Source organism: Artemia franciscana, chromosome 13, assembly GCF_032884065.1.
Source record: "Artemia franciscana chromosome 13, ASM3288406v1, whole genome shotgun sequence".
NCBI lineage: Eukaryota > Metazoa > Arthropoda > Branchiopoda > Anostraca > Artemiidae > Artemia > Artemia franciscana.
Window position 1 is genome coordinate 42,094,547 of NC_088875.1, and position 72,089 is coordinate 42,166,635.

Genomic DNA, 72,089 nt, shown 5'->3' on the forward strand with positions numbered 1-72,089 from the left:
TTCTTAGCGCCAAGAACATCTTCATTCGGGAAAAAATCACTAGCGTATTTCACAATAGACTGATGGTCCAACCCCTCATCGAGATTATGCTGAGCAAAATTCAAAACTGGGCAATAATAAAGCGTACTGGTATTCCAATTATCCATGATAAGCAAATTTTACTCACGACTCGGCATCAGTCCAAAAAAAATTAAGTGAAAATGGTATATTTACAGAGAAGTTCTCAATAAGCACAATTATGAAATGATCCACACTGGCTAAATGAATGCAATGAAAATAAATAATAACTTATCTTTGAGTGGGGCAAGTAATCCAGTGATATGCAAGTAATCCAAATATTTCAATGTACGACTCAGATGATACTAGTGCTGAATACTAACTCACAGCCACAATCCATAAATAATCCTTAAGCCGTAATCATATACAAGTTTATAAATTTATCTAACATGTTTCAATTACAAGTTCAAAAGTATTTCACTCGTTGTTTATTCCAAACAGGTACAGAGTTAATCCGGAAAAATACTTTATGTGATTCTTCAAAGGCACAAGTTTTCTTATTTTCGGGGCTTCTAACCCATATGGTCCTCTTATATGTCTCATACTTTTTCCCATTCTCTCAGGATTGGTCGTAGTGATATCTATCGTTTCTTGGATTGTCCTGTTTTCCCTTGGGCCCATCGTCCTTGTTTTGTAGTTATTGCCGTGATCTTTATTTTTGCAGATAAAAATCACAGTTAAAGCAGGTAATATCAACACTGTTCTTGTTTTTGGCCGTGTTTTCTAACGTCTTTACTTGGGCGATTTGTGCTATAGTGGTAGACAGTGTTGCAATGGTATCAACAAATTTTGATGAGGCCTTACCTCACTGGCTTTTAAGTTTCAGTGGCAGATATGTCTTGTGTGTTTGTTCATTTCAGATAAATCTGTTTGACCGGTTAAGGCTAGTCATCTGTTTTGTTCTCGCTGAATTGTTGAAACGGATCCTACGAATCTTAGTAACGCCACTGCTTGAGCACTACGATATCGAACTCGGTTTATGAGAGCTTTGACAAAGAAATGTACTTCTATGGTTAGACTTTGACACATAGATTCACTCTTTCTTAATCTAGTTGACCTTGGGAGAAAAAACAATACATATTGACTTAGTAAAAGTTAAGTTAGATTCAGGGAAGATCAATTTAGATCATAGTAATTTTTCAAGCGTAAGAAATACCCTAAATCACAATCGATAAATAAATAATACCCAACGCGAAAAAATTTACCCCAAAGCAGCCGAGTCAGATTTGATTCAAGCAGAAACTATGAACAGTATGGCTGACGCCCCGTTTTCCTCTAAAGAACGGAGTATAATTTGCACTTTATTGGAATTAATCCTTCTTGTTTCTCATAATATCGAAAAAATACACGATCATGACAAAGATTACTGAAAAAAATAAACGAATGGGGATCAACAGTTTAATATACATACTGATATTCATTCCTGAAAGTCTTAAAAATTTTGGATTTATTAAACTAGAAAATAGAAAATATTTAAAAAATGTTTTGCTTTCAGTAAAATGCAAGTTATGCTCTGGTCTTTAGAAGGCTTCAGCCCTACTCCTCTTATATACCCTCAGTCGTTTTGTGATATTGCTGAGATGTTTTATTGAAAGTTAGAACGAAAAGAAATTATTACGTATATGAAGGAGATTGCCCCCTCCTCAACGCCTCGCTTTTTACGCTAAAGTTTGAATTTTGTCCCAATTTTTGAAGAGCGACTCCTAAAACAAAAGGGTCTTTTAATTAGAACAGTTAGAAACTATTTTAAATGCGCTAAAAAAAAAGCTTTAGCTGAAAGAGAAAGGTGTTGAGGAGGGGGCAATCCCCTTCCTCAGGCAATCATAACCAAGATTATTGAAACAAACAAACGAATGTAGATTGACAGTTTAATCGTTGAGCATTCATACAGTGTGGTTCTCCGCTGTGCAAAGTGAATTTGCTATAGCCACGCCCCTAGGATACAGTGTTTTTTTCACTGAGAACAAGCTCGATTGAATAGGATTTCAGATTTGCATTTGATGAAAGCGGGCCCTAGCAATAACTGGTTTTATCAAACAGTTCGTGGTAACGAACTGTAGTAAGGAGCGATCCGGCTCAATAGTAACCAAAACTCTAAAAAATTGAATTTTGATATCAATAGCTACATCAAAAGAATCGCATTTTAATGCTGATTTTAAATATATAAGTTTCATCAAGTTTAGTCTTAGCCGTCAGAAGTTACGAGCCTGAGAAAATTTGCCTTATTTAGGAAAATAGGGGGAAACACCCCCCAAAAGTCGTAGGATCTTAACGAAAATGACACCATCAGATTCAGCGTATCAGAGAACCCTACTGTAGAAGTTTCAAGCTCCTATCTACAAAAATGTGGAATTTTGCATTTTTTGCCCGAAGACAAATCACGGGTGCGTGTTTATTTGTTTGTTTTTTTTTTCCCAGGGGTCATCGTATCGACCAAGTGGTCCTAGAATGTCGCAAGAGGGCTCATTCTAACGGAAATGAAAAGTTCTAGTGCCCTTTTTAAGTGACCAAAAAAATTGGAGGGCATCTAGGCCCCCTCCCACGCTCATTTTTTTCCCAAAGTCAACGGATCAAAATTTTGAGATAGCCATTTTGTTTAACATAGTCGAAAATCATAATAACTATGTTTTTGGGGATGACTTGCTCCCCCACAGCCCCTGGGGGAGGGGTTGCAAGTTACAAACTTCAACCAGTGTTTACATATAATAATGGTTATTGGAAAGTGTACAGACGTTTTCAGGGGGATTTTTTTGGTTTTGGGGGTAGGGTTGAGGGAGGGGGCTATGTGGGAGGATCTTTCCTTGGAGAAATATGCCATGGGGGAAAAAATTCAATGAAAAGGGCGCAGGACGAATCTGGTCACGTTAGAAAAAAATGTCAAATTAAGAGCTTAATATGCAATGCTGGGTGTTCGGAGCCTCTCTATTATGGAGTATAATTTGAAAATAACACAACTATACGAGCGATAAAACATGTATACCACAACCATAACTCAACTAACGAAAGAACTGCTAAGAGATAACACAACTATAAAGCGAAAACAGGTGAAAACTAACGGGAAAATAAACGAACTAAGAGGTGGAAGGGGCCCAGAGAAAAAATATAATCCTTTTTCAATTTTGAGCCTAACTTCCGCAAAGGAGTAATAATGTCAGAAGCCCCGAAATACCGAATTATTTTCTTTTCAAACACTTCGTGGTAAGGAACTGTAGTAAGGGGCGACCCGGCTCAATAGTAAACGAAACTCTAAAAAACGGAATTTTGATGCTAAAAGATACATCAAAAGATTCGAATTTTTACGCTGATTCTAAATATTAAGTTTCAATTAATTTAGTCTTTGTCATCAAAAGTTACGAGCCTGAGAAAATTTGCCCTATTTTGGAAAAAAGGGGGAAACATCCATTAAAAGTCACAGAATCTTAACGAAAATCACACTATCGCATTCGGTATATCAGAGAACTCTATAGCAAAAATTTCAAGCTCCTATCTAAAAAATGTGGAATTTTGTATTTTTTGCCAGAAGACAAATCACGGATGCGTGTTTATTTATTTGTTTGTTGTTTTTTTTGTTTCTTTCCCAGGGGTCATCTTATCGACCAAGTGGTCCTAGGATGTCGCGAGAGGGCTCATTCTAACGGAAATGAAAAGTTCTAGTGCCCTTTTTAAGTGACCAAAAAATTGGAGGCAAATAGGCCCCCTCCCATGCTCATTTTTTTCCAAAAGTCAACAGATTAAAATTTTAAGATAGCCATTTTGTTCAACATAGTCGAAAACCATAATAACTATGTCTTTGGGAATGACTTACTCCCCCACAATCCCTGAGGGAGGGGCTGCAAGTTACAAACTTTGACCAGTGTTTAAATATAGTAATGGTTATTGGGAAGTGTACAGACGTTTTCATGGGGATTTTTTGGTTTGGGGGGTGGGGTTGATGGGAGAGGGCTTTGTGGGAGGATCTTTCCTTTGAGGAATATGTCACGGGGGAAGAAAAATTCAATGAAAATGGCGCAGGATTTTCTAGCATTACTATAAAAAAAAAACAATGAAAAAATAAACATGAAAACGTTTTTTCAAATGAAAGTAAGGAATAGCATTGAAATTTAAAACGAACAGAGATTATTACGCATATGAGGGGTTCTAAAAATACTTTAGCATAAAGAGCGAGGTATTTAGGAGGAGATAGATACCTCGCTCTTGATGCTAAAATATTTTTAGTGATTTCAACTATTTATTCTACGGCCTTTTTGATTCAGGGGTCATTCTTAAAGAATTGGGACAAAACTTACGATTTAGTGTAAAGAGCGAGGTATTAACGAGGGTACAAACCCCCTCGTACACATAATAAAAATATAAGAATATAAAAGTTTGTTACGTAAGTTAATTCTTAAGTTACGTATATTTTTTACTAATAAAAACGTTCGTTGAATATTAAAAGTTCTAGTAGCCTTTTTAAGTAACCGAAAAATTGGAGGGCAGCTAGACCTCCTTCCCCACCCCTTATTTCTCAAAATCGTCTGATCAAAACTAAGAGAAAGCCATTTAGCCAAAAAAAATTAATATACTAATTTCATTTCAATAATTTATGTGCGGAGAGCAAAATCAAACATGCATTAATTCAAAAACGTTCAGAAATTAAATAAAAAAAACTAGTTTTTTTTAACTGAAAGTAAGGAGCGACATTAAAACTTAAAACGAACAGAAATTACTCCGTATATGAAATGGGTTGTCCCCTCCGCAGTCCCACGCTCTTTACGCTAAAGTTTTTAATTGTTTTAAAAAGTAGAATTGTGGCAAAGAGTCAAACTTTAGCGTAAAGAGCGTGGGACTGCGGAGGGGACAACCCATTTCATATACGGAGTAATTTCTGTTCGTTTTAAGTTTTAATGTCGCTCCTTACTTTCAGTTAAAAAAAACTAGTTTTTTTTATTTAATTTTATTACAAAACGGGGCCCTTTTGAGTAAGTTTCACTCGATGATATTTTAGTATATTAGATAGGCAAAACGGCATTATTGTCAGAAATTAGTAATGGCAGTGACAAAAGAGCATTTTGACCGGAGGATGGACGAAATGCTACGTTAATTTCGCAGTTACAGACTGAAAATAAATTACTCAGAGCAGATAATAAATTGCTCAAGGCTGAGCTCGTCCAAGTGAAGACTTCTACTTTACGAACAGAACTATATACAAGAAAAAATAATATCATTATACACGGAATTGAAGTGTCGCAAGCTCAGAAAATCTTCGGCAGACTGTAGCCTCATTTTTTGAGACTAAGCTTGGAATATTCAACGCTAACCAAATACGTATGAATGCCATTTATCGTATTTCAAAGAAATCTAGTCGACCAGAACCAGAGAGTGTTCTGGGCCTCCGAAGTGGGACACAGCGAAAAAAGGTTGTAGAGCCTATTTTTGTAAGCCTAGATGGCTTTGACCGGTCGATGATCATGAAGGAGTGTGGAAAACTTAAGAAGACGGGGTTCAGTATATCGACGGACCTACCAGCGGAGCCTGGTAAAAGAAGAAAGGAACTTTTGTCATTAGGGTATAAGCTAAAAACATCTAAAGTGACAGCTGAGAAACTTGCAGAAACTCGTCTTGTCCAACGAGGCGTCAGAATGTGGTTGGATGTTAAAAAGTCTAAAAATTCACAATGGGCGAAACATCTAGATAAATGCTTTGATCCAGTTAAACTGCCAACTATCCAACCTGAGGAGTTAGACTCAGAATCATAATTATGCGTGTTCCTTTCATTCATAAGTTTTGTCAGTATAAGTTGATTGCCAATTGATTAGATTTCTATGTTGATTTTCCCCTATCCTTGCCAGCGGTTGGATGTTGATTAAGTTCTTGAACATTCCTTAATTTTTTGACATATTTTATATTTTTTCTGCTTCATATGTAGTTGTCATTACAAGTTGACTGCCGCTTGCTTACATTTTTCTGTCTAAAATGTGTATTTCAGTGTTTTTTTTTTTTATCCATGTTATTCCATTTTCTTTGTTTTGTTTTTCTCTTTCAGAGTTCAAAAAAAGCTCCTACGGGTGTGTGTATTTCTCATGGCTTTTGCTTCACTTCAAGATATTGCCTTGTCCCCTGGAAAATATTAGGTAAGAAATGAGTTCCTATTCTTCATCCCGGGGCCAATCACTTCTTCATTACCAAAAAATTATAACCGGTTAAAACAATTAGAGAATTCTTTTTTGGATTTAGAGAAAATTTTTGATGAAAAAATAAGTAATGAAGATTATTTGCCATTATTTAGTGAAAGTAATTACCCTAGAATTAAATATGTTGATTTAATAGATTTGACGAAGGGACGCTAAGAATTTCTGTTCTCTGTGCTTCAACTTAACTGTCAAGGATTATGTTCGTCGTTTATGGAAATAACTTCAATGTGCCACCAACTGCAACCCAAATAATTGGATTATGTGAGAGATTCCTTACAGGACAAACGGATAGCCTCCTAGATATCCCAGGCTATAGATCAAATTTTCTACATAGAAAAGAAGCTCGCAGAGGAGGATTGGCTATTTATACGAGGAATGAATATGCTGTGCATATTAACAACCAACTGAGCCGGAATGTTGAAGGCATTTTTAAATCACTTTTCCTTGAGCTATATGGGCCTTTTAAGAAATTAAATAAAAAAAACTAGTTTTTTTAACTGAAAGTAAGGAGCGACATCAAAACTTAAAACGAACAGAAATTACTCCGTATATGAAATGGGTTGTCCCCTCCGCAGTCCCTCGCTCTTTACGCTAAAGTTTGACTCTTTGCCCCAATTCTACTTTTTAAAACAATTAAAAACTTTAGCGTAAAGAGCGTGGGACTGCGGAGGGGACAACCCATTTCATATACGGAGTAATTTCTGTTCGTTTTAAGTTTTAATGTCGCTCCTTACTTTCAGTTAAAAAAACTAGTTTTTTTATTTAATTTCTGAACGTTTTTGAATTAATGCATGTTTGATTTTGGCTCTTCGCACATAAACTATTGAAATGAAATTAGTATATTAATCTTTTTTTTGGCTAAATGGCTTTCTCTTAGCTTTGATCAGACGATTTTGAGAGATAAGGGGTGGGGAAGGAGGCCTAGCTGCCCTCCAATTTTTCGGTTACTTAAGAAGGCTACTAGAACTTTTAATATTCAACGAACGTTTTTATTAGTAAAAAATATACGTAACTTAAGAATTAACCTACGTAACAAACTTTTATATTCTTATATTTTTATTATGTGTACGAGGGGGTTTTTACCCTCGTTAATACCTCGCTCTTTACACTAAATCGTAAGTTTTGTCCCAATTCCTTAAGAATGACCCCTGAATCAAAAAGGCCGTAGAATAAATAGTTGAAATCACTAAAAATATTTTAGCATAAAGAGCGAGGTATTTATCTCCTCCTAAATACCTCGCTCTTTATGCTAAAGTATTTTTAGAACCCCTCATATGCGTAATAATCTCTGTTCGTTTTAAATTTCAATGCTATTCCTTACTTTCATTTGAAAAAACGTTTTCATGTTTATTTTTTCATTGTTTTTTTATAGTAATGCTAGAAAATCCTGCGCCCTTTTCATTGAATTTTTCTTCCCCCATGACATATTCCTCAAAGGAAAGATCCTCCCACAAAGCCCTCTCCCATCAGCCCCACCCCCCAAACCAAAAAATCCCCATGAAAACGTCTGTACACTTCCCAATAACCATTACTATATGTAAACACTGGTCAAAGTTTGTAAATTGCAGCCCCTCCCTCAGGGATTGTGGGGGAGTAAGTCATTCCCAAAGAAATAGTTATTATGGTTTTCGACTATGCTGAACAAAATGGCTATCTTAAAATTTTAATCTGTTGACTTTTGGAAAAAATGAGCATGGGAGGGGGCCTATTTGCCCTCCAATTTTTTTGGTCACTTAAAAAGGGCACTAGAACTTTTCATTTCCGTTAGAATGAGCCCTCTTGCGACATTCTAGGACCACTTGGTCGATAAGATGACCCCTGGGAAAAAAAACAAAAAAAAACAACAAACAAACAAATAAACACACACCCGTGATTTGTCTTCTGGCAAAAATACAAAATTCCACATTTTTTAGATAGGAGCTTGAAATTTTTGCTAGAAAGATTTTTGCTATAGAGATTTTAGAAATTTTTGCTATCTGATATACCGAATGCGATAGTGTTATTTTCGTTAAGATTCTATGACTTTTAGGGGATGTTTCCCCCTTTTTTCCAAAATATGGCAAATTTTCTCAGGCTCGTAACTTTTGATGACAAAGACTAAATTAATTGAACCTTATATATTTAGAATCAGTGTAAAAATTCGATTCTTTTGATGTATCTTTTAGCATCAAAATTCTGTTTTTTTGGAGTTTCGTTTACTATTGAGCCGGGTCGCCCCTTACTACAGTTCCTTACCACGAACTGTTTGAAAAGAAAATAATTCGGTATTTCGGGGCTTCTGACATTATTACTCCTTTGCGGAAGTTAGGCTCAAAATTGAAAAAGGATTATATTTTTTCTCTGGGCCCCTTCCACCTCTTAGTTCGTTTATTTTCCCGTTAGTTTTCACCTGTTTTCGCTTTATAGTTGTGTTATCTCTTAGCAGTTCTTTCGTTAGTTGAGTTATGGTTGTGGTATATATGTTTTATCGCTCGTATAGTTGTGTTATTTTCAAATTATACTCCATAATAGAGAGGCTCCGAACACCCAGCATTGTATATTAAGCTCTTAATTTGACGTTTTTTTCTAACGTGACCAGATTCGTCCTGCGCCCTTTTCATTGAATTTTTTTCCCCCATGGTATATTTCTCCAAGGAAAGATCCTCCCACATAGCCCCCTCCCTCAACCCTACCCCCAAAACCAAAAAAAAATCCCCCTGAAAACGCCTGTACACTTCCCAATAACCATTATTATATGTAAACACTGGTTGAAGTTTGTAAGTTGCAACCCCTCTCCCAGGGACTGTGGGGGAGTAAGTCATCCCAAAAACATAGTTATAATGATTTTCGACTAATCTAAACAAAATGGCTATCTCAAAATTTTGATCCGTTGACTTTGGGAAAAAATGAGCGTGGGAGGGGGCCTAGATGCCCTCCAATTATTTTGGTCACTTAAAAATGGCACTAGAACTTTTCATTTCCGTTAGAATGAGCCCTCTTGCGACATTCTAGGACCACTTGGTCGATACGATGACCCCTGGGAAAAAAAACAAAACAAAAAAAAAAAAACAAACAAATAAACACGCACCCGTGATTTGTCTTCTGGCAAAAAATGCAAAATTCCACATTTTTGTAGATAGGAGCTTGAAACTTCTACAGTAGGGTTCTCTGATACGCTGAATCTGATGGTGTCATTTTCGTTAAGATCCTACGACTTTTAGGGGGTGTTTCCCCCTATTTTCCTAAATAAGGCAAATTTTCTCAGGCTCGTAACTTTTGATGGCTAAGACTAAACTTGATAAAACTTATATATTTAAAATCAGCATTAAAATGCGATTCTTTTGATGTAGCTATTGATATCAAAATTCAATTTTTTAGAGTTTTGGTTACTATTGAGCCGGATCGCTCCTTACTACAGTTCGTTACCACGAACTGTTTGAAAGACATTGATTGGACAAATATATAACTCACCCTCTGGTTCTATTTTTGCTTTTATGGATATACTAACTCAGATTTTACAGCTGATAGGAAACCAGAACCAAGATGTGATCATCATGGGTGATTTTAACATTAATCTAGCCCTTCTTCTAAGAAATAGCTCAGTGGATCTTCTCACCATTATGTCAGAGTCTAATCTTTACCCTTCAATTACAATTCCAACCAGAGTAACAGAAAGTACACACTCACTGATTGACAACATTTTTTCTACATTATGTCCGGCGACGGTATCAGTCACCACAAGTGACACATCTGATCATTTTCCTATACACACTGTCTTCAACACAGCGAGGATGCCAACTCCACTCGTAAGAACTTAAGAACTAACCAGGGTCTACAAGTAATTAATCTTAAAGACGAGAATCTTAAACTGTTAAATGATGAGTTTAAAAAGTTTCTTGGGACATTGTCCTAGCAAATGAAGATGTGAACGAAGGTTTTGAAATTTTCCATAATGCGTTTGTAGCTGCATATAAAACATGCTGTTTTAAAGAGAAACCAAGAAACTGTGGAAGAACCAATATACCAATATGTCCATGGGTTACCGAAAGCTTACTCAGAGGCATAAATAAGAAAAATAAGTTATGGGCAAATTACAGAAACCACCCAAACCGAGAAAACCTAGAGAGATATGAGACGTATAAGAGATGCCTTCATTCAGTTCTGAGGAAAGCAAAAAGAATTTATGTGGATAATAAAATATTGGAAAGTGGGAAGGATGGACGGAAAGTCTGGAAGGTCATTAATTCGATTTTGCGACAAAATGATAAGAGAGCAGAATTGCCTTCCAGACTTTTTGTCAACGGGGAGGCTGTTACGGAACCCACTCAGGTTGCAAAAAAACTCAGTACATTTTTCGCAAGGATAGGAGGAATTACATCTAATTCTGCGAAAAGTCCCCACAAACCCTACAAGCATTACCTTGGCTCAGCATGCACCAAATCAATGACAATAATTCCTGTGACATCAACTGAAGTAGAGCTAATTGTGAAGACCTTGAAAGGCACATCAGCATCTGGATTTGACCGGATACACACGAAAGCCCTGAAAGCAGTCTTCCCTTCTATCCTAGAGCCATTAACTTATTTGATAATCCTCTCTCTAAGAAGTGGTGTTTTTCCTTTGATACTAAAAAAAAGCAAGAATAATCCCTCTGCATAAAGGTGGCCCTCATGACGATCCATCAAACTTCCGACCCATATCCATATTATCTGTTTTTTCAAAAGTTTTTGAAAAACTCTTACAAAGACTACTTTATCAGTTTCTCGAAATAAGAGGATTTTTTAATAGTCGTCAGTTCGGCTTCACACCTGGTCATTCAACAGAAGATGCTCTGGAATTCTTAAGCTTATTCATCAACAGAGCACTTGACTCAGGTCTTCTGCCAGCTGATATATTGATTGACATCAAGAAAGCATATGACAGTATGGCTCATACAATCTTACATGAAAAGCTGCAATCAACTTCCTTGCAACAGCCGGGATCGAACCTCAGACCCAACGATTTCCAGGCGAGGTTGTATCCACTGTGCTGTTACAAGGTATTGTGTATGGATATTCAAAGTATAGATCATGAGAGATAAGTGGCTCGTCTGTGACAGAAAATGACATCATAGCCTAGGCAAGTAACTGTACTGCAAACATTAAGTCGCTGTTTACTGTCACATTTAAAATAAATAAATGGCCTATAAGCTCAGAGTACGAGCTACTGATCAGAAGGCTAGTTAAAAAAAGAATTCTAAAAAAGCTATATGCAACCATTATTTTATTTTATTATCATGAAAAGAGAAATCACCAATGCATCAGCACAAACACAAAAAAAAAGAGAGACAGAAGGAGAAAAGGAAGACTGTTTTCCTAAATTAGTGATTAATATAGACCAGCACTTGAAACTACTAAAGATTTTAATTTAAGAAATACTTAAAAAATTAACTGTCTGAAATAAAAAAAAATTATGTCTTCAGTCAAGCTGTACAAATTCCTTGCAACAGCCGGGATTGAACCTCAGACCCGATAACTTCCAGGCGCGGTTGTATCCACTGTGCTGTTACAAGGTATTGTGTATGGATATTCAAAGTATAGATCATGAGAGATAAGTGGCTCGTCTGCGACAGAAAATGACATCATAGCGTAGGCAAGTAACTGTACTGCAAACATTAAGTCGCTGTTTACTGTCACATTTAAAATAAATAAATGGCCTATAAGCCCAGAGTACGGGCTACTGATCAGAAGGCTAGTTAAAAAAAGAATTCTAAAAAAGCTATATGCAACCATTATTTTATTTTATTATATATATTATTTCTTTATTATTTTATTTTTTATTTTTTAGTTAAAGTCTAGTTTTTACAATTTATTTTTTGTTCACTGCTTTGGCAAAATTAAAGCCCGTTTTCTCTTTGCTTAATTTTTCGTAAATGGAAAAGGAGTGTGGTCTAAGAAATTATTAACGTCCATAAGAAAACAGAATAATGAGAAGAATAGCTAAACAGGAACAACAAAAAATATTTAGCAAACTATATTTCAAGATAAATGTCTGTCAAGATAAAAAGACTGTCTATGTACTAAAGTAACAACTGGTAAATAACAGCAAAAAACGTGACTTAAATCGAAAACTGACAACTTATCTTCTTCTCTCGATTTTGAAATTTCCGCGGGAATTTTATTTACCACGGTGAGTAAAATCATGGCTTGCTTCCTGGATGGTGTGTTTATATGAGCTTTTGGTTTTACCCAACAGGCTTTGATTCAACTTAAACCTGAAGCAAAAACTGGTATAAGTCCTTGTACTTTTAGTTTCTTTTCAATTTTTGCGCATACATTTTTAGTTACTGTCACTTGCAATTTTCAATGAGTGTGGTAAGATGTAGCTGACTACTGTAAATAGGTTAAAACGGCAGTAGTAAAAATCCAGATTTACTTTTGAAGGCCTTTGGAAAATTTATATATATTGACAATTATAGTAAAATGGGGTAAACATAGTGGAAGGATGGACTCACCTGGTAGAGATTTGTTTTTTTATTGCCACATCTTGAAAGGCTAGAAAAGACAGTCTAACTAGTAAAGTAACAACAGGTGAATAGCAGCGAAAAACGTAGCTTGAATCGAAAAACTGACAACTTATCTTCATCTCCGTGTGATATTTATGTGTTATAGCTCCAGATTGGTTCCCAATCTTTTGTGTTTTTTTTCCAAATTTGCCCAAACTTTTCACCATTCAAAGAGGATTTTACTCTTTGGGTGCACATTTTGTTAAAGATATATTCTCTTTGTGTTTCTGTCTGAATAATTCAGGTTAGGCTTTAATTTATGCTTACAGCCAAAACCTTAAATTCGCAGGTTCAATCGATTAGTCCGATTCTCAAATATCTGTATCTTAGTCAACCAGCCAAAGAAGAAGGAGAAATCAATATATCAATGTTTCGAAAGTGCAGCATTAGCTTCCTTAAACTTCGCTTATCAAAGCTTTTTCTAAAGAAATAAGAAAAGGATTACTAGGACCAAATTCAATATCCCATAATACCATAAGGCCCAATGAGCCACAAAGCCCATAATAGCCCATAAAGCCAGAAAACAAGAAGAGCAGCTAATGTATAAATGAATAACTTGTTACGTAGACCTTTTAACCTTTCTCTTGAAACATTTAAAGCTAAACTTTTAAGACCCCCCTTTTGATTTATTAGTCACATTTCTACTCAAAATTAAAACAGAAAGAAAAGTCGATGGATCGTCTTAAATGCATCGATAGAAGTTACTGAGGGGTCACTTATTAAAAAATCAAGCAAATAAATAGAAGAACATAAAGGTCAATACAAAATAGAATAGTAAGAAGGATCGCTGAAGCAGATAAAAATTGTTTAGTAAGCTATATTTCAAGATAAACATTTATCTTGAAATGTTTAGGGCATAAGTACTAGAACCTTTGCTCTTCATATATCGCTCTCGTTTGTTTGTCCGCATCGTTCTTATTTCTCAAGTTGTCCAGAAGTTTCAAGCTTTAAATAAAGTGCGTCAAATCTTCCCCAATGAGCTGCAATTAATGGAGCTTCTGATATTAATTTCTTTTTTATTGTCAGATTTTGGAAGGCTAAAGAAGACAACTGTGTTGTAAAGCAACAACTGGGCAATAACAGCAAAAAACGTAACTTTGATCGATGTGTGTAGAAGTAAATTGGTGTGTAGAAGTTTCAACCCGTAGTAAAGCTTGACTTTACTACAAGTACAGTAAAGTAAAATCTAAAGTATATATTTTAGTATAAGGTATAAATACAACATATATAATAGTACAAAGTGCTAATATAATTTAAAGTATAAAATATATAATTTTAACTAAAGTATAAATTTTGTCCCAATTCCTTAAAACAATTCCTGAATCACAAGGGTCATTTAATTAGAACAATAAGTAACTTTCTTTTAAAATGCCAGAAAACATTAGTGTGAAGAGCGAGGTGTTGAGGAGGGGGCATCCCCCTTGAGTACCTAGTAATATTTGTTCGTTTCAAGTTTAAATGTTGCTCCTTACTTTCAGTTAAAAAAGCTTTTCTTTTTTCAATTTCTCGTAATATTGAAAAAAAAAACACTATCACAACCAAAATTATTGAACAGTAAACGAATGGGGATTGACTGTTAAATAAATATATTTATATTCATTTTTGGAAGTCTTGAAAATATGATTTAATAAACTAAAAAAAGAGAAAATATTCAACATGTGGTTTGTTTTCAGTAAAGTGCAAATTATGTTCTGGTCTTTAGAAAGCTTTAGACTTACTCTTCTTAAATACCCTCAGTGGTTCTTGAAATATTGCTGAGACATTTTATTGACAATCAGCACGTTTAAAATGCCTATTGATATAGTTATAAAATAACATAAACCTTCCGTAAAAGTTTTACTTTATACCCTATTCCAGTTCTAAAATTTCCTTCATGACTATCTTGGCAACCAGGATCAAAATAAAGAATTTTGATTTACTCAGAACCTTTTGGTCGGTTCAAAATCCCCCAAGACATATACTGAAAGCTTCATCTTAGTAATCCAAACGGGTTCTGGGATATAACTGTCATGCCCTTTAAATAATCTGTATCAACAAAATGTATTTCGATTTAGTTCGACACCCTCCTTAACATTCCCAGATAGTTTTTATTGTAATACCATTAGTTATATTAGTAGTAGTAATAGCAATAGTAGTAGTAAAAATTCGTAGTAGCATGCCTTTAGTAGTAGTTGTAGTTGGAGATTTAGTAGCAGTAGCTTGCCCTTAGTGGCTTTTGGTTAGTTCAGCATCCCCCTTAAAATACCCTGAAGGTTTTAGCTTAATACCCTAGACCATGGGTACGAAACTTGTGGGCCGCATGCAACCCACCAGCCGTCTTGGTGCAGCAAGCAAGATCCTCCCCGTCACCTGACGGACCACATTACACACCATACCAATACATATTTTTTGGTTGGTTCAAAATACATACCTTCTGGTTGATTCAAAATCCCCCTCAACATGCACTGAAAGCTTCATTTTAGCAATCCAAACGGTTTCTGGGATATAATTGTCATATCCTTTAATATATCTGTATCATCATAATGTATTTCAAATTAATTCAACATCCTCCTCAACACTCCTAGGTAGTTCCTTTGTAATACCTGTAGTTTCATTAGTACTAGTAGTACTAAGTAGCAGTTGTACAAGTTGTAGTAGTAATAGCAATAATAGTAGTAATTGTCCCGGCAGCATGTTCTTACTAGTAGTTGTAGTTGTAGTAGCAGTAGCCTGCCCTTAGTAGCTTTTGGTTAGTTCAGCCTCCCCCTTAGCATACGCAGATAGTTTTAACTTAATTCCCTAGACCAAGAGTCGGAAGATAGTGGGCCACCTTCCACCTACCAGCCGTCTTTGTTCAGCCCCCAAGATCCTCACCGCAACTCACCTGACAGACAATATTACAGACCATACCAATACACAACGGAGTGAAAGGGGGCGCTGTCTAGAATTTTGATATATATGAAATCTCAAAAAATCATTAAATGCCATCTAGCATAGTTAGTTCAATGTTCAACCATCCAGAACGATTGGTTTGGTATTTTACCATTTTTTTTAGTAAACCTGCCTCAAAGTTTAAAAATACCCCCCCCCCCTCCAAAAAAAATATTTTACTTATAAGTTTTATTTTCTATTCTTTTTAGTTCAGTAAAATTTAGAGTTTGTGGTACCTAACGAAAGCCCAATTATCTGGTCATACTGTGTGGCTATATTTTTGTAAAATATTCAGGAAAAAAAATTACTCTTGATTTTTATAGATGGCAGTTATCTAGTATGTAGTGGAACATAAAAAAAAATGATACACACTGGGACATATCCCAGTATATGCCAGATGATACCCATCTATAAAACCAAGGGTAATCTTTCTTTTTGGAAAGTTAATTTTCTCCAAAAAGGTTTAAGCACATCCACGTTGTCAAAGAAGCAAAATACAATGACTCAGGAAAAAAAATAAGAAGTTTCAATTTTCGGGGAAGCTAAAGAGGGAGTGAAATTAAATCAAAATTTATAATTAAATTTCAATAGTTCCAAGCTGATTAATTATCATAGAATTTTTTTTAGATTGTATATTGGCCCTATCCGGGCCAAAATTTCTGTTTGATGTCACAAAATGTCACTTTCCTGCGGCATGATCAGATTTGCCAACTTTCAATCAATATTCTGATTGATTTGCCAAATTTCAATCAACTTTCTATTTGATGGCACAAAATGTCACTTTCCTGCGGCATGATCAGATTTGCCAGCTTTCAATCAATATTCACTGACCCAGATCGTGTATCACTTAACTTGTTATTGGCAGGGGATTATTCACCTGCAGCAAATGCTTGCGTTGAAAAATAGGAATCAAAATAATGCCTAACCACAGGGACTAGCTTTTAATTCAACAAATGTCTTAATTTAAGTTTGAATTTTAATTTAAATTTAAATAAACACAAAAAAGGCAAACCCACGGATTAAACTGAAAATGTTTTCTGAGAAACCATATTATGATACTACATTTAACAGGCGTTAAATAAACGCTGGAATTTGTGCTGGAAACATAAAAATGGGGTTTGCCAAAACTCTATGAACTGAAGGGTTGGAAGGTTAGTAAAGCGCAACTTAATGGTTGCACTCGGAAGGTGTTATTGAAGTTACTTAATTTATTTTTGAAATGAGGCACATTCCGCAATAGCTGTGGAAATTTGAAGCTGAAAAATTGGGTGTGAAATTTCAGCTCATGAAGTTATCACTGTACCTTCTAACCTAAATTAGCTTTGTATATTGGCTTTAAGAAACAGAGGAGGACGTGAAACACCTTAGGTATAATTGTTAGCTAGTGACCAATTTGAAAAAAATAGCAATTTCAAATTTCAATCATTGCTAAGGAGAAGGGTCTGCTATAAAGAGCAATGAGGGTTAGTAGGGAGTGGGGGTGCTGGTGGGAGGGGCTACAAGTTACAAACTTTGACCTGTGTTTACATATAGTAATGGCTACTAAGATGTGTAAAGACGTTTTCAGGGGGATTTTTTGGTTTAGGGGGGAGATTTGAGGGGGAGGTTAACTAGGAGGATATTTTTGTGGAGGAACTTCTCATGGGGGAAGAGAATTTCAATAAGTGGGTACAGGATTTTCTAGTATTATTTGAAAAAACAACGAAAAAAAATACGAAAAGTTTTTCTACTGAAAGTAAGGAGCAGCATTAGAACTTGAAACGAACAAAATCATGACGCATTAGAGGGGTTTACCTTCTCGTAAGACCTCACTCTTTACGCTAAAGTGTTTTTAGTCATTTTAACTATTTATTCTACGGCCTTTGTGATTCACAGGTCATTCTTAAGGAATTGGGACAAAATTTAAACTTTAGTGTAAAGAGCGAGGTATCGACGAGGGCTGAACCCCATCATATACGCAATAAAAACATACAAATATAGAAGTTTGTTACGTTAGTTAATTCGTAAGTTACGTATATTTTTTACCAATGAAAACGTTCGTAAAAAATCAAAAGTTCTAGGTGCGTTTTTAAGTAATCAAAATATTGGCTTTCAGAAGCGGGGAGAAGCGGGGCCTCAATGCCCCGCTCATTAGGCTAAAGTTTCTTACTGTTTTAATCAGAAAAAGTTTAGAGACAGAGTCCAACTTTAGTGTAAAGAGTGGGGCGTTGAAGAGGAAAAGCCCCTTTAATATACGGAGTAATTTCTGTTCGTTTTAAATTTAATTGTGTTCCTTGCTTTCATTTTAAAAACTTGTTTTTTTTTATTTAATGGTATTCAACATCGGATCTTTCTTCAAATATTTATTATTTGAAGAATCAAGGAGAAAATGGTTATAATCAGGCTATCTAGTTTTTTAACGTATTTCTAAAATGACGTTTTTTGGTTTTTGAAGTTTTTTTTTATAATTTGAATATGTTCATAAATTTAGTGAAAGTTAAGCTTTTTTTGTGTGAATGCAAAGAACGATGAAATTATGCTGAAATAGCATTTCATTTTCCCGACTAGTCATGATTTTTGACCATTTCTCTCTTTTTTTAATGGGGACAAGTACCTTGTTTTTAGTTGAAAGGAGACAAATTATACTGGGTTGGTTCTTGTTAAAAGATGTTCATAAATGATATAGTTGTGAGGAAAATCTAACTGTTGTTCGAAATTAAGTTTGGAGGGAAAACAGCTCAAACAGTACCCAAGGTATAGTCTTCAATAGCTCGTAGACTATGCTAGGTCATAAAAATAAATTGAAACGTCCCCTACCATGTAAATTACTGTATAAGTGCTATTGGAAATTTGTGGAGATCTTGTAAAAAAAAATAAGCATTAGAGTCGTCAAGTTCTTGATAATTTCGGCGCGTGAAAAAGTTGAACCACGACGTAGGTAGGTAGTAATGCGTTTATTTCATCAAATAAAAATTACTAAAATTGCACTTACTATCAATAATATGCTGCTCATTTTAGGGACCTAAAATTTCCCTGTTCAGCAGCAAAACTACAACAAATATTTATATTCAAATATTTATTAAAATAAATTATTATATTTATTATATTTAGATATTATAAAATTTATTATATTTATTAAAATTTATTATATTTTTTATTATATTAATTATTAAATTAATTTTTATTATATTAATTATATTTATTAAAATAAATATTCAAATATTTATAATTTGAAGAATCGGGCTAGAATCGGGCTAGAAATCGGGCTATCTATTTTTTTAACGTATTTCTAAAATGACGTTTTTTGGTTTTTGTTGTGACGAAAATCTAACTGTTGTTCGAAATTAAGTTTGGAGGGAAAACAGCTCAAACAGTACCCAAGACTTAGTGTTCAATAGCTCGTCGATTATGCAAGGTCATAAAAATAAATTGAAACGTCCCCTACCATGTAAATTACTGTATAAGTGCTATTGGAAATTTGTGGAGATCTTGTAAAAAAAAAAAAAACCATTAGAGTCGTCAAGTTCTTGATAATTTCGGTGCGTGAAAAAGTTGAACCACGACGTAGGTAGGTAGTAATGCGTTTATTTCATCAAATAAAAATTACTAAAATTGCACTTACTATCAATAATATGCTGCTCATTTTAGGGACCTAAAATTTCCCTGTTCAGCAGCAAAACTACAACAAATATTTATATTCAAATATTTATTAAAATAAATTATTATATTTATTATATTTAGATATTATAAAATTTATTATATTTATTAAAATTTATTATATTTTTTATTATATTAATTATTAAATTAATTTTTATTATATTAATTATATTTATTAAAATAAATATTCAAATATTTATAATTTGAAGAATCGGGCTAGAATCGGGCTAGAAATCGGGCTATCTATTTTTTTAACGTATTTCTAAAATGACGTTTTTTGGTTTTTGTTGTGACGAAAATCTAACTGTTGTTCGAAATTAAGTTTGGAGGGAAAACAGCTCAAACAGTACCCAAGACTTAGTGTTCAATAGCTCGTCGATTATGCAAGGTCATAAAAATAAATTGAAACGTCCCCTACCATGTAAATTACTGTATAAGTGCTATTGGAAATTTGTGGAGATCTTGTAAAAAAAAAAAAAAAACATTAGAGTTGTCAAGTTCTTGATAATTTCGGTGCGTGAAAAAGTTGAACCACGACGTAGGTATGTAGGTATGCGTTTATTTCATCAAAAAAAATTACTAAAATTGCACTTACTATCAATAATATGCTGCTCATTTTAGGGACCTAAAATTTCCCTGTTCAGCAGCAAAACTACAACAAATAAATGATAACTACTCAATCATAATCAAAGAAATTCGCAAAAAAAACAACAACAGACAAAACACTATGCAATCTCTAAACAGCCATCTCTCATCATAAAAAAAAGAAAAAAGGGATAAAATTTTAACCAATATAATTTACAATTTATTCAAAAAATATTTTTTTATTTTTACTTTAAATAACATAAGGTTTTCAGACCACCTAAGACTCTCTGGAATTGAATTCCAAATAACAACACCTACATGTTTAATCATAAACCGAGATCGCGTTGTATGCCTGATTTCACTAGTCAGCTGATCAGAGCAACTAGTAGAATAATCGTGATAATTTGAATTATATCGATAAAAACTTCTAAAATACTGAGGAGACAATCCATTTAAAACCTGGTATACAAAAATTAAAATCTGCTGAGACTTAATAAAATCAATATTCAAAATACCTAAATCTCTAAAATAATCTCTAGTACTACAACACGCAAGATACTCACCCAAACTTCTAATTGCCTTATTCTGCATAATCTGGACCCTTTTTATATGACTAGAAAAATTGCTTGCATACAATGATTTTTTTTTGTAATTTTGTAATTTTTTCTTTTTTTAGTTCTTTTCTTTTTAGTTTTTTTTAGTTTTTACCTTTTTTTTCTTTTTTCAGTTTTCTTTTTCTTCTTTATTTTTCAGACGTCATATGCAAACCCTGAACACAAAAATATATGCAACTTATTTTTGACGCAAGCCTGTTTTCCCGTTGTTGTTGTGATTCCTCGGCATGCTTTCTTTTCTTACTTTCTCTATTAGCCGCAAGCCTTATGGCATTAACTCTTCGAGCAGCTTCCTCGGCTGTTTTTCTGGCATTGTAGGATCTATACTAAAATTTCTCTTTGAATTAACTGTCTGAGCAGCTTCCTTTGCTGTTTCTTCTGTCATTTTAATATCTATATTAAAAATATTTCTTTGAAAGGCCTTCTTATATACTTATAATGACGTCATATACAGTCGACAAACATGACGTGAGTCGACAAACAACTTCATGACGCCATAATGCTCAATCCTTATAATGACGTCAGTCGACAAACATACATGACGTCAGTCGACGTCATGTTTGTCAACTGACGTCATTATAAGGATTGAGAATTATGACGTCATGTATGTATTTTGATAAGATGACGCTACAGATCGGGACACCAGGACACAAATGACGACCGGGACACAGGGAATATTAATGACGACCGGGACACTCAAAGAGAAATTACAGACCGGGACACCAGGACACAGGGAATATAAGTGACGACCAGGACACTCAAAGAGAAATTACAGACTGGGACACCGGGACACAAATGACGACAGGGACATGGGGAATATAAATGACGACATGGAAACAGGGACACAACTACAACTGGGACGCCGGGGGCACAGGGGGGATATATAAATGACGACGGGGAGACAGGGAATGTTCGATTAGCAATCACCATCAACAAACCTCAAGGGCAATCATTAGAAAAATGCAGTATAGATCTTAATACGGATTGTTTTTCCTATGGACAACAATCCAATATGTTGCATTTTCAAGAGTGACACAAATGACGACCGGGACGCAGGGAATATAAATGACGACCGGGACACTCAAAGAGAAATTACAGACCGGGATACAAATGACGACCGGGACTCCGCGACACAGGGAATAGAAATGATGACCGGGACACTCAAAGAAAAATTACAGACTGGGACATAGGGACACAAATGACGACCGAGACACAGGAAATATAAATGACGACCGAGACACAGAGACACAACTACAACGGGGACGCCGGGGGGCACATGGGGGTATATAAATGACGACGGGGACACAGGGAGTGTTCGATTAGCAATAACCATCAACAAAGCTCAAGGGCAATCATTAGAAAAATGCGGTATAGATCTGAATACGGATTCTGTTTCCCATGGACAACAATTCAATATGTTGCATGTTCAAGAGTCGGTAAACCTGACAATCTATTTATAGGCACAGAAAATGGGACAGCGAAGAATGTTGTATATTCGCAAGTTTTACGTAGTTAAAAACATATATATATCTATATATATAAAAATAAGTTGTCTGTGTGTGGATCTGTGTGTGGATCAGGTGACGTCATGTTTGTCCGCATATGACGTCTGAATTATTTCACACTAATACAAAAGAAGAAAAAAACTAAAAAAGGTAAAAACTACAAAAAAAACTAAAAAGAAAAAAAACTAAAAAAGCTAAAAAACTAAAAAAAACTAAAAAAAGGTAAAAATCTAATAACTAAAAAAAACTGAAAAAAATAAAAAAAGGCAAAAACTACAAAAAAAATAAAAACTAATAAAAAAACTAAAAAAGCTAAAAAACTAAAAAAACTAAAAAAAACTAAAAAAAGGTAAAAAACTAAAAAAAACTAAAAACTAAAAAAGAAAAAAACTAAAAAAAAGGAAAAAACTGAAAAATAAAAGAGAAAAAGAAAACTAAAAAAAATATGAATAAATATATATAAAAATAAGTTGTTTGTGGGTTATGTCTGTCTGTCTGTCTGTCGAGTGACGTCGTGTTTGTCCGCATATGACGTCTGAATTATTTCACACTAATACAAAAGAAGAAAAAAAACTAAAAAGGGTAAAAACTACAAAAAAAAACTAAAAAGAAAAAAAACTAAAAAAGCTAAAAAACTAAAAAAAAACTAAAAAAAGGTAAAAAACTAAAAACTAAAAAAAACTGAAAAAACTAAAAAAAGGCATAAACTAAAAAAAACTAAAAACTAATAAAAAACCTAAAAAAGCTAAAAAACTAAAAAAACTAAAAAAACTAAAAAAAGGTAAAAAACAAAGAAAAACTAAAAACTAAAAAAGAAAAAACTAAAAAAAAAGGAAAAAACTGAAAAATAAGAGAAAAAGAAAACTAAAAAAATATTAATAAATATAAAAAATATAAATATAAATATAATATAAATTAGCAATCAACAAAGCACCGAGACACAAATGACGACCGGGACACAGGGAGTATAAATGACGACCAGGACATAAGTAAAAAAAAAAAACTAAAAAAACTAAAAAAATGGTAAAAACTACAAAAAAAACTAAAAACTAATAAAAAAACTAAAAAATCTAAAAATCTAAATAAACTAAAAAAGAAAAATAAAGGAGAAAAACAAAACTAAAAAACGAATGTATATACAGACCGGGACACCGGGATACAAATGACGACCGGGACACAGGGAATATAAATGACGACCGGGACACAGGGACACAACTACAATGGGGACGCCGGGGGGCACAGGGGGATATAAATGACGACCGGGACACCGGGACACAAGGAATATAAATGACGCCCGGGACACTCAAAGAGAAATCACAGACTGGAACACCGGGACACAAATGACGACCGGGACACAGGGAATATAAATGACGACCGGGACACAGGGACATAACTACAAAGGGGACGCCGGGGTGCACAGGGGGATATATAAATGACGATGGCGACTCAGGGAATGGTCGATTAGCAATCACCATCAACAAAGCTCAAGGGCAATCATTAGAATCATGAGGTATAGATCTGAATACGGATTGTTTTCCCATGGACCATTATATGTTGCATGTTCAAGAGTCGGTAAACCTGACAATCTATTTATATGCACAGACAATGGGACAGCAAAGAATGTTGTATATTCGCAAGTTTTACGTAGTTAAAAACATATATATATATATATATATATATATATATATATATATATATATATATATATATATATATATATATATATATATATATATATATATATATATAATATATCTATATTCACAGGTGGGACATAGGGACACAACTACAATGGCGCGTAACTCATATGGCGCGTAACGACTTACGCGCGCGGGGGGGCTTGGGGGGGCGCGAATCGCCCCCACCAACTAGGTGTTGGGGTGGCGCGAAGCGCCACCCCAACAGCTAGTATATATCTATATATATAAAAATAAGTTGTCTGTGTCTGGATCTGTGGATAAATCAGGTGACGTCACCTGAAAAAACTGGATCAGGTGACAAAACTGAAAACTGAAAAAACTAAAAAAAGGCAAAAACTACAAAAAAAACTAAAAACTAATAAAAAAAATAAAAAAGCTAAAAAACTAAAAAAACTAAAAAAAGGCAAAAACTACAAAAAAAAACTAAAAACTAATAAAAAAGCTAAAAAACTAAAAAAACTAAAATAAGGCAAAAACTACAAAAAAAAACTAAAAACTAATAAAAAAAATAAAAAAGCTAAAAAACTAAAAAAACTAAAAAAACTAAAAAAAGGTAAAAAACTAAAAAAACTAAAAACTAAAAAAAAAAACTAAAAAAAGGAAAAAACTGAAAAATAAGCTAAAATAAAGGTAAAAACCAATAAAAAACTAAAAAAAAAACTGAAAAAACTAAAAAAAGGCAAAAACTACAAAAAAAACTAAAAACTAATAAAAAAAGTAAAAAAGCTAAAAAACTAAAAAAACTAAAAAAAACTAAAAAAAGGTAAAAAACTAAAAAAAATAAAAAATAAAAAAAACTAAAAAAAAAGGAAAAAACTGAAAAATAAGCTAAAATAAAGGTAAAAACCAATAAAAAACTAAAAAGAAAAAAAGAAAAAACTATAAAAAATTTTCATCTAAAAAACTAAAAAAAAAACTAAAAAAGGTAAAAACTAAAAGAACTAAAAAATAAAAAAATAAATGACGACACTCAAAGAGAAAGCGGCCAGGACAAAAGGAATGTTCGATTAGCAATCAACAAAGCACCGGGACACAGGGAGTATAAATGACGACCAGGACATAAGTAAAAAAAAAACTAACAAAACTAAAAAGAAGGTAAAAACTACAAAAAAACTAAAAAGAAAAAAACTAAAAAAAGGCAAAAACTACAAAAAAAACTAAAAACTAATAAAAAAGCTAAAAAACTAAAAAAACTAAAAAAAGGCAAAAACTACAAAAAAACTAAAAACTAATAAAAAAAATAAAAAAGCTAAAAAACTAAAAAAACTAAAAAAACTAAAAAAAGGTAAAAAGCTAAAAAAACTAAAAACTAAAAAAAAACTAAAAAAAAGGAAAAAACTGAAAAATAAGCTAAAATAAAGGTAAAAACCAATAAAAAACTAAAAAAAAACTGAAAAAACTAAAAAAAGGCAAAAACTACAAAAAAAAACTAAAAACTAATAAAAAAGCTAAAAAACTAAAAAAACTAAAAAAACTAAAAAAAGGTAAAAAACTAAAAAAAATAAAAAATAAAAAAAACTAAAAAAAAGGAAAAAACTGAAAAATAAGCTAAAATAAAGGTAAAAACCAATAAAAAACTAAAAAGAAAAAAAGGAAAAAACTAAAAAAAATTTTCATCTAAAAAACTAAAAAAACTAAAAAAGGTAAAAACTAAAAGAACTAAAAAAGAAAAAAATAAATGACGACACTCAAAGAGAAAGCGACCAGGACAAAAGGAATGTTCGATTAGCAATCAACAAAGCACCGGGACACAGGGAGTATAAATGACGACCAGGACATAAGTAAAAAAAAACTAACAAAACTAAAAAGAAGGTAAAAACTACAAAAAAAAAGAAACAAAAACTAAAAACTAATACAAAAACTAAAAAATCTAAAAATTTAAATAAACTAAAAAAGAAAAAAAAAAGGAAAAAAATAAAGGAGAAAAACAAAACTAAAAAACGAATGTATATACAGACCGGGACACCGGGATACAAATGACGACCGGGACACAGGGAATATAAATGACGACCGGGACACAGGGACACAACTACAACGAGGACACCGGGGGAAACAGGGGGATATAAATGACGACCGGGACACCGGGACAGGGAATGGTCGATTAGCAATCACCATCAACAAAGCTCAAGGGCAATCATTAGAATCATGAGGTATAGATCTGAATACAGATTGTTTTCCCATGGACCATTATATGTTGCATGTTCAAGAGTCGGTAAACCTGACAATCTATTTATATGCAAAGACAATGGGACAGCAAAGAATGTTGTATATTCGCAAGTTTTACGTAGTTAAAACCATATATATATATATATATATATATATATATATATATATATATATATATATATATATATATATATATATATATATATATATATATATATATATATATATATATATATATATATATATATATATATCTATATTCACAGGTGGGACATAGGGACACAACTACAATGGCGCGTAACTATTATGGCGCGTAACGACTTACGCGCGCGGGGGGGCTTGGGGGGCGCGAAGCGCCACCCAACAGCTAGTATATATATATATATATATATATATATATATATATATATATATATATATATATATATATATATATATATATATATATATATATATATATATATATATATATATATATATATATATATATATATATATATATATATATATATATATTATATATATATATATATATTATATATATATATATATACATATATACATATATATATATATATATATATATATATATATATATATATATATATATATATATATATATATATATATATATATATATATATATATATATATATATATATATATATCTTTTGTTCCGACGTTAACTTGGAAATGTTATTTTGTACATAAGACAATAGATCACTCGTACTGTAACTTTGTTCACGATCCAATTCTACACTTGCCGAAACAGCTGCGATACGGTTAGGTGAAAGCATTCCCGAATCCTGAAGAGGTTTGTTTGCCATACGTACGCACAAATCTTGTATAATAACTAAAGTGTAGTTATAAATTTCTGATGTAAAATCAAAAGTCATATCTGACGTCTCTAACTGTTTTCGATGGAGTATATCTTCGGACATTTTTGACTTATATTTTTCCCATAACTCTGTAGGAGCTGATGGAGAGCAAGTTGTTAAAATGATACCAAACAATGCACGAATTTGACTTGGAGTTGACGTTTCGTACGTGTCATTGATGCAGTTATCCCAGTGTTGGTCATTCTCCAATAACTTCAGAGCTTGGCATAAACTACGGTAAGTGTCATGTATAGTACCGTTTACAGTTCTCAAATACTCAAAGGATGTCGGGCCGGGTACATCAGCCTCAAGCCTGTTTCCTTGCTGTTCTTTTGATTCCTCAGCACGCTTTCTTTTCTTACTTTCTCTATCAGCCTCAAGCCTGTTTCCTTGCTGTTCTTTTGATTCCTCGGCACGCTTTCTTTTCTTACTTTCTCTATCAGCAGCAAGTTTTTTGGCATAGACTCTTTGAGCATCTTCCTCGGCTGTTGCAATTGTAAGTTCATCAGTCATTTTACAGTTAAACATTAATAGATTTCTACGTGAACGCATGTCTTAAATATCTTTAATGACGTCACCGCCATAACAAAAATGACGACAACTAACTTCATGACGTCAGTCAACACACAAACATGACATCACCCGACAGACAGACCCACACATCCACAGACAACTTATATATATATATATATATATATATATATATATATATATATATATATATATATATATATATATATATATATATATATATATGAAAAATATATATAGGAAAAATTGCGAAAAGATATAAAAAAGATATAGAAAATCTAAGAATTCTTTGAAACGCGACAAAGGCAGTTGAAAAGGACCAGAGAGAAGAATTTTACTTAAAATTCTTTAAATAAAATAAAAGAGACATTTGACAAAAGTAGTAATTTGTTTACTTTAAAAAATACATAAAAAAATAATATATATATATATATATATATATATATATATATATATATATATATATATATATATATATATATATATATATATATATATATATATATGAAAAATATATAAAGGAAAAATTGCGAAAAGATATAAAAAAAGATAAAGAAAATCTAAGAATTCTTTGGAACGCGACAAAGGCAGTTGAAAAGGACCAGAGAGAAGAATTTTACTTAAAATTCTTTAAATAAAATAAAAGAGACATTTGACAAAAGTAGTAATTTGTTTACTTTAAAAAATACATCAAAAAATAATTGTCTGAAAAAAAATTATTAAATCAGTATATAAGTGTCTTTCTTGCAACAGCCGGGATTGAACCTTAGACCCGACGCTTCCCAGGCGAGGTTGTATCCACGGTGCTGTTGCACGGTCCCAAGAGATATATACTTACCATGTAAGTAAGTTGAGTTTATAGATAAGTATTTAAACACGACTACCGGACATAATCTAAAGGCGGTTTAATAGAAACTTAAATTAATTTTAACATATTTTTCAAAACTACGGGGGAGGGGCAGTTTCTTTTCAATTTTTCAATGATGATACTAAATTATTTTTTTATGTGCACTTCAAGTTACTTTGCTAGTTTGAAATATTTCCCTTTCCTGGCGGCTTTCCCCGACTTGTCAAGAAGCTGAGATTCGCTCGGACGAGTACACATGAAAAGAAGATTCTTGCTTCACGAAAAGGAGAAGAAACTCATAAATAGAAACTCGGGAGTATTTTTCTTGAATTAGTATTTTTGCTGCAAAAATAAATTGATTGTGCTTTTATTTGTCGTTTTAATTTAGTTTATACTAAAGATTTTGATTTCTGGATTTATTCCTTAGAAAATAATAGTAAACTAAAAAGATAGTTTACTACTTAAAACTTTCCTTAATTTTGCAGGATTTGACTTCTTCAACTAGAAATTCTAGCTACTGTGACTACTTAAGACTATAACTACTTGCAACTTCAAACACTTGTACCCGAGAAAGGTGGTGCGAATATTTGTGGCTGCAAGTGCTGTTAGCCCACTAGAACTCTAGAGTTCTCTGACTTCTAGAGATTGAATTCTATATAGCAATCACAATTTGATAATTTTAAAAATTTGTTCAGAGGACAGAGATGCTAAAACAAAGCTACCTTCGAGTTTGAAGAGCATTATTTTGAGAGCATTTATTTGAGTTTTTTAGAATATTTTATTGATTTAACTTACATTATTCTCTCTAGAAACCAGTTATAATTTCTTTGATACTCGGAAAACTCGTAATCCTAAGGGGCATACAATTTGTGTTGCATTTATGTTCCCACTAGTGTTTTAAGCATAAATTAAAAAAAATTATTTGGGGATTGTGTGCCTAAATATAACTCAAATACCTGTTTTTATAAAATGAACAGGAAATTCTTGCATCATGAATAAGTATCAAATCAACATACATCAAAGTCACTGAAAAAATTCTACGAATGGCAAGCTGTGACAACGTTGGGCTAGCAACACTTGCAGTCCACAAATATTCTCACCACCTGTCTCGGGTATAAGTGTTTGAAGTTGCAAGTAGTTGTAGTCTTAAGTAGTCATAGTAGCAGTCGCAGAAGTAGTAATTAGGGTTTTTTGGGGGGGGGGGTCAAGGAGGCACCTACCCCAAGCAAAGTGGAGAAAAATTATTATTTACCCCACGCCCACACACTATCCAGATACGGACACTTCTTGCCCAGCAACAAAAAATACTGGAGATTCGCCCCTGGTAGTAATAAAGTTGGTCATAGAACCAAAGTTGACGAGCATAAGGCAGAAGTCTTCACTGACATTCACGAGGTCCAAACACCAATTAGCCAATCATTAGTCTGCAGATTATTTGGGAGTCCCTGCTGACTTGCTGCATAAGGCTGGGAGGGGGGAGTGTGTGGGTAGAGTTCTTGTAGACTTCCAGTTAAGGGTTCTAGAACTCAACTATTACAATGGTAACTTTTTTATGCTTCAAAGCTTTTCCACTTAAGAAGTGGCACCAAAACTGTTGTGTTCAGTGCTAGATCACACTTACAAACGGTAAAATTGAAAAAAAAATGCGTGTATATAAGCAATAGCTTTCAAATGAGCTAGTACACATTACTCTTATAAGTTCTGCGAGCCCAATAGCCCCAGCTTTTGTGAAATTTACATAAAGAACGTAGATATGAGGATTATCTTTAATATCAGCTATAAAAGTTCTGTCTACCAAGTTCTGGTAGCCTACTGGTGCAACCCCTTAATAAATGAAACAAAAACTGCCATTGCATGATTCAAGTTAACCCCCAACGCTCTTTAACACAGAAAACCTGCTACTCTCTTCGGAGGATATCTTAAAGTCGTCACTTTTTAAGTATCTTTCAGAGTAAAATTTAAACCACTTCTTCACAGTTTTGCTCATTCAACAATTAAATTTGTACTTACATTAAATTATCAAATATTAATTGACTAATTAATATTGTTTACCAAATTTGCTTGTTTAAATGCCATAATTTGCCATAATTTGCTTGTTTTTTTTTACAAGATCTCCACAAATTTCCAATAGCACTTACATAAAAATTTACATTGTAGTGGACGTTTCAATTTATTTTTATGACCTTGCATAGTACACGAGCTATTGAAGACTACGCAACGACTTACGCGCGCGGGGGGCTTGGGGGTGTGCGCAAAGCGCCTTCACGAACTAGGTCTTGGTATGGTCTGAAGCACCACGCCAACACCTGTGTACAGCAACAGCTGTGTACAGCAACAAAGCTGTACTTTTATAACTTTTACTACTACAAAGGCTTATGTCATGAGGAGGAAAACTTCTGGGAATTTGAGGGGAAAGCTACGTTCCCAAACGTAGAACATGTGAACTAGCGTTAGAGGCAGCTGTGGAGGCGGGCTCTGATTTGCCAAGTTTTTCAAAGTAAAATTTAAACTAAGTAAACTAAGCTAAGTTGCCCTTTTTAGGTTAGGGCTTGGTGCTAACATTACGTTCAATTTTTGAATAATTTTGTGCTTAGAATATGAGTTGAAAGACAATAATAAATATGAATAGGAGGTCTTTTTTGAATATTGTATTAGAATAAGTAATCTTTTCCAAACGAAATTAAGAAGTGACGTTAAAATTTGAACAAACAATCTTGTATTCTGATTTACAGGAACCACACTGGATGCGCCAGCAGGTAAAATGTTTGTAATAATATTGATTCTGGCATCAATTCAATCAAAAAATGGCAAAGTGTTGGCAATTGCGACGTCCAGAATAGCCGCAACATTGCTGCCTGGTGGAAGAACTGCTCATTCCGCTTTGAAATTGCCTCTGAATTTGCATTCTACGGAAACTCCCACGTGCAATAATAATTTTTAGTTGTAGCACGTTTGGTGGAAACCCTGGGAGATCCAGGTAATTTAAAAATTCAGATGGATAACTAACTGCTTCAATTAGTTCCAGAACTGTGTCGACTGATTTGTAAATTACTTCCTGATCTCGAATCTTGGTCAAAATAATATTGTTGATTTCGTGGACGTCTTTATTTTTGGTTTCCAATATCACTCGTTCACTGAGCCATTTATTATTATTATAATTATTTAGAATATTCAGAAATACCTTTTCAACCAACTCATTTTTGGATGTCAATAAATTAGAGAATTCAGCAGGCAGTTGTATACGTCCTGAAATTGAGTCTACTGGGAGCTTTCCGTTTCCAATTGCCTGCAATTGATCTGAAAATATTTCACCAGAGTCATCGTTTGGCAATCGGACACGCATATTTATAGTTAATTTTAATGTCTTTACGTGTGCCCATAAACTAGAATTTTTCAGGCAAGTTTCATTTCGTACGCAGGGGTTGATCTAGGTATTAGAGGTAATGTTTACCTGAATTCTCCCGCAAGCAATATTAATGTGCTGCCAAAGGGTTTCGAATTTCCTCGCAAATCTCGCAATGATTGCTCCCGAGACTCGAGCGATTTTTTGTGTGCCAATATGCACTCGTCCCAAATAATAAGTTTGCATTGCTGCAATACTTTATCCATCCCAGATGATTTGGAAATATTGCACGTGGGAGTTTCTGTAGAATGCAAATTCAGAGGCAATTTCAAAGCGGAATGAGCAGTTCTTCCACAAGGCAGGAACAACAAGTTCTTCCACAAGTCGCCATTTATATATCCGCTCTGTGCCCCCGGCGTCCCTGTTGTAGTTATCCCTGTAGCGTAAAGAGTGAGGCGTTGAAGAGGAAAAGCCCCCTTCATATACGGAGTAATTTCTGTTCGTTTTAAGTTTTAATTGTGTTCCTTACTTTCATTTAAAAAACTTGTTTTTTTTATTTTATCGTGTTCAAGATCGGATGTTTCTTCAAATATTTATTATTTGAAGAATCAAGGAGAAAATGGTTGTAATCGGGCTATCTAGTTTTTTAATGTATTTCTAAAATGACGTTTTTTGGTTTTTGAAGTTTTTTTTTTCATAATTTGAATAACTTCAATAGCTCGTCGACTATGCAAGGTCATAAAAATAAATTGAAACATCCCCTACCATGAAAATTAATGTATAAGTGCTATTGGAAATTTGTGGAGATCTTGTAAAAAAAAAAATAAGCATTAGAGTTGTCAAGTTCTTGATAATTTCGGCGCGTGAAAAAGTTGAACCACGACGTAGGTTGATGGGTATGCGTTTATTTTATTAAATAAAAATTACTAAAATTGCACTTACTATCAATTATATGCTGCTCAATTTAGGGACCTAAAATGTCCCTGTTCAGCAACAAAACCACAACAAATAAATGATAACTATTCATTCAGAATCAAAGAAATACGCAAAAAAAAACAACAGCAGAAACACTATGCAATCTCTAAACAGCCATCTCTCATCATAAAAAAAAAGAAAAAAGGGATAAAATTTTAACCAATGTAATTTACAATTTATTCAAAAAATATTTTTTTTATTCTTACTTTAAATAACATACGTTGCGGCTTTTCTGGACGACGCAATTGCCAACACTTTACCATTTTTTGATTGAATTGATGTCAGAATCAATATTATTACAAACATTTTACCTCCTGACGCATCCAGTGTGGTTCCTGTAAATCAGAATACAAGATTTTCTGTTCAAATTTTAACGTCACTTCTTAATTTCGTTTGGAAAACATTACTTATTCTAATACAATATTCAAAAAAGACCTCCTATTCATATTTATTATTGTCTTTCAGCATATTCTAAGGGAAAAATTATTCAAAAATTGAACGTAATGTTAGCACCATGCCCTAACCTAGGAAGGGCAACTTAGCTTAGTTTACTTAGCTTAAAGTTTACTTTGAGAAAGTTGGCAAATCAAAGCCCACCTCCACAGCTGCCTCTAACACTAGTTCACATGTTCTACGTTTGGGAACGTAGCTTTCCCCTCCCTGAAGTTTTCCTCCTCATGACATAAGCCTTTGTAGTAGTAAAAGTTATAAAAGTACAGCTCTGTTGCTGTACACAGCTGTTGCTGTACAAAAGGTGTTGGTGTGGCGCTTCGCACCACACCAAGACCTAGTTCGTGAGGGCGCTTCACGTACACCACCAAGCCCCCCCGCGCGCGTAAGTCGTTACGCGCCATATGAGTCACGCGCTATTGTAGTTGTGTCTCTGTGTGCCACCTATGGATATAGATGGATATGTATATATGTTTTTAACTACGTAAAACTTGCGAATATACAATATTCTTTGCTGTCCTATTGTCTGTGCATATAAATAGATTGTCAGATTTACAAACTCTTGAACATGCAACATATAATTGTCCATGGGAAAAATAATCCGTATTCAGATCTATGCCACATTTTTCTAATGATTGCCCCTGAGCTATGTTGATGGTGATTGCTAATCAAACATTCCCTGTGTCCCCGTCGTCATTTATATATCCGCTCTGTTCCCCTCGGCGTCCCTGTTGTAGTTGTACTAAATTATTTTTTAATGTGCATTCCAAGTTACTTTGCTAGTTTGAAATGTTTCCCCTTCCTGGCGGCTTTCCCCAACTTGTCAAGAAGCTTAGATTCGCTTGGACCAGTACACTTGAAAAGGAGATGCTTGCTTCACGAAAAGGAGAAGAAACTCACAAATAGAAACTCGGGAATATTTTTCTTGAATTAGTATTTTTTGCTGCAAAAATAAATTGATTGTGCTTTTATTTGTCTTTTTAATTTAGTTTATACTAAAGATTTTGATTTCTGGTTTTATTCCTTAGAAAATAATAGTAAACTAAGAAGATAGTTTACTTCTTAAGACTTTCCTTAATTTTGCAGGATTTGACTTCTTCAGCTAGAAATTCTAGCTACTATGACCACTTAAGACTACAACTACTTGCAACTTCAACCACTTATACCCGAGATAGGTGGTGCGAATATTTGTGGCTGCAAGTGTTGTTAGCTCTCTAGAACTCTAGAGATCTCTGACTTCTAGAGATTGAATTCTATATAGGAATCACAATTTGATAATTTTAAAAATTTGTTCAGCTGACAGAAATTCTAAAACAAAGCTACCTTCGAGCTTGAAGAGCATTATTTTGAGAGCATTTATTTGAGTTTTTTAGAATATTTTATTGATTTAACTTACATTATTCTCTCTAGAAACCAGTTATAATTTCTTTGATACTTGGAAAACTGGTAATCCTCTAATTTTATCCCTTTTTTCCTTTTTTTTTATGATGAGAGATGGCTGTTTAAAGATTGCATAGTGTTTCGTCTGTTGTTTTTTTTTGTGTATTTCTTTGATTATGAATGAATAGTTATCATTTATTTGTTGTGGTTTTGCTGCTGAACAGGGACATTTTTGGTCCCTAAATTGAGCAGCATATAATTGATAGTAAGTGCAATTTTAGTAATTTTTATTTGATGAAATAAACGCATACCTATCAACCTACGTCGTGGTTCAACTTTTTCACGCACCGAAATTATCAAGAACTTGACAGTTCTAATGTTTTTTTTTTTTTTTTACAAGATCTCCACAAATTTCCAATAGCACTTATACAGAAATTTACATGGTAGGGGACGTTTCAATTTATTTTTATGACCTTGCATAGTCGACGAGCTATTGAAGACTAAACCTTGGTTACTGTTTGAGCTGTTTTCCCTCCAAACTTAATTTCGAATCTCGTCACAACTATATCATTTATGAACATCTTTTAACAAGAACAAACCCAATATAATTTGTCTCCTTTCCAACTAAAAACAAGGTACTTGTCCCCATTAAAAAAAAAGAGAAATGGTCAAAAATCATGACTAGTCGGAAAAATGAAATGCTATTTCAGCATAATTTCATCGTTCTTCGCATTCACACAAAAAAAGCTTAACTTTCACTAAATTTATAAACATATTCAAATTATAAAAAAAACTTCAAAAACCAAAAAACGTCATTTTAAAAAATACGTTAAAAAACTAGACAGCCCGATTATAACCATTTTCTCCTTGATTCTTCAAATAATAAATACTTGAAGAAAGATCCGATCTTGAATACGATTAAATAAAAAAAAGTTTTTTAAATGAAAGTAAAGAACACAATTAAAACTTAAAACGAACAGAAATTACTCCGTATATGAAAGGGGCTTTTCCTCTTCAACGCCCCACTCTTTACGCTAGAGGGACAACTACAACAGGGACGCCGGGGGGCACAGAGCGGATATATAAATGACGACGGGGACACAGGGAATGTTTGATTAGCAATCACCATCAACATAGCTCAAGGGAAATCATTAGAAAAACGCGGTATATATCTGAATACGGATTGTTTTTCCCATGGACAATTATATGTTCCATATTCAAGAGTCGGTAAACCTGACAATATATTTATATGCACAGACAATAGGACAGCAAACAATGTTGTATATTCGCAAGTTTTACGTAGTTAAAAACATATATACATATCCATCTATATCCATAGGTGGCACACAGAGACACAACTACAATAGCGCGTGACTCATATGGCACTTAACGACTTACGCGCGCGGGGAGGGGGCTGGGGGGTGTGCGCGAAGCACCCTCACGAACTTGGTCTTGTTGTGGTGCGAAGCGCCACACCAACACCTGTGTACAGCAACAGCTGTGTACAGCATCAGAGCTGTACTTTTATAACTTTTACTACTACAAACGCTTATGTCATGAGGAGGAAAACTTCAGGGAATTTGAGGGGAAAGCTACGTTCCCAAACGTAGAACATGTGAACTAGTGTTAGAGGCAGCTGTGGAGGCGGGCTTTGATTTGCCAACTTTCTCAAAGTAAACTTTAAGCTAAGTAAACTAAGCCAAGTTGCCCTTCCTAGGTTAGGGCATGGTGCTAACATTACGTTCAATTTTGGAATAATTTTTATGGCACTTGGTATTAACCAAGTGACATATAGCAATCGCCAATTCTGTCGGTCTGTCTGTCTGTCGGTCTGTCGGTCTGTCTGTCGGTCTGTCTGTCGGTCCCGGTTTTGCTACTTTAGGCACTTCCAGGTAAGCTAGGACGATGAAATTTGGCAAGGGTATCAGGGACCGGACCAGATTAAATTAGAAATAGTCGTTTTCCCGATTTGACCATCTGGGGGGGGAGTGGGGGGCCGGTTAACTCGCAAAAAATAGAAAAAATGAAGTATTTTTAACTTATGAGCGGGTGATTGGATCTTAATGAAATTTTACGTTTGGAATGATATTGTGTCTCAGAGCTCTTATTTTAAATCCCGACCGGATCTGATGACATTGGGGGGAGTTGGAGGGGGGATACCTAAAGTCCCGGTTTTGCTACTTTAGGCACTTCCAGGTAAGCTAGGACGGTGAAATTTGGCAAGCGTATCAGGGACAGGACCAGCTTAAATTAGAAATAGTCATTTTCCCAATTTGACCATCTGGGGGGGGGGAGTGGGGGCCGGTTAATTCGGAAAAACGGAAAAAATGAGGTATTTTTAACTTATGAATGGGTGATGGGATCTTAATGAAATTTGATGTTTGGAATTATATTGTGTCTCAGAGCTCTTATTTTAAATCCCGACCGGATCTGATGACATTGGGGAGAGGTGGAGGGGGGTAACCTAAAATCTTGGAAAATACTTAGAGTGGAGGGATCGAGATGAAACTTGATGGGGAAAAAAGCGCAAGTCCCAGATACATGATTGACATAATCGGAACTAATTCGCTCTCTTTGGGGTAGTTGGGGGGGGGGGGGGAGTAATTCTTAAAAATTAGAAAAAATGAGGTATTTTCAACTTACGAACGGGTGATCGGATCTCAATGAAATTTGACGTTTAGAAGGATATCGTGTCTTAGAGCTCTTATTTTAAATCCCGACCGGATCTGGTGACGAGGGCGGGGATTTGGGAGGGGGAAACCTAAAACTTGGAAAACACTTAGAGTGGAGGGATCGGGATGAAACTTGGTGGGAAAAATAAGCACAAGTCCTAGATACATAATTGACATAACCGGAACGGATCTTCTCTGTTTTGGGGAGTTTGGGGGGGCTAGGGTTAATTCTGAAAAAATAGAAAAAATGAGGTATTTGTAACTTACGAAGGAGTGATCGGACCTTAATGAAATTTGAAGTTTGGAGGAATATCGTGTCTCAGAGCTCTTATTTTTAACCCTGACTGGATCCGGTGACATTGGGGGGAATTGGGGGGGGGGGGGCTAAAATTTTGAAAACGCTTAGAGTGGAGGGATGATCGGGATGAAAGTTGGCGGAGAAAATAAGCACAGGTCCTAGATACGTGATTGACATAACCGGGACGGATCCGCTTTCTTTGGGGTAGTGGGGGCGAGGGTTAATTCTGAAAGATTAGAAATATGAGGTATTTTTAACTTACGAGTTAAGAAGGAAACATGTTTGAGAAGGAAGCATGATAAGAAAACAATTTACAATATGCATAACAATTGTAAAGAACAGATTTTGCATGGAACCCCCTATATTTTACCCCCCCCCCCCTTAATTTGTAAATATACAGTCGAAATTATATATTTCCCCTCTATTCTCCCAAGGCGTCTCTCTTGTTTCATACCTTGTACTTATTAATTCAATTAACTGTTTAAAAGAAGAACCGGAAAACAACTGATGGGTGACAGAATGCATTGGTTTTATATAATTTGGACTATATATTTGCTTTTTAGGGGAAGGGGGGTTGGCGGTAAAGTATAGGAGGGATCCATGCAAAAGGTGTTAGGTACAGCTATTGTGCGTATTATGAAATGTTTTCTTAACATGTTTCCTTCTCTAGGCTTATACCCCTAAGCTGTAACTATTGCTGACGAAATTGGAATTCCCTAAGAAGCAAAGTCCTGCGGATGTAACTGTTCCAGTCATCTATGCAGTCAGCACAGTAAAGGGAAAATATTTTTACACTGTGACAGTCATCAATGATGATTTTACATTCCTGAACTTAGCTATTGATTTTTAATTAGTTCCCATGTCCTTTGGGCACAGACAACGCAGACCCCAGTTATTGCTTACATGTTCAAAGGCCGCCTTTTCAAATGCGCAATTTAAATACGTATTTAAAACGTTTTCCATGAATTTGATGAGCAGAAATGGAAGTCATTCAAAAATCAATGTCAAAAGATAAGGATAAAATTGTAACTGAAGTGTATGAAAAAATTCCTACCTATAAAGAACGGTATCGATAATTCAAAAGGGTAAGGTAATCATTTTTGATATTATTCTAAAGTCTGGTGTTGAATATTTCGATAGCCTTGCAGACTCAAAGGACTGCAGGTACATACACAGGCTCTTGGTTCGTTTTTTAGGGGGGGGGGTGATCTCCAAATGTACAAGAAGAGATGAAAAGACTACGACAGGTACTATTCACTGACCAAACACACAAATTCGACCATAGAAACTTTAAAGTCATTTATCAAAATGTTCGATCGCTTCGAAGGTACATCAAAGACTTAAAAGTACACCCCAGACTTGTTGAAGCAGACGTACTATTCTTGTCGGAAACACGACTTGTACCTTCAATAAACAGCGAAACGCTTACAATGCCCGGTTTCAAACTATTTAGAAACGATAACCCAGGCAACAACCTGTATGGCTCGGCTGCGTACATATCTGAAACCCTTAGCTCAGAGCTTTATAAAGTCGAAAACTACAGGTGTAGCAGCATTGAGTTAATAAAAGTTACAATAGAGCATCCACAACAGACAGATTTCATGTTCTGTATTTACAAGCCAAACCACGTGCGCATTAATACACTCATTAACTGTATTAGCGACTTACTAACCCCATGTATTGACAACGGTCATACAACATTGTTAGGTGACTTTAACATAAACAGTAAAGAAACAACAAATACTGAATACAATACTTTACAACATGCCCTTAGTAATCTTCGATTTCTACAGCTCATACAAGAGCCCACTACAATTAACGGCTATACAATAGATCTGATTTTTACAAACATACTTTCTAATCAACAACATTCCGGAGTCCTAGAACAATATTACAGCGACCATTATCCCATTTTCATCACTTTTCCAAAATGTGCTAAAAAAGATAAAACATCAAAAATAAAAATTCGACAAGAACATAACCATGAAACAATAAAAACAAGAAGAATACAATAGAATTCATGAAGAAGAAAAAAAACGCCGAATGTAACTAATTTATCTTCTTTACAGGTAGAATACCGAACAAGAAGAGACTACAGAAACATTGTATTTTCAAGTTTATCTTTATAATAATTGCCAATAAACAAAGTACAGCAAATTCGATAACTCTAGTACCGAGTCTAATTTTAGGTTCTGACCTTCTCACAAGTGCCAAATGAGCTCTTGGCTCTTCCGACCTCGTCACAAGTGCCATATGAGCTCTTAGCTCTTGTTCGTTTAGAATATTAGTTGAAAGACAATAATAAATATGAATAGGAGGTCTTTTTTGAATATTGTATTAGAATAAGTAATCTTTTCCAAACGAAATTAAGAAGTGACGTTAAAATTTCAACAAAAAATCTTGCATTCTGATTTACAGGAACCACACTGGATGCGCCAGGAGGTAAAATTTTTGTAATAATATTGATTCTGGCATCAATTCAATCAAAAATTGGCAAAGTGTTGGCAATTGCGTCGTCCAGAATAGCCGCAACGTTACTGCCTTGTGGAAGAACTGCTCATTCCGCTTTGAAATTGCCTCTGAATTTGCATTCTACAGAAACTTCCACATGCAAAACTCCCAACAAGAATGTTGTATATTCGCAAGTTTTACGTAGTTAAAAACATATATATATATATATATATATATATATATATATATATATATATATATATATATATATATATATATATATATATATGTATCTACCTATATTCACAGGTGGGACACGGAGAAAAAACTACAATGGCACGTAACTAATATGGCGCGTAACGACTTTTGCGCGGGGGGGGGAACTAGGTGTTGGTGTGGCAGTTCTAGGTGTTGGCAGTTATAAACATATATATATATATATATATATATATATATATATATATATATATATATATATATATATATATATATATGAAAAGTATATAAAGGAAAAATTGCGAAAAGATATAAAAAAGAGATATAGAATATCTAAGAATTCTTTGAAACGCGACAAATGCAGTTGAAAAGGACCAGAGAGAAGAATTTTACTTAAAATTCTTTAAATAAAATATAAGAGACATTTGACAAAAGTACTAATTTGTTTACTTTAAAAAATACATAAAAAACTAGTTGTCTGAAAAAAATATTAAATCAGTATATAAGTGTCCTCCTTGCAACAGCCGGAATCGAACTTTAGACCCGACGATTCCCAGGCGAGGTTGTATCCACGGTGCTGTTACAAGGTATTATCTTTGGATATTCAAAGTATATACCAAGAGATATATGCTTACTATGTAAGTAAGTTGAGTTTATAGATAAGTATTTAACACGACTACCGGACATAATCTAAAGACAGCTTAATAGAAATTTAAATTAATTTCAACATATTTTTCAAAACTACGGGGGAGGGGCAGTTTCTTTTCAATTTTTCAATGATGATACTAAATTATTTTTAAATGTGCACTCCAAGTTACTTCGCTAGTTTAAAATATATCCCCTTCTTGGCGGCTTTCCCTGACTTGTCAAGTAGCTGAGATTCGCTGGGACCAGTACACATGAAAAGGAGATGCTTGCTACACGAAAAGGAGAAGAAACTCATAAATAAGCAAAGCTTATCCATGAAATATTTCATACTGTAAAAGAACGATTATAAGAATCCCAAACCACCCATTTTTGGCTTCACTATCAAAATCTGCTTGGAATCTTGAGAAAGAAGCTGAAAATGAAAAAAGTAGCAATTTTTGAGAATTATCTAAAGTCTTTGTTAGAAATGTTTCCGTATTTCGCTGCTTCCAACCAAAATCTTTACACGAAGTCTACTCGGCTGTTCGTGCAGCCGATTTTTAGTTAAGTAAAGGTAACCCAGAGCAGTATAGAATGCTACAGGAAATCCTGTTCATCCAGAGAACTGACAACTACTGGGTGGCTCTTTCTCCTGACTTGGTAATTGAACAAACGTTAAAGAAAAGCGTGAAAACGAGTAGTGGCCTCATGAGAGGGAGAGGTAGGACTGAATAGCAGCAGACAATTTGGACACCTACTATGCCAAATTTTTTTCTCGTTTGCGAACACACGCAGAACCAGACTGGCCTTGCAAAGTTGTCCACGCTTGTCCACTGGCGTGTCCACGCTTGTCAACTTACTGGTGTCCACGCTTCATTATCAGGTAACATAGACGAAGCCAAATCTCTAGGAGAAAAGATTCTGAAGGATATGGAATCGAAAGATACTCACAAATATGTTTTCAGGAGAATTGAGAAAGCTTTAGCTATGACTGAGACTACATCTCTGGTGAAAGATAGCGAGAGAAAAATTGTCAAACCAGCTCTAGTCTTCCAAGGTCTAGCCGCAGAGGCGGGAATTGCAATCTTTTAAATTGAAAAGGTAGATCCGTTGGAATCATGGGAATACGAGGAATAAGAACAGCCTCACCCTCAAAAGGCCCTGTCAAGATTGTGGCCTCTATTAGGTTTTCCATTGTTTTTTTTACGGCAAGTCACGTGCCATTGCAAAGCTTTGGTGGGTTGATATTTCTTAAAAGTATTATTATTACGCCTATTTTTAGTTGTAGCACGTGTGGTGGAAACCCTGAAAGATCCACGGAATTTAAAAATTCAGATGGATAATTAACCGCTTCATTTGGTTCCAAAACTGTGTCGACTGACTTGTAAAGGACTGCCTGGTCTCGAATATTGGTCAAAACAATATTGTTGATTTCGTGGACTTCTGTATTTTTGGGTGCAAGAATCGCTCTTTCACTTAGCCATTAATTATTTTTATAATTGTTTAGAATATTCGGAAATACTTTTTCAATCAATTCATTTTTGGACGTCACTAATCTTCAGTAGATCTTCTTCTATATTGTGGGTAACCATCATTGCCAGTAATTGTGTTGGATACTAAAAGTCGAGGATATTGCTTTGTGCACCTTCCTTTGGCCATGCATGGTGAATTTTCGTTCAGTGCACCGCAAGATCCACGTATCATATATTTTACAATAATATCATGTAACCCCTTATCGACATTTTCCTCAAGTATTTCAGCGGAAATCACATCATCAATTTCGTTCGAAGTAATTTTTTATGTAGCCAGATTAGTATATGTGCGTGTGGCAAACCTCATTTTTGCCATTCCACTGAGTACATCCAGCATCGCACTGACCCAAACACTTCAAAATTTACTATGTAGTTTATCAGTGATTTTAACTTTTGCCGGAAGACACGGGCCGTAATGTCATGTCTATGAACCGCCGATTGTCCTTGAAGTAAAAGCTGCAGTATCTCGTCCCAAGATTGATTACATGGAAATGTAATAAATAAATCTGGACGACCATAGAGACGAACATACGTAATAGCATCTTGAGCATATTCATGCATATGACGGGGACTGCCAGCATATGACGAAGGTAAAATTGTTAATCTTCCAACGTTTGTGGTATTACCGTCATTTCTAACTGCATCTCGCAAATGAATGTATCGTTCAGAGCGGAGCTTGGTCTGATTCAGGCGGATATATAGCAAACGTTCCGATTCAATTTTAGCATACATATCAACGACGTATTGGTGAAACAATTGACGGCATTTTAAAATATAATTTTCTCATCCTGCCGAATCATTAGTCTATAGGAATAATAATGCATTGCACTGCATATCTTATTCATTTCTTTGTTAGTGGCTGGATTCATCAATTTAATATTAAAGTGATAGCCGTCGGCTCCATCCCAAAAAATGATAGGATATTGTAGGGCATTTTAGCATCGATGAGTTTCAGCAATTCTTAACAACTGAGCGTTTCGCTTATGAAGAATAATATCTCGAGGTAAAAACTGATCACCGACCATAACGATTGCCACTTCGTCGATAGTTGGAGCATTGTATCTACGCACATGTTGGCCAGGAGGCGTTTTGTCAGCGGAAATAACAATTTGATGCGTATCAGTAGGCATCAAATCGATGGCTGTTTTGAACAGACGCACTAAATTATTATTTTCGTGGAAAAGATGTTGCAATTGGGAAACGATTGTCCTTTCAACGTTGGGAGAAATTTCGCAACGTGCATTCCATTCAGAATTTCTATCACTGATGAAGTACAATTGTAAAAATTTATGATTCTCGCCTGAGAATGGTAGAAGGGACCCTGCTCTATGATAAATTTGCCCTTTTACTTTGAAAATAGAGCATATTATTGATAGTAAGTGCAATTTTAGTAATGTTTATTTGATGAAATAAACGCATACCTACCTACATACGTCGTGGTTCAACTTTTTCACGCACCGAAATTATCAAGAACTTGACGACTCTAATGCTTATTTTTTTTTACAAGATCTCCACAAATTTCCAATAGCACTTATACAGAAATTTACATGGTAGGGGACGTTTCAGTTTATTTTTATGACCTTGCATAGTCGACGAGCTAGTGAAGACTAAACCTTGGGTACTGTTTGAGCTGTTTTCCCTCCAAACTTAATTTCGAACAACAGTTAGATTTTCCTCACAACTATATCATTTATGAAAATCTTTAAAAAAAAAACAAACCCAGTATAATTTGTCTATTTTCCAACTAAAAACAAGGTACTTGTCCCCATTAAAGAAAAGAGAAATGGTCAAAAATCATGACTAGTCGGGAAAATGAAATGCTATTTCAGCATAATATCATCGTTCTTCGCATTCACACAAATAAAGCTTAACTTTCACTAAATTTATAAACATATTCAAGTTATAAGAAATACTTCAAAAACCAAAAACGTCATTTTAGAAATACGTTAAAAAACTAGATAGCCCGATTATATTCATTTTCTCCTTGATTCTTCAAATAATAAATATTTGAAGAACGATCTGATCTTGAATACGATTCAATAAAAAAAACAAGTTTTTTTAAATGAAAGTAAGGAACACAATTAATACTTAAAACGAACAGAATTTACTCCGTATATGAAAGGGGATTTTCCTCTTCAACGCCCCACTCTTTACGCTAAAGTTGGACTCCTTCTCTAAACTTTTTCTGTTTAAAACAGTAAGAAACATTAGCCTAAAGAGCTGGGCACTGAGGCCCCGCTTCTCCCCGCTTCTAAAAGCCAACATTTTGATTACTTAAAAAGGCACCTAGAACTTTTGATTTTTTACGAATGTTTTCATTGATAAAACATATACGTAACTTACAAATTAACTAACGTAACAAACTTCTATTTTTGTATGTTTTTATTGCGTATATGAGGGGCTTCACCCCTCGTCGATACCTCGCTCTTTACACTAAAGTTTAAATTTTGTCCCAATTCCTTAAGAATGACCTCTGAATCACAAAGGCCGTAGAATAAATAGTTGAAATTACTTAAAAACACTTTAGCGTAAAGAGTGAGGTCTTACGAGGAGGTAACCCCTCTAATGCGTAATGATTTTGTTCGTTTTAAGTTTTAATGCTGCTCCTTACTTTCAGTAGAAAAAACTTTTCATATTTGTTTTTCAATGTTTTTTCAAATAATGCTAGAAAATCCTGCATGCACTTATTGAAATTCTCTTCCCCCATGAGAAGTTCCTCCATGGAAATATGCTCCTACGTAACCTCCCCCTCAAATTTCCCCCTTAAACCTAAAAAATTCCCCTGAAAACGTCTCTACACTTCTTAGTAGCCATTACTATATGTAAACACAGGTCAAAGTTCGTAACTTGTACCCCCTCCCACCAGCACCCCCACTCCCTACTAACCCTCATTGCCCTTTCTAGCAGACCCTTCTCCTTAGCAATGATTGAAATTTGAAATTGCAATTTTTTTCTAATTGGTCACTAGCTAGCAATTATGCCTAAAGTTATTCACGTCCTCCTCTGTTTCTTAAAGCCAATATACAAAGCTAATTTAGGTTAGAAGGTACAGCGATAACTTCATGAGCTGAAATTTCACACCCAACTTTTCAAGTTTCAGCTGTGATAATTAAAAGCGCGACACATGAAATTTTTGTAACTTTTCAGATGAGCCAAAAATTAGATTTAAGTATTCCGGGTGAATTCAAAATTCTTCCAATTCATGGCGTATACCTCCCTTTTCCTTGAATAAAACAAAGGACAAGTGCCAGGTCCCCATATCATAGCTCCAGAAGATAATCTTTTTTTGTCATTCTGAGTTGCAACAAGATCAGTTAAAAAAGAGACATATGCCACTTAGATAGACATATGCCACTATGCCACTTATTTTGTCTCTTTTTTTCTTCGTAACGGTTCCTTACTGTTATTGCCGCTGCATAATCTCAAAGAAGACATTAAAAGGAGGAACTACCTCTCTGCAAATACACTTGAGTGTGTGAACGCCTCAATAAGATACACAATAATAAATTGAGACTAAAATAATAATTAAATTAAATAATTTAGCTTAGATAATAATACATAATAATAAATTGAAAGTCGCTCCATTAGATCGAGCATGCCAGAGGACCCTGCTGTAAAGGTTTTATGCTAAAACCTATTCTACAAAAAATTGGAGTTTTGAATTTTTTGCCAGAAGAAAGAACGTTGATATATCCTGGTTTGCTGGGTTTTTTAAAAGTTTTTTTTTTTCCAAGGGATGATCGTATCGCAAAAAAGAAGATCGGAAGAAGGCTAAAAAAATAAAAAATAAAATTTTATTAAAAAATAAAATAAAAAGCTGTACTGCCTTTTTAAGTGACCAAAAAAATTGGAGGGCCCCTAGCTCTCTTCTCGCGCCCTTTTTTTTAGCTAAATACATCTGATCAAAATTTTTAGATAGCGAATTGGTTCAGCATAGTTGGAAGGTCTAATGACTATGCCCATGGGGATGATATACCCCCCCCCACCATTAAGGTCGAAGAAAGGTCTATGAGTTATGTAATTTCCCTATTATTTTCATACGGATACTTTTCGACAGGAATCTTTGTGGGGGGATTTTTCGTGGGAATAAAATTTTTGGCGGAATTTTTCAGGGGAAATTTTAAACATTGGGAATTTTCCAGGGGAGATTTTACATGAGGAGAATTTTCTCGAGTTTTTGTACAGATTCATTTTTATTTATCTAACTTTTTCTTTGGCTGCTCAATTATACATGCGGAGAAAATGTTCTGGGGAAAACTTCAGCGGGGAGGGACCTGTTTTGAGAATTTTTAGTAAGTGGAGAGGGAGTGGGGAATTCTGGCATGATTGAAACAGATCAGAAATTAAATGAAAAAAACAAGTGTTTTCAAATGAAAGCAAAGAAAACTGTCGAGGGGAGTTTTCAAAGAGGAGGGAATTCTATAGGGGAGGAGGATTCAACGTCGAAAGAATTTTTTATTGGGGGAATTTTCCACTGAGGTGGGAGGGGGATTTACTGGCATGTTTTGAAAAACGAAAAAAAAATAATAAAATAAAAAAACCAATGTTTTCAACTGAAAGTAAAGAGCAACATTAAAACTTAAAACGAACGAAATTTTTCTCCATGGAAGAGGCGGCCTGCTCCCTAGTCAACCCCTTGCTCGTTACTGTAAAATTGTTTAGTGCGCTTAAAATTTCCGTGGGGGAAGGGGGAATTATCCAGAGAAGATTTTTCACGATGCTAATTTTCCAGGTTGGGGGGGGGGGGTGTATTTCCAACAGTGGCAAAGTCAAGTCCCGATTTCCATTACTTTTTGTGAAGGAACTGCTAAAAACGTGGCAGTTCACGCTACAGTAGCATTTTTGAGTTGAAACTCCCAGGGCAAAATGAGGGAGATGTGCAACTGATCAAATGAAAATATGTGCATACTATTGCAGCTATTTTACTCCTACTACTACTTTTACAACTTTTACTACTACAAAGGCTTAGGTCATGAGGAGGAAAATTTCAGGGAATATCGAGGGGAAAGTTGAACTGAATCAAAATACACTCGGTGCATGAAGGTTGTCAAAAGGGGGTATTTCGGAATGGCTTAGGGTATTTAGTTGGAACTTTCAGGGAATGATGAGAGGGATGAAAAATTGCTCAATAGTTAATAGGTACACGCTACCACGACAACTCCTACAACTACTATCGTGACTACTACTAAAGCTAAGGATTTTAAGATGGAAACTTCAGGAAATGTTGAGGGGGAAGTTTAACTAAAAAACACACTATGTGCATATAGGTTGTCAAAAGTGCATATCAGCAATGTCTTACAAAGAGCTTGAAGCATTGAATAGAAACTTCTAGGGCATGATGAGAGGGATGTTCAACTGACAAAAAGGCAAACTTTTTGAAACTTTTAGGGCTGTTGTGGTGGATGCTGAACTAACCAAAAGGCAATATTTGCATGCTACTACTTCCGCTGCTACTCCTACTACTATTGCTACAACTGCTAATAAAGCTAAGGCTATTAAACACAGAGTCTCAGGGAAGGTTGAGAGGAAATTGAACTAAATCAAAAAACATTATATGCATGAAGGTTGCTACAAGGATGTGTCAGCAATGTCCCAGGAACTGTTTAGGGTATAAAGTTGAAACTTTCCGTGAGTGTCGAGGGGGATGCTGAAAAAAAACCGTAGGTGCTATGTGCATGCTTCTACTAGTGCTGCTATTACTATTATTACTACTTCGACCAAGGGTATTAAGGAGCTTGAAACTTTTCTAGAACCAACGTTAGGTTTGAGAAGAACTGTTCACTATTGAACCTATAAAAGCTCGTTGTTTGACCCAAGCTTGCGGGTTCAGGCTCCTTAGTGACAGTTGTGGATATCGAGCTTTAAAGTCTACCAGCCAGTCTATCCCTGCCTCCTTGGGATCGCTCCAGTTCCGAGGGATTGTCTTGTCGTTTTTTATAGCAAAGTAGTTGATGCAGTCAAAGTACCATGCAATGGTAATTGTAGTTACACGTACAAAGGGCGTGATAAGCCAATTGGTTCAGCATAGTTGGAAGGTCTAATGACTATGCCCCTGGGGATGGTTTGGGCAGTGGTACTCAAACTGTGGTATACGTACACCTTGGAGGTGCGCAAAATTTTTTAGGCACGGCCGGCCAACAAAATCTAGGTTTGTCAAAATTATTTATATTTTACTTGTAGCTGAGAAGGGGTACCTAAAATGTTTTGTGGAGTAAAAGGATTACAGTGTCTAAATAAGTTTGAGAACCACTGGTCTAAGGTATTCAGTTAAAACTTTCAGGGTACGTTCAGGGTCGTTGAACTAACCAATAGCCACTATACGCATGCTACTACTAGTAGTACAACTGGTATTGTTATTTCTATAACTGCAGCCTATAACTGTGTCTAGTACCACTACAGCGCCGGTCGCTATTACTTAAGCCAATGAAACTAAACGTATCTTGGTTAAAGTTTCAGGGAATGTTGAACTTAAACGATTCACATTATGTCGATGCAGGTTATTAAAAGAGCGTAATATCTTTATCATAGAAACAGCTTGAATTACTAAGATGGAACTTTCATTGAATGTTGAGGCGGATTTTAAACCAGCCAAAAGGTACTGGGGTAACTGGGAATAGGGTAGTAGGGAATAGGAACTGTAATAGGGTATAAAGTACGAATTTTCACGGAGGGTATAGGTTGCCTTGTAACTAAGTCAAAAGGCATTTTTCGCACGCTGATTTTAATAAGAATTTCAGCAATATCTCAAGAACGAATGAAGATATTTACTAGGAATGGGGATGAAGACTTCTTCATCCACAACATAATTTGCATTTTACTAAAAACAAAACAGCTTTTAAATGTTTTCTCTTTTTATACTTTAATCAATCCAAATTTTTTAAGATTTTTAAGAATGAATATCAGTATATATATTAAACTGTCAATCCACGTTCGTTTGTTTTTTCAATAATCTTGGTTATTATTGAATAATAATAACTTATAATAATAATATAAATAATATTATAATAATAATAACAATGTCTTGAGGATAAGACACCGTGCAGCCCCCTGACAACTATAGAAGTATGTGGCCAAGAGGCTGAGATAGTCAAGCAGTTCACCTACCTTGGTTCAATTGTCTGCTCAAACGGAAATCTTGTTGCGGAGGTATCAGCAAGGGTGGGAAAGGCGAACGCCGTTTTCGGCCGCCTGCTGAGAACAATATTCCACAAACCCCAGATCAGCCGTATCACGAAAGCTCGAATCTACTGTGCCTCAGTAACAAGGGTTGTGCTGTACTCTTCAGAGACTTGGCCTTTGACTCAGTCGCAGATGATGAAGGTAGATTCTGCCCAGAAAAAACACCGCCACAAAATCGAACTCATTAGGTGGCTTGACAAGGTACGGAAAAAGGATATCCTCCGGTCTTTTAAATTACCACCCTTGTCGGAGCAGCTTGAGTCCCGGTCACTGCATTGGTACGGTCATTTATTTTGCCTACCCATTGCAACCCCTGCCCGACTTATATTCAACTTTGATCCAACTTTAAACGGCTGGAAACGCCCCAGACAGACGGATATTCTCTTCAATCGACTCAGAGCGTGGGGTATTGACTCCAGTGAAGCTCCAACCCGCGCCCAAAACAGGCTACTCTGGAGACGACAAACGGCGCTGACGTCTGGTTCTCTCTACGAAGGCGTCACTCCCAAGTAAGAGCTTTAATTAAGTAAGTAAGTAAGTAAGTCGGCTATGATAGATTTTTTCGATATTATGAAATAAAAACACAGCTCGAAATAAGGATTGTTTTTGATTAAGTGCAAATTATACTCAAGTCTTTAGATGGGGCGTGAGTTAGACTTTCAGTATTTTATGCTCATTCAAGCTTGACTAGGCTGGTTATGGTAATGTCTGTTCGAACTGGGTTTCATTTATTTATTTATCATGATTTTACAAGTCTAACGCTTGTAAAATTACTTAACTTTACTTGTGATAATCTTTGGTTTAATGTGCTCTTTACTTTTCTTTGAAAATATTCTTTTGTAGACTAAGTCTTTTTACATTAGTATATATATAGGAATAATAAACATCGGAACAAGCTTGCATACATCTTTTATTGCTGTTATAATCCCTGTCTAGTGCATATATTTACTCCTACATATTACAGTATATCCATCTAAATACATCTACCCTGAATGTAAATTAAATAAAACAGCAAGTTCTTTCAACTGAAGATAAGGAGCAACATTATAACTTAAAACGAAAAGAATTTATTACACGTATGAAGGGGATTACCCCCTCCTCAACACCTTGCTCTTTCAGCTAAAGTTTTTTTAGAACTTTTATAAAAGTTTCTAACTGTTCTAATTGAAAGACCCTTGTGTTTTAGGAGTCTTTCTTCAAGAATTGGGACAAAATTCAAGCTTTAGCGTAAAAAGCGAGGTGTTGAGGAGGGGGAAATCTCCTTCATATACGTAATAATTTCTTTTCGTTCTAACTTTTAATAAGACATCTCAGCAATATCACGAAACGACTGAGGGTATATAAGAGGAGTAGGGTTGAAGCCTTCTAAAGACCAGAGGATAATTTGCATTTTACTGAAAGCAAAACACATTTTAAATATTTTCTATTTTCTAGTTTAATAAATTCAAAATTTTTAAGACTTTCGGGAAAGAATATCAGTATGTATATTAAACTGTTGATCCCCATTCGTTTATTTTTTTCAGTAATCTTTGTCATGATCGTGTATTTTTTCGATAATATGAGAAACAAGAAGGATTAATTCCAATAAAGTGCAAATTATACTTCGTTCTTTAGAGGAAAAGGGGGCGTCAGCCATGCTGTTCTTAGTTTCTGCTTGAATCAAATCTGATTCGGTTGCTTTGGGGTAGAATTTTACTAATTCAATATCTATTTTTTTTTCTCTTAAGTTCAACTTTGGGCATTATTTATTTATTAATTGCGATTTAGGGTATTTCTTACACTTTAAAAAAACCTATGATCTATATTGATCTTCCCCGAATCTAACTTACTTTTACTAAGTCAATATCTATTGTTTTTTCTCTTTAGTCCAACTTTGGGTATTATTTATTTATTGATTGCAATTTAGGGTATTTCTTACGCTTTAAAAATACCTATGATCTATATTGATCTTCCCTGAATCTAACTTACTTTTACTAAGTCAATATCTATTGTTTTTTTTCTCAAGTTCAAATAGATGATGAAAGAGTGAATTTGTGTGTCAAAGTCTAACCACAGAAGTACATTTCTTTGTCAAAGCCGAGTTCGCTATGGTAGTGCTCAAGCGATAACGTTACTAAGATTCGTAGGATCCGTTTCAATAATTCAGCGAGAACAAAACAGATGACTAGCCTTATAGTCAGAGCGCCAGATTCTGTATCTCGCTTATTTCGATTAGTACCCATGCCGGAAGGTACAAAAAGTTAAGGGTGGATCCCACGGTAGTCAACCATGATGAAAACGAATATCGTAGGGTGTATGTTCGCCGTTGGGGCGTTTCTGAGATAGAGGCCAAAAACACCAAATTTGGCCTATAATGGGGTTCAACGATTCTAATTTTTTTTTTACAGATAAGATTGGTCAAATCCAGCGTACTCTTACATCAATAGAAAAAAGAGACTTGGGGCTACACGAAAATGATTTTTGTTTGTAAAAAAATAAAAAAAATAATATACTTTTTACTGCAGTTTTTAAAAAAATCAGATTTTTGTCAACAAATTTCTAACAGAAAAGCTAAAAACTCGAAATTTTTTCAAGATAAAGTATTTTTTACATTAAAAAGGAAAGCCCGTTTAATTCCGAACACATTGAGCTAAGAAAAGAAGTTTAATTTATTGTATCAGGGGGGTCTACAACTTTTTTAGCGAGTGTACCCGATAATAGGAATTTTGTTTAGTAGCCTGCCACCTAGCGGGAAGTTGATTGATAAGCTAAGCAGAAGAAAATGACAAGCAGAAGATGAAAAGAAAAGTGAGTCAGGAAGGACGAGATAAAAAAAGACATTTACTTCAGGTTGATTCAGCGTGTGATCCTGGCGCAAATACTGATTTTCTGATGGATGATAATGAAGAATATGACACAAATTTGGAGGATCGAAAAAAAAAATGAAAGAAATAGAATTTTTTTAAGCACTCTTGGTGTTGTAAAGTTGGCTGATCGTATATGGCTGAAGTATATGGGGTATCGTACGATACCATTCGACGACTCCTAGCAATAGCGGTAAACGAAATGAGGCCTCACACCACAGCAGACAGCGTCTATGTTCCTCCTGGCTAAATAAAAGATGATGATTCTTTCATGCATGACAACCTCGACTTTCTATGGTCGTCCCTCGATGGCACATTGACTCATATTACTAGTATGGCAACGGTGCAGACCTCAAGGACACCCAACCAAAAGTCGCCGTGTCATTTAAGCGCCAGAGAAACAGGAGAGTTGAATGTCTACCGAAAGAAAAGCTTGAAATCAAGTGTCAGGGATCGAATATCTTAAGGAAAACGATGATCGAGAAAGAACTCCTTCCTGTTAACTTACTTGTCGAGACTCCAAAAGAAATTAGACCAGAACACTGTGACTGCGAGGAATGCTTGTCCTCCAGGCACAAAGAGGCTGAACAACGCCTTATGACATATGCCAAGTACGCTATCCGTTACACTTGTAGCATCGTGTGCATACCAACGACACAGACGTGGCAGTAGCCTGCGTTCATTTTTTTAAAAGCTCCAAGCTGAAGGACTGAGCAAACTTTCCTTGAAGTTCCCAACTTACATTATCCCAGTACAGGAGCTGGAGGATGGAGTCCACTTTTCCAAATAGGAGCAGATTATGTCACCGTTCGTGCAGTGTCTGTCAGTGTGTGACACGACGAACTTTTTCTTCGTCGTCGGGAAAGCTTCTTTCTTAAAAACCGCGGCGTCTCCAACTTTTGCCTCAAAAATGGTGTCTATGACGGAGCGGCTCAAGGATGCAGAAGGGAAGCTTCCAGTCGACACGTATAGAGAAGTTTACTACCTATCAAAATTGAATGTAAGGTCACTGAATTTGGTCATTGAAATGTACGGTAAACTGGCCGGGTTCAATTCACTGGCCAGTGCAAGGGCTTGCATTTGGTGCTAGAAACAAGATTTGAGAAGACTGCTACCTTTTGATGACACCTTCGAGCCATGCATACGAAGAGCCATATTTGCTAAATGGATAATCTTGTCGTCAGTACAGGATCGGCCGAACATTTCAGATCCACTTCTCCATGGATGAAAGATGGCTGAAGGGGGAGTAGATGCGGTCGTCTCAAGCTGTAAAGAAACATCAAGCCTGGAAGCTTACTGCAGATGCAAAAGTGGAAGATGCAGGAAAGACTGCAGCTGCTCAAAAATGAAAGGTTGCTGAAGCTTATGCTCCAGCTGTGGAATGAGGAGGCCATGCAGAGAGTCTGACGTTGCCCCACCTGAATTCTCAGAAAAAGAAAATGAGGAGTATTTTTTAAAGTTTTATTTGATACCTTTTATTACAACAGGTCCCTAATCAGTCACTATTACCCAATTTTACGGGCAGGCCGAGTGAGACAACTACAGTGCGCCAACTGAATCCATCTGTGAAGCAGAATTCTTTCATGTAGTAAATAGCTCAGTCGTATAAGTGGCAAATCAGGTCCCAAAAAGGTAATTGCAGACGCCTTAGTACACCAGAAAACATATTCGTCCATTCTAAAAAAACACCTTTTTTATTCAACATTTTTTTAAACCTATTTTTATTTTTAAGTAAAAGTTAAAAATTTTTAACATTCAGGAAGTTTGAAGTTTTCCTACCCTTTGAAGAAAAAAAAAATATGTCCCTTTTTACGATACGGCTAGTGATCATTTCAGTGACACTAAAAAAAAAAAATCGCAGACCTTATAAAAAAAAAGTTTATATTTTTTTCACTCAAATTGTACGGAATTGAACGAACTTTCTTTTCAAATATGAAAAAAAAAGTTTGTTACCTTGAAGAAATTTCGAGTTTTTAGCCTTTCTTTGACATATATGTCGAATTTTACAGCACTTATTTTGAAACTGCAGTAAATAGAAAAAAAATTGTGTCTTTTTTTCAATTTAAAAATCATATTCTTGTAGATCTAGATCTTTTCTTTCGGTTGATGTAACATTACACCGGATTCCTCAACCCAATAACTCGCAACGACAATCCTAAATCGTCATACTTAGTTATAGGCTAAATTTGGTGTTTTTGGCCTATATCTCAGAAACGCCCCAACGGCGAACATGCGCCCTACGATATTCGTTTTCAACATGGTCGACTTCCCAAGGATCCGAATTTATTTACCTATTATCCGATATTATTTACCTAGTATCCGAGTATCAGTTACCTAGTATTCCTAGTATCCGATATTATTTACCGAAAGGAAGACATTTAACAAAAGAAAAAACAAACATTGACATTCGAAGCTGCGTAGTCCGTGAAATAAAAAATTCACCTTTTTATTTGAGCAAACCCTGTACAACAAATGAAATATAATAGATAAGCGACGTCAAATGAAATATAATAGATAAGCGAATTCAAAGGCTCAGTATTATAAGGTAAGAAATTATACTTTATAAAACTGAATTTTGGCTAAATTTCTAATTCTATTTAATGTCTATGAACATTTGAAAGAAAATTCATTGACAAAAATAGAGATAGAGAAAAATAATATGAATAAAAAGCTTTATTTTGTAGAACAGAAGAAATAACAGTCAATATAATTTACTATCTAGACTTATATCAAGCAGATGCAGACAATGATATATATATGGAAAACATATAGAGGAAAAAATTGCGGAAAGATTAAGAAAAAGATAAGAAAATCTAAGAATTTTTTGAAACACGACAAAGAAAGTTGAAAGGGGCCAGAGAGAGAGAGAGATTTTTTAAAATTCTTTAATTAAGATAAATGACACATTTGACCAAATTGCTAAATGATTTTATTTTAAGAAATACTTAAAAAATTAACTGTCTGAAAAAAAAAATTATGTCTTCAATACAGGAATACAACTTCCTTGCAACAGCCGGGATTGAACCTCAGACCCAACGATTTCCAGGCGAGGTTGTATCCACTGTGCTGTTACAAGGTATTGTAAATAGATATTCAAAGTATAGATCATGAGAGATAAGTGGCTCGTCTGCGACAGAAAATGACATCATAGCCTAGGCAAGTATTTGTACTGAAAACATTAAGTCGCTCTTTACTGTCATATTTAAAATAAATAAATTTTTTAGTTAAAGTCTAGTTTTTACAATTTATTTTTTGTTCACTGCTTTGGCAAAATTAAAGCCCGTTTTCTCTTTGCTTAATTTTTCGTAAATGGAAAAGGAGTGTGGTCTAAGAAATTATTAACGTCCGTAAGAAAACAGAATAATGGGAAGAATAGCTAAAGCAGGAACAACAAAAAATATTTAGCAAACTATATTTCAAGATAAATGTCTGTCAAGATAAAAAGGCTGTCTATGTAGTAAAGTAACAACTGGTAAATAACAGCAAAAAACGTAACTTAAATCGAAAAACTGACAACTTAGCTTCTTCTTTCGATTTTGAAATTTCCACGGGAATTTTATTTACCATGGTGAGCAAAATCATGGCTTGCTTCCTGGATGGCGTGTTTATATAAGCTTTTGGTTTTACCCAACAGGCTTTGATTCAACTTAAACCTGAAGCAAAACTGGTATAAGTCCTTGTACTTCTAGTTTCTTTTCAATTTTTGCGCCTTACGTTTTTAGTTACTGTCACTTGCAATTTTCAATGAGTGTGGTAGGATGTAGCTGACTACGGTAAATAGGTTAAAACAGCAGTAGTAAAAATCCAGATTTACTTTTGAAGGCCTTTGGAAAATTTGAAGATAGGGACAATCATAGTAAATTGGGGTAAACATAGTAGAAAGATGGACTCGCCTGGTAGAGATTTGTTTTTTTATTGCCACATCTTGAAAGGCTAGAAAAGACAGTATAACTAGTAAAGTAACAACAGGTAAATAGCAGCAAAAAACGTAGTTTGAATCGAAAAACTGACAACTTATCTTCATCTCCTTGTGATATTTATGTGTTATAGCTCCAGATTGGTTCCAAATCTTTTGTGTTTCTTTTCCAAATTTGCCCAAACTTTTCACCATTGAAAGAGGATTTTACTCTTTGGATACACACTTTGTTAAAGAGATATTCTCTTTGTGTTTCTGTCTGAAGTAATTCAGGTTAGGCATTAATTTACGCTTACAGCCAAAACCTTAAATTCGCAGGTTCAATCGATTAGTCTGATTCTCAAATATCTGTATCTTAGTCAACCAGCCAAAGAAGAAGGAGAAATCAATATATCAATGTCTCGAAAGTGCAGCTTCAGCTTCGTTAAACTTCGCTTATCAAGTGTTCTTAAGTTACTTAAGTTTAAGGTGTTCTTGAAGTTACTTAATTTATTTTTAAAATTAGGCACATTCCGCAATAGCTGTGGAAATTCGAAGCTGAAAAATTGGGTGTGAAGTTTCAGCTCATGAAGTTATCGCTGTACCTTCTAAACTAAATTAGCTTTGTATATTGGCTTTAAGAAACAGAGGAGGACGTGAATCACTTTAGGCATAATTGTTAGCTAGTGACCAATTTGAAAAAAATTGTAATTTCAAATTTCAATCATTGCTAAGGAGAAGGGTCTGCTATAAAGGCAATGAGGGTTAGTAGGGAGTGGGGGTGATGGTGGGAGGGGCTACAAGTTACAAACTTTGACCTGTGTTTACATATAGTAATGGCTACTAAGAAGTGTACAGACGTTTTCAGGGGGATTTGTTAGGTTTAGGGGGGAGATTTGAGGGGGAGGTTACGTAGAAGCATATTTCCATGGAGAAACTTCTCTTGGGGGAAGAGAATTTCAATAAGTGGGTGCAGGATTTTGTAGCATTATTTGAAAAAACAATGAAAAACAAATATGAAAAGTTTTTTCTACTGAAAGTAAGGAGCAACATTAAAACTTAAAACGAACAAAATCATTACGCATTAGAGGGGTTTACCTCCTCGTAAGACCTCACTCTTTACGCTAAAGTGTTTTTAGTAATTTCAACTACTTATTCTACGTCCTTTGTGATTCAGAGGTCATTCTTAAGGAATTGGGACAAAATTTAAGCTTTAGCATAAAGAGCGAGGTATCGACGGAGGTGAACCCCCTCATATACGCAATAAAAATATACAAATATAGAAATTTGTTACGTTAGTTAATTCGTAAGTTACGTATATTTTTTACCAATGAAAACGTTCGTATAAAATCAAAAGTTCTAGCTGCCTTTTTAAGTAATCAAAACATTGGCTTTTAGAAGCGGGGAGAAGCGGGGCCTCAATGCCCCGCTCTTTAGGCTAAAGTTTCTTACTGTTTTAAAAAGAAAAAATTTAGAGAAAGAGTTCAACTTTAGCGTAAAGAGCGGGGCGTTGAAGAGGAAAAGCCCCTTTCATTTACGGAGTAATTTCTGTTCGTTTTAAGTTTTAATTGTGTTCCTTACTTTCATTTAAAGAACTTGTTTTTTTATTTAATCGTATTCAAGATCGGATCTTTCTTCAAATATTTATTATTTGAAGAATCGAGGAGAAAATGGTTATAATCGGGCTATCTATTTTTATAAAGTATTTCTAAAATGACGTTTTTTGGTTTTTGAAGTTTTTTTTATAATTTGAATATGTTTATAAATTTAGTGAAAGTTAAGCTTTTTTTGTTTGTGAATGCGAAGAACGATGAAATTATGCTGAAATAGCATTTCATTTTCCCGACTAGTCATGACTTTTGACCAGCTCTCCTTTTTTTAATGGGGACAAGTACCTTGTTTTTAGTTGGAAAGGAGACAAATTAAATTGGGTTTGTTCTTGTTAAAAGATGTTCATAAATGATATAGTTGTGAGGAAAATCTAACTGTTGTTCGAAATTAAGTTTGGAGGGAAAACAGCTCAGACAGTACCCAAGGTTTAGTCTTCAATAGCTCGTAGACTATGCTAGGTCATAAAAATAAATTGAAACGTCCCCTACCATGTAAACTACTGTATAAGTGCTATTGGAAATTTGTGGAGATCTTGTAAAAAAAAAATAAGCATTAGAGTCGTCAAGTTCTTGATAATTTCGGTGCGTGAAAAAGTTGAACCACGACGTAGGTAGGTAGTAATGCGTTTATTTCATCAAATAAAAATGACTAAAATTGCACTCACTATCAATAACATGCTGCTCAATTTAGGGACCTAAAATGTCCCTGTTCAGCAGTAAAACTTCAACAAATAAATGATAACTATCCATTCATAATCAAAGAAATACGCAAAAAAACAACAGACGAAACACTATACAATCTCTAAACAGCCATCTCTCATCATAAAAAAAGAAAAAAAGGGATACAATTTTAACCAATATAATTTACAATTTATTCAAAAAATATTTTTTTTATTCTTACTTTAAATACCATAAGGTTTTCAGACCACCTAACACTCTCTGGAATTGAGTTCCAAATAACAACACCTACATGTTTAATCATAAACCCAGATCGCGTTGTATGCCTGATTTCACTAGTCAGCTGATCAGAGCTACTAGTAGAATAATCGTGATAATTTGAATTATATCTACAAAAACTTCTAAAATACTGAGGAGACAATCCATTTAAAACCTGGTATACAAAAATTAAAATCTGCTGAGACTTGATAAAATCAATATTCAAAATACCTAAATCTCTAAAACAATCTCTAGTACTACCACACGCAAGATACTCACCCAAACTTCTAATCACATTATTTTGCATAATCTGGACCCTTTTTACATAACTAGAAAAATTGCTTGCATACAATGAACAACCATACACTAAATAAAGATGGACAATTGAATAATAAATTGCTTTCAGGACATGTTGAGGAAAAATATTATGAAATCTTCTTAAAATACCAACTCCGCGAGCCAATTTTGAAGATAAAACTTTGCAATGATGAATCCAAATAAAATTTACATTAAAATAAAATCCTAGATATCTACATTGAAAAACCTGACTAATGGAAACACCTTGTAAAAGAATACTATGACAACTATTTACAACTTTACCAATATGACTAAATATCATATAATTAGTCTTCTCAATATTCACTGCAAGAAAACTATGCTTTTTGAACTGAGATAAATTCTCCAGAGCTACATTAGTTATCTCTATAAGATCTTCGACAGATTCCCTAATCACTGTAAGCGCTGTGTCATCTGTGAATGATGTAACTACGGCACCAGGAAGGTAAAAACGCATTGTATCCTCGTATATAAGAAACAGTAAAGGTCCTAATACCGAACCTTGGGGCACTCCACAATTCACATTGAAGAGTTTCCCTACCACATCATCTATCATAACTTTGATGGACCTACCATGCAAGTAAGACCTAAACCATTCCAAACACTTTTCACGGAAGCCTAAACAAGCTAGCCTACTTAATAAAGATTAAAGTCAACGGTTCAAATGCTTTTTTAAAATCTATCAACACAGTAAGAGGGATAAGATTCCTTTCTAGGGTACTATTAACACACTCCATTAGATGGTATGCCGCATGAACAGTTGAATGTTCAGCTTTGAAACCAAACTGTGACTCACTTAATATTCCGAGCTTGTCTAAATATTCATACAGCTGTCGATGTACTATTTTCTCGTATATCTTTGAGAATAGTGGTAACAAGCTTATAGGTCGCCAGTTCGTCATATCTTGCTTATTACCTGATTTGAAAAGTGGTAGGACCTTTGCTTGTTTAAGCGCTTCAGGGAATTGGCCGACTTCAAGTGACAGGTTAACGAGGTAGAGAAGACATGGTAGTAGATACAATGAAATAGATACACTGCATGCTTTCAGATTCAAACCGTCAATACCAGCAGCATTTGACTTTAAATTCTTCACAATTTTTGTTAATTCTTCAATTGACGCTTTTTCAAATTAAAATTTATGATGTTCACCTCGATTATCTTCAAAGAGCGTGTCACTTTTCGCTGGGTCTCCGTGAGAAGTGTCTTCCTTGATTCTACTTCCAATACCAGAGAAGAGTTTACCAAACTCATCAGCAATCTGCTGCTTATCAGTGACTGTAACACCCTCGACAGTGATAGCATTTATGAGGCTAATATGTTTACCTGTGCCTTTAATCACGCTATTAATGGTCTGCCAAGTGCCCCGCATATCTCCTTTCGTTCAAATTTGTTGATGTAATATTTTTTTTTAGAACGTTTTAACTTATTCACTAAATTTCGGTGACGAATATATTCATTTTTACTTTCTTCAGATGAATCATTTAAACTTTTAAAGAAGCAAGTGTTACGAGCATTTATAGCCTCAACAACTTCAACATCACTCCAGGGTTTTCGGGGGATATCTCGTTCTTATTTCCTAGTAAGTTTCAAGGGACAAGCAGACTCAAATATCGGAGTAATTATCCCAAGAAAGTTGTCGAGGGCACGCGAGGGATCCCGGTTCTTCATACACTTTCTCCCACGATATTTCACTTATTTGTTCACGGAACTCATGTAAATTTGCCGTCCGAAGATCTCTTATAAGTTTACGCCTAGACTTTTCGTAAGTCGGGCTCCGTTGCTTTATGGTACATGTAACAGGAAGATGATCAGATCCCGGATGGATCATGATATCACAATAAGAATCAGGAACTAAATTTGAAGGGAAAAACACATTATCAATAAGAGTAGCAGAATGTTCAGTTATTTTCGGAAGGAAGGCGATTCATTGGAAAATAACCATGCGATAACATCAAGTTAAAAAACTCAAAATTATAGCTATTCAAACATAACAAATCAAAATTAAAATCACCCATGATTATGCATTCATTTTTTACAGACAGAAGTTTACATAAATAATCATCAAATAGATCAATGAACTCAACCGAGGGACTGCTATGTGGTTTATAAACCAAACAAATTACTATCTTTTTACTCTCATCAAATACAATTTCCACAGAAAAAATTTCCACCATACTTTCAATCCAAAGGCATAAATCATCCCTTTCTTCAAATTTTATTCCATTTTTCAACAAAAAAGACAAACCCCCTTGTCTCGTCCGATTTCTAACCTTCGAAATTATTTGATAACCAGGAAAAATGTAAGACGAGAGACAGCTGTCCATAGATAAGAACGTTTCACAAATCCCTAATACATCAATACTACTATTCATAGAAGACAAAAAATTTTCAATATCCTCAGACGATGACGTAACATGGCAATTCCATTCAGACACACGAAAACTCTTATTTTCTTTCCGTATTGGAAATTGAAATGTTACATACTGACTTTTTCTTACTGGCCCAGGGCAGTTTACAACACTATCTTGAGCAATTTTACACTCTAAAATTTCATTAACATCTAAAGCATTATTTTCTAATTCATCCAACCGATCCTTCTGGTGTAACGGCAAAACCAATTATCAAGATATAAGAACAATATAAAGTGTACTGATTCCTTTTGGAAAAAAAAAATCTAAGCGACATCTTGCAACGACCATAGGCAACGGGGGAAAGCATCACTCGCAAGGCTTAAACGCGACCTTGATCAGACCACACTTGTTTATTACCGTATTTTTCACGTGCTAGGTTCAGAATGTCCCGTCTCAGCTTTGTTAAATTTTTTGATACAAATATACCAGTGCGCACTAGTTTCGACTTAAGCTTAAAAACTTTCTGGGTAATTTCTTTCGACCTGAATTTCACTAGGACCGGAGCTATGGCATCTTGACGAGTTGTAGAACTATTTATTTTCAATCTTCTCACTTCCACCATCAGACGCTCTACCAGCAGCAGTAGCCGCTAGTTTTTCATCCAGCTTTTCTTCTATTTTTTTATCAATATTTTCCATCAAACTTTGGGTTTCCTGTTCTGTCGCGGAAATGCGAGTAATAATAGCCAACGATCCCGCTATAGTTTGTTGTCCAGGAATTGGAATTTGAATTTTTAGCTTCTCTTTGCAAAGTTCTATATAAATGTTCGGTTGATGAATAAAATCATCAAATGCTCCTTTCACACCCAAGCTAGTAGATTTCATAGCTTCAGCCTTATTTGCTTCAAACTGCATAAGCTGTGACTCGAGAACAAACTGGGTGTCATGTGACCCGTAGCAAAAAACCAGATACTTAAAGACTTTTGAATTTGAGTTCGCAGTTTTTGGATCCAAAACCTCAATAATACGAACTGGCCAATCGGGGAATCCTCGAAACTTTGCTAGAGCCAGATCATGAATACTAAATTTAGCCATTATCTGTAGCTCAAATTTATCAAAAGTAATTTACAAGTTGCCAAAAAACTCGTACCTGTTAGAGGAGCAGGTCAGCAGTGGCAATCAACGTTTGACAGGTGGCCCAGTGAAACGCAGGACCTGCTAATTGATTTCTTCACCGTACTCTTAAAAAATATCCAAATATCCGAGCATCCAAAATATTCGTGCCAATAATCACAGGTCACTAATTATTAGAGCTAGCAAAATGCAACTGCATTTAATGAATGCTAGATGCGAACTGAATTCTAGTTGCGAACTCAAAATATTTTATTTTAGTTTTAGTACTTGACTGAAAAGTACTAAAGTACAGAAAATTTCATTTTTATTTGTTTTTAGCATCTAAAAAGCATAAACTATCTTGAATTTTAGCAGCCGTTTTATTTGTTTAATTAAGCAGATTTATTTGGTCGACAAAAATTTGCCTAGTTCCTTGAAAAATTCAGAGCATACAATTTATTATAGAACGAAAACTTGGAAGGATAAGCGTTTTACTAAGATAAAAAAACTAAATCATTCTATTAAAATATAAACTAAATATGAAAAATATACATAAATGTAAATTTACAAAATACAAACTTTACTAAAATAAAAAACTGAAAATTCTACTAAAATATAAACTAAATATGAAAAATAAAAACAAATGTAAAATTTTAAAATACAAATTTTACTAAAATATAAAACTGGAAATTCTACTAAGAAATTAAAATAACACTTAAAATTTTTCTTACAAGAAGTTGCTGCGATGCTCTGTCTCATCGAACCGAATATTTTCTCTAAGTATCTATTCATAGGTGGGAGTTTATTCATGTTATAGAGTACCAGTGGTTGAATCACTTGACCTTGATTTTAAAAGGGTTTAGAGGTCCAAGTATGGTTATGTCGATATAGATGTCACCAGAACAGGGCTGAATACAGACATAACTTGAATCCATGCAGACATAGATGCTGGTGGGCAAAGGGGCACGTCCCTTTCCCAGAAGGTTGAAAGTCTCACTAATTACAGGGCTTAATAAATACTAATGGGGGAATCCAGGTTTCATTGGTTCCCCCTCCTCCCAAATATTAATTGTTTACCAGACCCTAGATGCAAGGGAATTAACGACTCCGCTATGTGCCGTAGATTCCGATGACATTTTCCTATTAGCTTCAGTTTTTGTAGTTGTTTTTAGCCTTTAACTTCAGTTATTTTATTTTATTGTGATAGTTTTGTGTTATATTATGTCCACTATTCAAACTCAAATTATCGCTATAATTTAGTGAGTGCAATACGTTACTTTGTCTTTGCTTGTTCATTCCTTCATTTATTACGATTAGCTGGCCAGTTTATTTTCTAGCTTTCTATCCTAAGAAAAATGATTTTTACTATCTTGTTTTTGTGTCTAGTGTTATATTTATTTATTTTATGGTATTTAGTTTTGCGGCATGAAACTATTGTAATAAAATCGTCTTGTTTTACACAGAAATTTTTCTTTATTCTTTATTTCCCAAGATATGATGGAAAAATGAAACTTTACTTTCAAGTAAGGACGTTATTCCATTTTCGTCGTGGAGGCTTAGGTCTAGTTAAGAATATTCCGTGGAGAGGCATTGCTGAAAAGACTCTAATTCTTAGGTATTTACTTTTCCTTAGAAATTGTAAGCATTCTTTGACGGAGAAGATGGGGGGGGGGTAATAATACTTACAGTAGGTATCACGTATATCTATCAGGAGAGTTGTCTTCATAATACTGTTTTAAGAATATTTTATAGGTTCATATATAAGGCTTGTCGAGTATACATAGTTCCTGACGAATATAGTTCCTGATAAAGGCCCTGATGATCAGCCCTTCATATATTTCCTGATGTGCTGGGTATAAAAGGTTGGAGCTATTCCGGTGCTGTAAGATGATTTGGGATTTTGACTCTTGTCATAAGCTTCTTTCTCCGTTCCTATCCCTGATCGAAAGTTTGAATTCTGTTGATTGACTCCTGAAATACTATGTTCGTTTAAGTAGAACAAAAAGAAGCTTTTTTAAATTTATTAAAAACCATCCTAAAGCGCGAGGTGGTTTGGAGGAGTGGCTCCCTCATATACGTAATAATGTCTGTTTGTTTTACGTTTTAATGTCGCTCCTTGCTTTCAGTTGAAGAATTTGTCTTTTTTTTATGTAATTAAAGGTAAAGATCACCATTTAGAAGTGTGTAGAGTTAATCTAAAGTTGAAATTTAGAAAGCTTAACTACCTCCCGGGAACCTAAAAAGTTTTACTATATCTCTGGGGTTGAACCCTCCCCCCCAAAACAAGCACCCAGCGAAAGGGATTTAAGTCATGCAAGTTGTTCATTGTTAACTTATAAGGGCTTTAAGGAAGGGTTGGTCTTATGAACTTTGGAAGGGACTAATTCAAACGGAAAATGAAAGTTCTAATTCCCGTTTTGAGAGTCAAAAGTGATTGGGGGACAAACAGCTAGCCACTCCTTTCCTCTTAAGTGGATCTAATCTAATTTTTGTGATAGCCATTTTATTAAAGGTCAAATAACTATGTTTCCGGCGCTGAACTCCCCTTGGAAACTTTTAATATAAGGATTACTTATTTTTACTTATTTTTAGGGAAACTTACTTATTACCTATTACTTATTTACTTATTACTTATTACTTATTACTTATTTACTTATTACTTATTTACTTATTTTTTCCTTATTACTTATCACTTACTTTTAAGGAAAACTTATTTTTAATATGGATTTTATTGAAGACTTGGTCGTTTAATATTCGGAGGTTGTTCATCTTATTAGAAATTGAAAGTTCCAGTGCCGTTTTTAAAAATGAATAATGATCAGAAGGCAACCATCCCCCCATTATTTACTGGAACTGCAACTAGCTGTCTTAAAATTTCATGTGGATGTCATTGGGGAAAAGGGGATATGGAAAGGGGGCTAGTTACCCTCCAACCTGTTTGTTCAATTAACAGTGGTAATTTTAAGTGATCTAATCACTTTAACCAGAAGCATATCCAGAAGCCAAACGATGAAATTATTACGTATATAAGGGGGTTTGTCTCCTTCACAATACCTCACTCTTTATGCTAAAGTATTTTTAGTAATTCCAACTATTTATTCTACTGCCTTAGTGATTCAGGGGTCATTCTTAAGGAATTGGGACCAAGTTTTAGCTTTAATATAAAGAGCGAGGTATTGAAGAGGGGGAGAACCCCCTCATATACATAATAAAAATATACAAATATAGAATTTCGTTGCGTAAGTTAATTCGTAAGTTGCATACATTTATTACTGATAAAAACGTTCGTAAAAAAATAAAAAGTTTTAGTTGCCTTTTTAAATAGCCAAAAATTGGAGTGCAACAAGGCCTCCTCCCCCATCCCAACTATGAGAAAGCCATTTAGCCAAAAATAAATTATTACACAAATTTCATTTTAATTATTCATGTGCGTTGAGCCAAAACAAAACATGCATTAATTCAAAAACGTTCAGAAATTAAATAAAAAATCAATTTTTTTTTAACTGCAAGGAAGGAGCGACATTAAAACTTAAAATGAACAGAAATTATTCCGTTTTTGAAAGGGGTGGTTCCCTCCTAAATGCCCCGCTCTTTAAGCTAAAGTTTTCTTATGGTTTTAAAAAGTAGAAAGGGTCAAACATTAGCGCAAAAAGAAGGACGTTTAGGAGGGAACGGCCCCTTTAATATAGCGAGTAGTTTCTGTTCGTTTTAAGTTTTAATGCCGTTCCTTACTCTCAGTTGAAAAAACTAGTTTCTTTAATATTTAATACATCTAAAGCGTCTAATGGTCAAAATGACCATAATACTCTTCTTTCTTTTGGTTTCAAGGTCGATGAAAGTTTCTGTCTACTTTGAGTTCAGAAATTGTTTTTACTTTATTTATAACAAGTATGTGAATTTATAATGAAAATATAGAAGGAACCTACTTCATTCAGTAAAGTTCACTGTCCGCTTTGATTTCGTCATCGTTTTGAACTCTGCCGAGTTTTGTTTGAATGGAAGGTTTGATGATGCATCAAACATATTTTGTTTTTAAATATGTTTTGTGCATCCATTACATATGTGTCAAATATTTTTACAAATATTTCAAGCTTGATTTACCTAATGTAATTAATCTGACGCTCGATACAAATTATATATCGACTTTTGTGTACGGGGGGGGGGAGTACCTGAAGCCTCAAAAAGTAGGTCTTAAGGCCCCAATTTTCTAACTTTCACTGAGCCTTCATATACACATATAGAAGGAGGTTAAGGGGAGAAGGAATTAATCTCTAACATCCCTTCTTTCCCACAAAAGTTTGGACAAAGCTACTACTACTACTAATAATAACTCACTGCAGCACCAAGCCACCTGAAGCCAACACAGCTACGCACGTTCCTCCTCCAACCTAATCTATTTAAAGACTCCCTCTTTACATCCTCCCAGGAAGTTCCCATTTCCTTTAAATATTTATTTATGACATCCTCCCAACCCAGACAAGGACGACCTGCTTTCCGTGTAGCTCCAGACGGTTATTTATAACAAGTATTTATAACAAGTATGTGAATTTATAATGAAAATACAGAAGGAATATACTTAATTCAGTGAAGCTCACTGCCCGCTTTGGTTTGATTTGAAGTTTTGTTTGAATGGAAAGTTTCCTTTTTGTCCTGCGCAATTTTCTAATTCAGTCAGTTTCTTTTCAAAATTCTTTTCAAAATTCGTCCAATCAGGTAAGTTTTTGATATTGATTTTGTAGAGTCGGTCTTATTTCTAGCTATCAAGTTGATGATAATGCTGAATTAGTTGTAGCTATGACGAAAAATATTAAATTCAAAAATGCCTTAAACTGGTAGTTAGTTGCATAAAAAAGAATTACTTTAAACAAACAGAAATTATTCCGTATATGAAAGGGGTCGTCCCCTCTCAACACCCTGCTCTTTACGCTAAGATTTGACTCTTTCACACCTCTACTTTTTAAAACAATTAAAAAACTTTAGCACAAGAGGCGAGGCTTTTAGGAGGGGACAACCCCTTTCATAAATGGAATAATTTCTGTTCGTTTTAAGTTTTAGTGTCGCTCCTTACTTACACTTAAGAAAACTGTTTTTTTAGTTTAATTTCTGGATATTTTTGAATTAATACATGTTTTGATTTTGGCTCACCGCAAATGAATAAATAAAACGAAATTCGCATATTATTTTGTTTTTGGCTAAATGGCTTTCTCATAGTTTTGATCGGACGATTTTGATAAGAAAAGGGGTGGGAGAGGAAGCCTAGTTACCCTCTAATGTTTGGCTGCTTAAAAATACAACTAGATATTTTTTTTACGAACGTTTTTGTTTGTAATAAACATACATACCTTACGAAATAACTAATGTAACAAACTCCTATATGTGTGTGTTTTTATTACGTATACTTATTACGTATTTTTGCTACGTTTATTATGTTTAATACGTATATTTAGTTCGGCCCCTCGTCAACACCTCGCTTTTCAAACTAGAGCTTTTAACTAAAGCTTGAATTTTGTCTCAAATCTTTAAGAATGACCTCTTAATCACAAAGGCCGTAGAATAAATAGTTGATGAATACTAGAAAATCCTGCGTCCCCTTCATGGATATTCTCCTCCCTCAAGAAGAATTCCTCCATTGAAAGATCCGCTCCCACCCCAACGCGAAAAAGTCCCCCTGAAAACGTCTGTACACTTCATTTTAACGATTATTATATGTCAAGAATGGTCAAGTTTTGTAACTTGTAGCCCCTCTCCCGGGGACTGTGGGGTATTGAGTCGTTCCCAAAGACATATTTGTTAGGTTTTTGACTAAATTGAACAAAATGACTATCTTAAAATTTTGATCCGGTGACTTTGGGGGAAAATGTGAGGGTGGGGGGCCTAAGTGCCCTCCAATTTTCTTGGTCATTGAAATAGGGCACTAGAACTTTCAATTTTCGTTAGAATGAGCCATCTCAAAAAAATCTAGGACCGCTTGGTCAATACGATCACCCCTGGGGAAGAAAACAAAACAAATAAACAAACTAAAAAATAAACTTCAACAGTGGGGTTCTCTGATACACTGAATCTGATGGTGCAATTTTCGTTAAGATTCTATGACTTTTAGGGGGTGTTTACCCCTGTTTTATAAAATAAGATAAATATTCGCAGGCTCGTAACTTTTGATGGGTAAGACTAGACTTGATGAAACTTATATATTTAAAATCAGCATTAAAATGCCAATGTTTTGATGTAACTATTGGTATCAAATTCCGTATTTTAGAGTTTCGGTTACTATTGAGACTGGTCGCTCCTTACTACAGTTCGTTACCCACGAACTGTTTGATCAGTTGATCAAACTGCTTGAACTGGTATACCGTCAGCAAATGAGAGTTGACGTTATATTCTAGGCTCACTAAGAAAAAGAGAAAGGTCGTTGTTGGCAATTTTTTTTTCTATATTGAAGTCAATTTTCTAATAGACAAAGAAGTCGTAGCACTAACGTGCAATGCTTTCTGGCTTTTTATGGAATTAATACGGTTTTCTGTGTCATAGGTACTGTAGTACGACAATAACCAAAAAAGTGCGACAAAAGCACAAATGTCCAAAAGCCCTTTTCCAAAAGTCACCGGACCAAATTCTGACATAGCAATTTTATTCAGCATAGTCGAAAAACCTAATAACTACGTCTTTCGGGACGACTTACTCCCCCCCACACTCCCCGTTGGAGGGGCTCCAAGCTACAAACTTTGACCAGTGTTTACATATGGTAATAGTTATTGGGAAGTGTACAGACGTTTTCTGGGGATTTTCTGGTTGGAGAGGTAGGAGTCGAGGGGAAGGGGTTAGGCGGAGGGATATTTCCATGGAGGAATGTGTCAAGAGGGAAGAGAATTTCCATCTAATTTTTGCGTCAAGAGGAGAGCCAGGCTGATTTACACAAAAAGATAAGAATTGTCTAAACTTTGATAGTGAATCCCTGCTGCTACTGGACAAGTGTTGCTTAGCGGAAAGGAAAGTGCAAAAATTTAGATTATAGCTCAAACCTTGGATGCGGACAGGGGAGGGGCACACACTGGCTTGCATCCACGAAAATTTTGGGAAATGTGTGGTAAATGTATTTTTACAAAATCTAGGGCGGAAGATCTAGCACGGGGCATGCCCATCCCCAGCCCGATTGATATCAATGGCGGTAAGGGGCTATATACCCTGGGAAGCAAGAATAAGCTACAAAATATACAAAAACAGGAAAATGAGAAAGAATCCCGTCTTAAAGAATCGCATGTTTTCTCACAAAATTCCTGGTGATGCTCATGATTCTCATGGCAGCAAGGGGATCTATGAAATTTCCTGTTCTATTTATCCTGTAGATCGACAACTTCATAAAATAAAAATTATTTTCTAACACCTTTCAAGTTCATAAATTAGAAGAATTTACTAATACCAGTGAAAATGATTAATGAAGCAAGTTGATTAGCGAATGCAAGTGTGACTAATTTTCAAGTGTCCTGTGTTCTCAGTCAGTATGAGCGATAGGTTTCACTAGCCAGATCTTTTATGATATTAACGGGGCGGGACCAACTGTGTAGAGGTTTAGACCTCAAAGGTCCATTGCACGCATAGCCTAGGTTCAAACCCGGCTACCTCCCCCTGGATACAGTCTAGTAATAAACGCCAGAAATTGAACCCGCCAAGGCTCAGGGTCAAAGGTTCATTGCCTGTAAAACCCAGACGTCTGAGCTTGTGGAATAACAGCTTTGACCTCCATCCCAGGCCAGGACTTGAAATGGGCACCACCAGAATTCGATCCCGTGTCCAACGGGACACTGGGTCCAATGGGTGCCAAGTGTGCCACCCATGCGGCTAATACGGTTCATTTTACCCTTTGCGTGTAATGGCAGTTGAGCTAGCAGGGTTGAGTCACTGATTCCCACCTCCAGCCAAAGGATTCGTTACACCAGAACTCGAACCCTCGTCCCAAACGACATAGCCACCATTTTCAAAGTATACCACAAAAATATTAGGTTAGGGTTTTGGAAAATAGAAATCTATGTTGATTTCAATATACTCGTTTAGCCTTTATCTTCGTTTTTCCTATTTGAACATTAGGATTAAGAAAAGATGATCTATTGTTAAACACAAGGAAAGATCTTGAGCAAAATCTTGGGGGTGGGGGGGATTAATATTAAAAGGACGTCAATAAGCAATTAGTCAATTTGGTCCATTTTTGTCAATAAGCTTTAGTCGCTGGTATGTTTATTTTTTTCTCGGCTTATATTTAGGGCGATGGGAGAGATAGGACTGTAAATACATACTTTTTCTAATCGCTTTTTTTTAGATAGTTGCAGCCTTTGTAAGTGCATCCAAGACCCCCCCTCCCCCTTATTGAAGCTATGTGTATAGTCCTAGGTTATATACCAAAGTTTGCTGAATTGGTGTTGGTGTTTTTCTTTAGTATTTACGTGTTATCCGACCACATTCAAGAAGTGAATGTAGGTTAATCGTAATTAATTATAATGAAAATATAATACTTAAGAAACAAAGTTATGAAAACTACAACAGAGAATTATGGAAAGCAGACCTCCCAGAACGCATAATATTAAACACCTAACATAACCAACTCTATATATTAAATACTTAGTTCGAATATAGCTGGACAGTAGTTTATCTTACTCAGACTAAGCTGACAATGTGAGAGTGCACCCAGAAAAATCAATTTTAAACAGATCAAACTTCTTGAGTGTGGTTGGGATAACTCGTAAATATCTTTTATTTATTTTTTTGAATTGGCTTATTTGATATTGTGATTCAACCGTTGATGAGAAATAAGCACAAAAGATAATGGGAAACCTATAAAAATAGTAAATTATTGTACTTAGACTAGGGCTATATTTGGCCACATTTTATAGGGGGGGGGGGCATTTACAACGCTACGAAGTATTACGTGATTGACGAAAACGGCACTTTCTCTGGATTGGCAATGAGGAGCTTGACTCCAGTTCAGCTTCAGATTGGCTCCGTGCTTACCAGTACACACAGATGGACAGGGAAACTCCTTCAAAGCATTTGAAAATCTCTTCACCCTGAAAAAATGCAGAATTTATCGAAATGGAAAAGGCTATTTGTGCCTAAAAGCGTATTCTTTAAAAAAAAAATTATTTCCCAGCCTTCTGGCCCCAAGTACACACATTTGAAGTGGGAGGCCTTGAACACGTGTCCCCCTCCAAATCTCGACAAGTTTCCTGTAATAGTTTGTTTTCCCTATAATTTGCGAGTTTTATATTTTTGAAGCTGCACCACTTTTGAAATTTTACCTCCCCCCCACCCCTCTCCAAAATAAATTAAAATAAAACAAGATCCGACGGGCCTGATATGGTGAATGTTATGTTTTTTGACCCTCCAAGAGACCGTAAAACTTTACTTCAACCAATTTAGAATGTTACTATGAACGAATTAATTGTTCGCCAAAAGTGACATCCCTGTAAATCGAATGTGACACTATATTAATATGTTTTTTTTAGGATATCGACCTTGCCTCTTCTTCAAAGCAAACTCCGAGATGCCTACAAGATCCAAGCCCTCCTGTTCCAGCCTAGATGTCATATCCTCACGGCTTTTTGACAAGTCTTGGAGGGATCTCCTTGGCTTCAACTCCCATGCCACAGCAGTTAACACACTCTACAGTAGATTCAATTCAAGCCGCTGCTATTTTTTTCCGTGCTTCTGAACGATATCAGCGTACGCCAAAATGCGCGATGTGTTGGAATCACGGCGTTGTTTCTGCTCT

At 34.9% G+C, this 72,089-nt stretch overlaps 1 long non-coding RNA gene across 1 annotated transcript; it reads left to right on the forward strand.

Annotated features, from left to right (window-relative positions):
- The first annotated feature begins 5,116 nt into the window (after nt 1-5,116).
- On the forward strand, nt 5,117-39,474 carry LOC136035111 (uncharacterized). Its single transcript, XR_010619336.1, has 3 exons — nt 5,117-6,167; nt 26,840-26,981; nt 39,310-39,474. It is a non-coding gene; the product is annotated as an uncharacterized LOC136035111 (long non-coding RNA).
- The last annotated feature ends 32,615 nt before the right edge of the window (nt 39,475-72,089 follow it).